At 38.2% G+C, this 61,573-nt stretch overlaps 1 protein-coding gene across 6 annotated transcripts; it reads right to left on the reverse strand.

Annotated features, from left to right (window-relative positions):
* Positions 1-1,253: 1,253 nt before the first annotated feature.
* On the reverse strand, positions 1,254-59,372 carry stard13a (StAR related lipid transfer domain containing 13a). Of its 6 annotated transcripts, XM_060895584.1 has the most exons (15): positions 59,273-59,372; positions 54,913-54,943; positions 23,996-24,067; positions 18,056-18,137; positions 16,279-16,342; positions 12,358-13,652; positions 11,759-11,929; positions 10,154-10,313; positions 8,971-9,169; positions 8,661-8,874; positions 8,276-8,390; positions 7,556-7,825; positions 7,157-7,374; positions 4,686-4,862; positions 1,254-3,057 (listed from the first exon to the last, which is right to left on the reverse strand). In XM_060895584.1, exons 2-15 carry the CDS (start codon positions 54,929-54,931, stop codon positions 2,940-2,942), a joined length of 3,174 nt encoding a protein of 1,057 aa, XP_060751567.1. In that variant the 5' UTR covers positions 54,932-54,943; positions 59,273-59,372; the 3' UTR covers positions 1,254-2,939. The 6 variants fall into 6 exon arrangements, with proteins under 6 accessions (XP_060751567.1, XP_060751564.1, XP_060751563.1 ...); XM_060895581.1 differs by lacking the exons at positions 54,913-54,943; positions 59,273-59,372 and adding an exon at positions 38,393-38,797; XM_060895580.1 differs by lacking the exons at positions 54,913-54,943; positions 59,273-59,372 and adding an exon at positions 33,876-34,327 and having other exon boundaries at positions 8,661-8,871.
* Positions 59,373-61,573: the final 2,201 nt, after the last annotated feature.

The following is a 61,573-nucleotide window of genomic DNA, read 5'->3' on the forward strand; positions in this document are numbered from 1 at the left end:
GTGTGTGTGTGTGTGTGTGTGTGTGTGTGTGTGCGTGCATATGTGTGTGTGTGTTAGTGTAAGTGAGTGTGCGTGTGTGTGTGCTTGGGGGCAATGGGGGTCATCCAATCCTGCAGCTTTGCTGCTTTGTGTTCAGTGATCCCAGGATAGTAACTCTCATATTAGTAACTGCCCAGTACGTCTCCCCAATTTTTTTCAACTATTTAATTATTCATATTAATATATATTTATATAGAATTTATATGGAGACAAACCGTGCATTAAAATAATCAAACAATAAGGAGATTAGGAGATTGAGCCATGTTTAGAAATAGAAACCTACAGTATTGTATGTAATAGAAAGTGGGGAAAAAAAGCACTGATAAAACACTAGGAATTATTATTAAACATGATCATGTGAAACTAACAAAATAGCTGTGATGATTGTTTTAGCAATTATCAGATTGTCAGTTAACAGTAATCATGAGTCAAGAGTTTTTTCTTTTTATTTATTACAAATGGATGGTCTCACACACACACACACACACACACACACACACACACACACACACACACGCGCGCAGAAAGAAGAAAGACACCATGTGAATATCACTGTAATGTTGCATACCTGAATATCACAGCTGATCATGTTGGACCATTTAAAAATCCACTATTCACTATATAAAGCAAGTGCATTTTATCTCTATTTGTTCTGCTGAAAAGGGTTAATAACTATCTGAGAAGAGGGAATTGCACCATCCTGTTGTTAGCTATGAAGAACAGTTGTATTCTGTTTGAAACAGACAAACAAGCATCTTGTAAGCAAAGCATTTGATTATCTGATCATCAGAAAGAGATTTAATTAATTTATAGTTGTATCACTGGAAACAGCACCAAAAAAATGAACTCTTTAGATAGCAAACCCAAATGTGCAGTGGTTTTATGGGTGTGTGACTCATACAGGAGTGTAAACTGGTAGCTTTTAGGTGCTTTTCAAATCCCCCAGGTCAGCTTGGCACAGTACACAGCTTTTCCACTGGCTGTATGCAGCCTTGCAGTTAGTATTCATGGCACCTTTCTTCTTCCTGCAGCTTTGGAATCTTTTTTTGGAGCCTGACACCAGTGACATACACTGCTAGGTAGCTCACATCCATCTCACAAAGATGTACACACTCACTCACTCACTCACTCACTCACTCACTCACTCACACACTCACTCACACACACACACACACACACACACACTCACACACACATACAATTACACCACAATGGAGAGGCAGCCAACAGCGTATATAATTTTGGTATTGCATTATTTTCAACATATCAATATGACACGAGAAAAACACAACAACCTATAAGCAACAGAAGCAGATCAAACTGCCAATTAGCATTACATATGTACAAAATATACTGTAAAATATGTATATGTACATTTTTCACATACACATGCAAGTATATACATTGACACAATTAGTTCTAGCTATACATTATTTAAAAATGAACACAGACATGCTTCTCAGAAGCAGTGAAATGGATTAATGTCCTAGACATTGTATAGCATGGAATAATAATAATAATAATAATAATAATAATAATAATAATAATAATAATAATAAACACTTAATGTTTTATTTGGATCAATGTTCATGAGTTAAATTAGGATTGGTATAGTATATGCATGAACATCTGCAGGCAAATCTAGCTCTAAGAATTCAAAGCTGGTGGCTTTTTGGAACTGTGTTCAGTGTCGTTCCAAATCGACTAGTTTTCTTCTCATTCTCTGACTATTTAAAGTGGCTGACTTTGGTAAAAATGAAATACTAGTATACAGGGATAAAACAGTCTGAAATAGTTATACTATTTACATTATAATATACTGGTACAGATGATGATGCCACCAACATTGTTTTTTAAACTTAGTGGACTTTAAAAAAACTTGATGTGACGAGACATATCTTACACTCTGACATGGTAAACTTTTACGATTGGGATTTTCTTAATCGTAATCTCTGCAAAGCATTTAAAAGCACCTGAGCTATTGTTTCAATGAGAAATGCAACAGCAGGAGTGTTATATTAGTGCAACACCGAACATTTAATGAATCTCCCTTATTTATTCTGGAAGGATTGAGCTGAGGTGATAGTGAACGCAGCATTGCATGCTTTAGCATAATCTAATCTACATGTGTTAGTACAGTATTATGCTCACCAGACAGACATCTGCAGGAATTAGCACCTAGACGTGAACGCCTAGACGATGTGCTCTGCATGTATGAGCACAGCTGAGATGCTGCAGAGCCTCGTACCACTTTGCCTCTGGCCTTTATTTCCGATTATCACTTCGCTTTCCTAATACAAAGTTCAACAAACTAAAACTACAAAGCTGGCAGTTCTGACTGTCCAAAAATAAGTGCCCTCCTTTAGTTGTATGCCTGTCAAAATATTGTATTTCTGTGAGTTACATACTTCAGATAGCATTAAGTCACAAGGTCCACATAATACCACAGGTCCAGTTGTCTTGACTAGCACTAGAACTAGATATTTCACATAAGATAGAGGGTTAAATACCTTCACAGGCCGTTATTTCTACCTAAGCATTCATGAGAATGTATCTTGAGGCATTTTCATTATAGCTATAAAAGTTTCATCTTTCTTGTATTGCCAGCACTGACACTTACTAGAGATCCACCTTTACATCCGCATTCAAATAAACACTTTACTACTTTCTCACCTTTCTCTCATAGCTGCAACATACAAAGATTATCACATGGTCCAAACCCTGATTCAAATCCTGATCCCTACCCTGTTTCTGTCCCTGGTCCTAGACCAATCCCTGATCCTTGTACAAACCCTGGTCCTAAATGTGATCCTTGTACAAACCCTGATATCAGCCCAGTTTTTTTAAAACCCTGATCCAGGTTCAAACCCTGGACTCCAGGCTGTACTCTATAGCCAGGCTCAGATCTTGGTCTCAGGGCCATCAGGATCCATAGGTTGAAAGGAGTTGCGAATTCGTGCTGCTTGGGCAGCACATATATGGCCGAAGGCTTTGTTGTACCAGTCCGGAGTCTTCCCCCTTATAAAAAAAACACAAAAAAACAAGACCATTATTAAGAGGATTTGACTCAGGATTTGATGCAGACTGAAAGTAGACATGGACTAAACAGTGTTTCCCACAGGTTTGTAATATACTCAGGTGGGGGTTGGTGAACTGAAGGTTGGGTGTATCATGTTCTATTATGTTTAATACTCAGTACCTCCAGGATTTCCAGGATTGTGGCAAAAAATTTTCATTTTGCTGCAGTTTTTATCTTAATTTTTTTTATACTTGAATTTTCAAAATTTACAAGCATAAGATTCTTCTTTTAAAATACTCATGCTCAATGCACATGAGTGGAAGATTGCTTTGATGAACATCACATGATGAATCTTGGCCCAAATCTGCAGGAAATCAGCGGTAATTTCTAAATGTTCTGGAATTTGCTTAATTTCTGTCTATATTGTCTGACTGTCTGTCTGTCTGTCTAAATGATGTCTTAAATGCTGTTTACCCAAGTATTACTAGGAAATGCTAATATTTAACAAATCCTAGTTTGTTTCCTGTGATTTTTCTCTTTCATTAATTAAAACTCGGAAAAGAATAATACTTTCATTATAAAAAAGTCACAAGTGAAAACATTTTTATAGTAACATCAGCCTAGGATTTCCTTACATAAGATTATAGGAAACCAAATATAAGCTTATTAAATCTATTTCTAGATTTTGAGTTTTGTTCTAGTGACAAATAATTTAGAAAATTTAAAGCATTTATTTACAGAAAGAAGCAAATTTATTTGTCAATAGAGTGACAGACTATTGACTAATTTATGAATAGCTTTATACATTTTATATTGGGTTCTTTTATAATTTTCATGATAGAAATTACTAGATAAATCTGACTAGAGTGATACCTCGAGATACGAGTGCTCTGACATACGAATTTTTTGAGATACGAGCTGTGATTCGACCAAATTTTTGGCTCGAGATATGAGCAAATTTTTGAGATACGAGCATCCGAGCCGCCGCCGCCGAAACAAAGATCCCCAACAACCACGTGTGCTCTGTTTCCCCCCCTCAGCTTCCCGCATCTCACTCGGTTAAAGCCGCCTTTCCACCGCACGCAACAAATGACGGCCGATAAACAGGAAGCCATTCATTTCCTATGGAGAGTCGCTCTCTTTTACTACTGTATGTTTTTATACAATATTTGTCATTTATAAATACAGGTACTGTACATTTTTCATATTCAAAACACATAAACAAAACAACTGGAGTGGAATTTTGCGAGCTGGAACGGATTAATGGGATTGCAATTTTTTTTGAGATACGAGCAATTTGAGATATGAGCAAGGTCACGGAACGAATTAAACTCGTATCTCGAGGTATCACTGTATATTCAAGATTAATTTGATTATTATTTTTTTGATTAATTTTTGGTCGGTTGTTGCACAGTGAACAGTGCTAATGTACATACTGGTGGAAATGTTTTTTATAAAGTGTACATTTATGCTATCAATTGTAAGCCTTGTGTGCAGGTTAGTCATTTTAGCTAGTTTTAACAGAATGATCTCAGGTTTTCACCCAGAAGACAGTTATTAGCTTGTATGCTTTCTATCACGCAATATCACAATAATTGAACTATTTTTACTGATTAGAAGCACCTACTTGAGGTCTATTCTGCAGATGTGTGTGAGTCTTGACTTTCCAGACCCACAGGGCTCAAGCAGGTAGTGTGACTCCAGAATGATGCCCCGAACCCCTCCCATAGGTGCACTGTCCTCATGCTCAATGGAAACTGCCACTAATGCACACACACCCTTTGGTAGGTCCGTCTGCCACATCCTAAAGTAAAGAACATTTACATATTTAATGAAAAATAAATTCCAATCCAAACATCATCCAAAAATAACATCCAAAATCTGTTAAACACTGCTGCAAAAACATGAAAGCGAAAAACAAGATCTATACACCGATGAGCCATTACATTATGACCATGGGATATGAACACAGTTGCGATGAATTGGTGCACTGTCAGGGATTGTGTACCAATTGTACACCAATTGTGTTGGGATAATGGGGCCTAAAATGTCCCAAGAAAACATTGCCCACAGTGTCACCTCCAGGTGGCGTCCGCCCAAAAGTGCATCCAGGTGCCATAGCCTCTGTTGTTAATTGGCGTATCCATGTTAATTCATCGACATGATGCATCAGGAACCTTGATTCGTCAGACCAGGCCACTTTCTTCCAACCATCCACGGTACAATCTCGATGATCTCGGGCCCATTTCATGCGTTGTTGCACAGATAGCATGGGGACCCAACTGGCTCGACGGCTACACAGGCCCATACACAGAAGGCTGCAATGAACTGTGCACTGTGACACAATGCCTTGGTCACCACTGTTGTAGCTGCTGGTGATTTGACACACTGTGGCCCTGCGGTTGCTGTGAACAATGCGCAACATTCTCCGCTCCCCTCTGGCATCAGTGTGCCATGGACGACACACAGCTGGACAAGGGTTCATCGCTTGGCCTGCCGTGCACCAATTTTGATATGTACTCAGAACAGAGGCACGTGAACCACCCACAAGTCACATTGTTTCCAAGAGTGAAGTTCTGAGACTCTGTGCCAAAACAATTTGTCCTTTATCAATCAGCAGAATTTCCTATTCTGACACCAAACACTCTACTGACTGAAAGCCAGTCCTTGGGTGGTATATGTAGTGCTCTATGTACTGCACATGCTGCACTGTTCATTTACCAGGTGCGTCATTACTGTGGTCATAAGGTAATGGCTCATCAGTGTATATGCACATATGCATACATACAACACACTCACCTTCATAAACATACATACAAACTAATTTCATTACATCTGGGATTTTTTGCCTTTCTACACGTTTACATGGATTTCTTAGAAAATCCAAAAATGTGAGTTTTTCTGTCATTTTACAGTTTATGAAAATGCATCAAAAGTACTGTTATAAAAGCAAGGAACAAGTCATAATTTTTGGGGAACCATTTGAAGTCAGTTTTAGACTGTTTGATAACATGACAGACTGTTTCTCCATGACAGATTATGCAGTGAGGATTTTGACCAACTCACTTGCAAATCATGAAGATAACACAGATGGTGGAAAACCGCTTTGCACTCAAGTCTCTCTCAGTGAACAGTTAATGACTTCAACAAGATAGACTTTATTGTGAAACTAGAATGAAGTTCCTGCTAACACAATTGCAATTTTTGACTAGTTATAAAAGAGAATTAATAATAATCACACTCTATAGTGTCTCTCAGATGAGGATGGCTTCCCATATGAGTCTGTTTTCTCTCAAGTTTTCGTCATCATAGCACTTTCCCTGTCACATTCACATCTCGCTTGCTTGTTAAGAGTAAATTTCATTTTTAATTTCTATCCTGAATGTAAATATTTCTGTAAAGCTGATTTTTGAGTCCACTGTTGAAAAATGCTACACAAATTGAACAGCGTCGAATTAAATTGTATTGCTACGTTCTGCTTATGTCATCAATCAGCACAATCCTGGCTTGTGTAGAAAAGTTTTTCTGTCCAACATGGTATTGCCTCTACTGTATTTGTAGCTGTCCTGTGAGCTTTGAGTAATTCTATGCTTTCAGTTCAATTTAGTTTCACTTGGATAACACTTTTAAGAATGAACATTGTCAAAAAGCGGCTTTAGAGAAATACCTAAATTCAGAATATAAATTCTACATTTTTTATTTTAAATTTTAAATGCATTCATAATGCAGAAGCCAGAGGCAACGGTGGCAAGGAATAACTTCCTGAGAAGATAACACTATGCTTTTCTCCTAATAGTGGCTTTTAGATGGATATTGTAGTAGCAGAGATTAATAAAAAAATAATAAATACATTTTGGCACTTTTTCATTACCTTTGACTCAGTTTGAAGGCAGTGGCAATAAATCAGCCATCAGTGTGCATATCACATGATGTGTTCCTCGGCTGTATACTGACTTAACTCTACTCGACTGTAGACCAATTCAATATTTTACAATGTTTTACAACAGCTGAAGAAATGAAATGAACTAAAGCTTAATGCATACATGGAGTAGATAAAATGAAATAGAAATACATGTACAGTATAGAGGTCAACATTACCTGAGTACCACAAAGTCTCTGCTGGGGTGAGGGGCCATGCTGTTGAGAGCATACTGATACACTTCAGTCTGTTTGTCCAGTGTTTCCAGAACTTTCCACTGCAGGAGGTCATTGTCCCACAGATGTCGCTCTCGCAGAACCCGGTTCAGCAGCACAGATGGTGGAGCCTCTACTTCAACTGAGATTCGCCAGCGCCGCAGTGGAGTTCCATCACCTACCTGAGAGAGAGAGACGTCAATGTGTAGGTGTGTGACTGCATCAATCCGAAGATCAGCCCGATAACTACTTTATTTCAATGATCTGCTATTTGCACAGCTGGCTGTATGCTGACTGCATTTCTATGCCTCTCTAATTTTTCCTCACAATAAACAAATAAAGCTGAACCAAAGTGAAGCGAACCTTTTTGTATGCAAGCTCCACATTGTCGATAGTCGGTTGGCTCGCCCAGCACTTGGCCTTATCTCTGGCTTCTTTTAGCAGGTTCTGAATCAGTCCCTCCATGTGGCAGCGATAGGAGCCTTCCTCCTCCTCCTCCTCCTCCTCATCTTCTTCTTCATCTTCTTCTTCCATATTTGGCTGTAGCTGTTTGCAAAGGTCATCCAGAGGGGGCGCTAGTACCTCAGCCTCTACATATGAGTTCCTTGATTGAGCAATCATCTCCTGAGGGACCTGCAAAGAACAACAGTGATGTGATTCATATCCTGTCAGGAGGAAGCCTATATTCAAATGCACTGGTATCCATACTGAGACAAATGCGCAAACGTTATTTGTGCTGAACCACATTGTAACATATGCACATTAATCCTACCTCTTACACTTTCATCAGAAGAATTTTATGTATTTTCAGAACATTTTTCTTAACATCATTGATAACCTTTGGCTTGCTCATTAGGATATGTGTAAATTTTAATCATTCTAATTTTAATCAGAATTTTTATTTTGCTTCGAGACAATGTCGAGTGAATTGAAAAGATTTAGATATACTGTTAGTGACAGTAGCAATATCCGTGTTTGAATTCAAAAGCATTTCTTTTTTATTTTAAAGCAGAGCCAGGACTTATTGAGAAAAAATAAAACAAAGGTCTTATTTGTCATTGAGAGGTTATTAAGAGGTCTAACCTCAAAGAGTCGGTTGCACTCGGTGATCATGTGGGCAAGCCCCTGAGTGGCAGCAAGGTTCTCATTAAGGTCCTTCTGGTCAGGACGTCCTGTGGCGTACTTCTTCTGGATTGACCTGTGAAAAAGAAGTTATTTAATTCTGCTATAAATAACTAAAAATATATTTCCGTCATGTTCAAGAAGATAAACTGTACAGATACATTCGTAGTGAGATAAAATACCACTATAGTTATTCACCCTGCCTTCTGAAGCTAACTTTGATTCTCCCAACACTCAAGTAAAGAGCCACATCAGATTTAGCTGCCTCAGGCTCCTAAATAAAACATCACACACTTGAAGGCTAGATTCAGAAATCGATTTCGAAAATAATATGCCTGCCTGATACCTTGGTGAAAGGTTGTCGTTCTTCATAATGTTCAGATGAAAGAGAGATGGGGCGAGGCACACAGCCAGGTTCATCGGTGTCATCTGATTCTCTTCTACAGAGGAAGTGACATCACTCAGGAAACACAGCAGGGTCTGCAGCACTTCACGGTTCTCATCTGCCATTAGCATAATCGCAGCTCGCACTGCCTGCAGTCGCTGCTCTTTAGGGACTTCTAAAGCAAAAGACAATGAAAGAAAGAGTAGCAGATCCATGAGATGCTTTCTTACATTACGCTGTGTGTGTGAGAGTTGTTTTTAACCACACTTACGCTGATATATATGGAGGAAAGTCTCTCTGAGTTTGTTGGTAAGCAGTGGCTCAGGAAGGTCTCGAAAAAACTGCTTCACCATGTCGGCCACATCATATGCACACTGATCCTCATAGTCCAAACACTCTGGAGAACTCTCACACATATGTCTCAGAGCCTGGATCCGAGACTTCACACCAGACTTACGGAAAAGCCCCACCTGAGAACAGGAAAGCCTTGAAAACGAGCACACTACAAAATCTAGATCCATGACACATACAGCTGAGGTCATTTATATATGCTTTGCAAAATATTGAAGGGATATTTGTTTTAATTTGTTTTTATTAAGTTCTGCCCTGAATATTAATCCACAAGACACAAGAATAACCGAATATACACAAAAAAGGTTCAGAAGATTGAATCCTCTCAATTCTTAATAATGTGTGTTGCTCCTCATAAATGAAATCTACTTTTCCAGCATATTTGACCCCTTACTAACAGACGCTATATGATTTTGAGAGCCATCTATTCATACTGAGGACAACTGAGGGACTCCTACACAAAAAGTGCAAACATTCGCTAATGCTCAAGAAGGCAAAACAGCACATTACAAGAGGAAGTGTAAACATTTGAACAAGATGATCAGTGTAAACTTTAATTATTTTGGTTAAAGATTGTTTATTTTTCATTTAATACCATTTAAGTCCATCAGAAGATATTTAAGTTATGTTTGCCAGACTCCAAAATAAAATCAGTTTACACCGATCATACTTTTCAAAAGTTTTCACCCCCATGGCTCATAACGTATTGTGTTGTGTGTTGCCTTCTGAGGCATCAGTGAATGGTTGCACCTTTTTTCCTAACTATGAACAGATGGATTTCAAAATCATATAGCCACTGCTGGAAAGATGTCAAATGTGCAGCTGATGCTTTAACAAAGTTTTCTGAAGTTTAGGTTTTTCAGTTTAACTGCTCAGGACAAACAACTTATGAACAACTATAAAAAAACAAAAAATAGTCATTGATCCTCCAGATTACATCACACACATTATTATTGTGCCTTGTGGACTATATGCAAACATGATGTTAAGTGAAATAACTTATTCAGAGAATAACTAAATGAAAACAAAAGGCAGATTCTGCATGGTGTACGTACACTTATGAGCTTGAGTGTAACGGCACTAAATGACTTGATATACTGTACCTGGTCGAGGCATTGCCTTCGGAGGTAGCGTAGTGCTAGCTGGAGGCAGAGAGGTAGAGGTTGGCCATAGCGCTGCACATGGACAACCAGAGGCACACCATACACACCCTTATCCCTGTACTCTGGTCCTTTCATCCGCTTCATGAACTTTGGCACTGACCTAAGAGAACGGAAAAGTACTTGAGTGTTGGTGTACAATGGGAGGTGTGTAGATTATTAAACTGTTGAGCTGTCCTTTTACTCTGAACTGCTACTAAGACTAATAAGATTGCAGTCTATGTTCTGTAAAAGGGAACTGTAAAGAGAAAAGGGTGCTGCTGCACAGGTTCATTAGTATGTAATGAGTCTGGTTTTGAAGATGTGTGTGTCCTCTGTTTACTGATTCCTTTGCCTTAGCAGAGAACGTAGCATGTTGTCAGAAGTGTAAGTCAGTTAAAAGACAAATGATTTAACAAGCGCGTAGCTCAGAGAGGGAAGCAGCTACAGTAAAGATAAAGATAAAAATATAGACCAGGCAGCTAGCATGCTGCTGCAAACATTTGCAAGAGTTTCAGGTGAATGCCTTAATGCACGCTGCCGGCAATCATGCCCGAAGTCATATAAAACATGCTACCACTGTCTGACAAACAGAAAGATTCCTGTGACACAGCTGCATTCATGACACACTGTGTTAAGAAGATGAACATTATCTTTGAAACGCTTTAACAGAAAAAATCAAGAGCCTGGTGAGAGTCTTGAGTCTTTTATACCAACGGTACATATGTTGCATGTTCTTTTGTACATAACTAACCTAAGCAGTTAATGTAACAGTCTTCAGCCTGGATTCCGACTGGAAAAGCAGCATGACAGGATGTGAACGTAGATAACTACAAACAACATTTTCTGTCTTCATCATTGTTTCCACTACAGAAAATGTATTATGGCTACACTAAACTATAAACACTCCAAATTTGTCTGCGGTTTTAGTTCTAGTCCTTAGAGGTGGCAGGGCAGGATTAATGTATGAGAAATGAAAAATGTTTCATTGTAAAATATGATCATAGTGTTTTCATATATTCATTTGAACATGCTGCCAATAACCATTGTTTTTAGACAAATCGAATAATTGATGTAATTCGGTAGGTAATCTCATCCAGAGAAGTGTTTTGGTTGCTTTTTAGAGTAACCAAGAGTGTGTTGTGTTTTGAAAAACATCTTTATGCTATTGTAGATTGTCTGAACATAAAAACAAGCTAATCTGGCTAATAATTAGTGTAACAGGAAGGAACTATTTTTCCAGACCTTCCACATCATTAAATATAATTGTTGGCATTTAGTATAAGAAAAATAAACACTTTGGTCTGTACCTTTAAAGGAAAATAATCAATGTGGAGAGATTATGTTGGAGTTTGTAGTGGTTTTCCTATACCAGTACAGCTCATCATGTTTTAATTGTCTGTCTGTCTGTCTGTCTGTCTGTCTGTCTATCTATCTATCTATCCATCCATCCATCCATCCATCCATCCATCCATTGAAATAGATAGTAAGAAATAAAAAATGATCTTAGAGCTACTGTACTGTTAAAATCGCTCACATTACTCTGTATATAGACACTGAGTCACTCACCACGTCCAGCCATGCTTATTGGACATCGAATATTTCTCCATGATGGCCGTGAGGCGGAGCAGTGAGAACTTCTGCAGCAGGCCTAGCTGGCCCGCTGACTGGCTGGAAAGCTGTAATGAAGTTCCTGATTGGCTGAGCCGATTAGACATCCTGAAACTTGGCCACCTGAGACTACAGTCAAGAAATATATAATACATTTATTATACAATTGTATAATTATACATTTTTAAAAATGCTTGAAAAAAACTACATAGAAAAATTTTTAAAACACAGTGCCACTATTAAAAAAATACTTAATTTTGATTTAATAAGCCTGTGGTTATTCAATTGTTGCGGAACTGATAGTGCTGTGTGTTTTGTTTGCCAAGTAACAAAATTTGAGAAAAGACAAAATAAATAAGTAATTCACTATAAATCATACATATATAAATATAAATAATAATAATAATAAGTATAGAAATATACACACTTAAATTAAAGCAAATAAATGGAACAAAAGATTTCATGTGAGTGTGTATGCATGTGCTTTAATCTAACCTTAATATGAAATTCATGAAAAAAAATCAAATTTATTCAGCTATGATGGAATGATCTCTTACCGAGGCCGTGTGAGCGACGCCCCAACCCCTGAGTCCCGGCGCTCTCTTGTGCTTGAAGCATCTGTTTCATTCAGAGACACTCCATCTCTGTCTCCATCACTAGGTGTCTTCACTGAGGTTCCTTCAAAATCCAACATGATCTGACTGGAAGACTGGGCATCTATCATTTCACGGTCCTGCCCCCTATCACCCTCACCTTCCCCCTCAGGCAGCACATTTTTGGACCAGTGATCCACGATCTGCTGCAGGCCGTTCACATGCTGCAGGATGTCATCAAGGTGCGGGAACAGGTCCTCCTCCTTCTCTAGGTCCATTAGGTCTCCAGTGCTGGCATACAGGTGTGAACCAGGAACATTATCATAAATGCTAATTCGGCTGCTTCGTGGACGGCAGCGTGTCATGGGTCGGTTCTCTCGCCCTGCCCATTTCCTGTTCCTCGATGGTTGATGCTGATCTGATTCTTCAAACTTCCACTTCCCTCGCTCTCCATTGGCTGCAGTCAAACTCTCTATGGACAGTGCTTTGGGAAAAGTACCAGGCTTGTGGTCCTTTGGGACGTGTACCATCAGATCCTCAAAGGAGTGAAATTGGTTCCTGTGATTATTTTCTACTGATGTTCTCCGCTGGCTGTCATGAGGAAGCACATTCAGATTTTCCAGATACATGCCTGCACGCTTGCTGGTGTTGTGTGTTTCTGGAATATGCTCCTTCATGTCAGGTGTGCTCTCAGTGCTTTCACCTGTCTCAGATTGGCTGGTCTCCTCGCTTGTAGTGAAAACAGATGGGCAGTTGCTAGCAGTGGGTGTGTTTTCAGTATCACCTAAGTTTCCATTGAAAGTAGGGATGCAGCGTCTTGTCCGTAGAGCCTCTGGTTCACTCTGTAAAATCGGCCCACTAATTGTCATGGAACGCCGCTCTGGACACGCCCGCAATGCCCCCCACGAGCGTCCCAGTGTCTCCATCCGCCGAAGGAAATCCTTGGCACGTGTGCGACTGTGTCGGCTGTTCTTTGCAGGAAGCGTGTTGTAATGAGGCAAGTCTTGGTACTGGGGCATACTAAGTGGGCTGAGGGACGCAGACTCTGGCATGACAGACAATGATTCCTCACTATGCAGCGAGCAAATCTCAGGTTCGCTTAGATCGGTCAGGACACTCTCACTGCTCACAGTCCTCCGCCGATCTCTTGCCCCCAGGATGAGATCGATGTCCTGCAGGCGAGACCAGCGCCGGCTGCTCCTCTCAAATGTCCATCTGTTGCTGATGGCCAACAGGTCGTCCTCGTCCGAGTCCTCACTCTGCAAGAGAAAAGTGTGTGTATTTATCCACAAGAAGTGTGTGGAAAATAAATGTGTGGTGGCTCTGCTACACTATGGAGGGCATTTTGCATGAGTTCTCAATGAAAGGTTTAACAAATAAATGATGGACTACAAACCAGATTTCAACCCAACTGAACACCTACAGTATGTGAGATTCTGGACAGATGGTACACAGCACTTTCCAATACAACAATGCAATCCAATACAATCGACAACAATTTGGAAAAATGAACTGCATTTCCCCTGTACAGTGCCAGAGGCTTGGAGAATCTGGACCAAGGTTAGTTGCATTCTGGAGGACAATTTATGTATTTTTAAATTAGTCACCTGTCTGTATTTGAGAGTCTTAAAGTGATAATTGTTTAACCTACAGAACTCACAACAATGGAATATGAACTAATGCAAAAGGGGAAAGAGAAAAGAACCTGGTCCATTAGTCTAGCAACAGCACAGTGGCAACAGAGATGAGAAACTATATTGTTATATGAAACCAAACTGGGTAAAAGTAACACTTTCTTTATGTCAGACGAAACATATTTTACAAATGATTGATGTCTGAGTACAGGCTCACAGAAATCATTTATTCTTTTTCATTAATAGCTTTATCATTTTCAGGGTCACTGTTAATCCAAAGCTTATCATAGAAGCAGCCAACAGCCTTTATTATGCTAAATAATATGATGGTGCTCACACTGGTCCTGTTTCCTTTGTAAATCAATATGTGGTGTGTTATCTACTTAATTCATGTATCTAAAAAACAAACATTACAATCTTTGTTCAGTGGATATTATTTAATGTGCATCAAAACATCCTCAACATGTTTGCCATTTCATTGTGATCGCAAAGAGTCATTTACATTTATGGCATTTGGCAGACACTCTTATCCACAGTGACTTACATTTTTATACAACTGAGGGTTAAGGGCCTTGCTTAGTAGTGGCAGTTGGTGGACCTGGTATTCAATCTCACAACCTTCCAATTGGTAGTCCAACACCCTAAGCACTAGTCTTCCACATCCCTTCTCACATATGATGTTATCACAACCTCACTGACAGCTTACTGATCTGGCCATGAGAGTCAAGTAAAGTCAAGATTTATGTCAAGAGAGTGATTTCAATTCGGTCTTCTTTTGTCAAACATAATATGAAGCATTTTCTTTTGGAAGATATTTTGCTAAAAAAGTGTTCATTCACCATATATATGAAGACATTTGGGACACCCTGCAGTTCCAGTGTAATTATATCACAACAAAACGCACAATGATGTTTAAATAATAGCTCAATATTACACTATTTTATGAAAGGCTAGTGTTAAAATGTTTTGTATAAGACTGCCGTAAACAACGATGGTAATGGTCATGTATAAATTTACTTCTAAATCAAAAAATACAGTATCTCACAGAAGTGAGTACACCCTTTTTACACTGAATACAAGCTGAGAGATACTGTAATAAGTAGCTTTCAAGTAGCTTTACTTAAAATGAACTAGTTTCCCTATTCAATATCTTTCATTTTGAACTTAGGAGAAGCTCAGACTAGTTGGGAACTTCATAAAAAGGCTTCTGAGTGAAGTTCCTCATGAAGTTGTTTGAGGAGTAACCAAGAGTGTGTAAACGTGTGCAAGGATTCATTTATCGGTACAGATTATTTTGTTACATTTAAATTTCAAATCATTTGAATCTCAGTCAGTGCAATGATTCCATTCTTCTATGCCTCCTATGAACAGTGTGTCCAAGTGTTTTACAGGTAGTGTACGTATAGCTCAGTTGTAGACTGAACAAATACAAACACACAATATGATATGAATTTTCGTTCTTATGATGAATGACAGTAATATGACAACATTGTAAAAATATTTGTGCGGCAGGTAATCGTAGCAGTGTATGTGGTATGATACTCTGGGCTCCGGCTTTGCTGCCTTGCTGCCTAGCGATCAATAGAGTGCAGTTGTCTCAGTGTTATAGCACATATTTTTTCTCTGTGTTTTGCTCCGTTATCATTGCCATCCTCAACTTCTGACAACCAAGTAAACTTAGCCATCAACAAAATAATGTTGTTGAAGTATGAAGACATCAGGCTGAATCTTGTTGAGTACAATACGATATGACACTTCAGTGCATGTATGATAGCTTTAGTGATTACAAGTTTTTATAGCAGATAGGATTATTTACTGAACAAACTTTCTATTAGATTGCATCATCCAAATCTACTGTGATTTGTCAAATTATTACAGTATACTACCTCATACTGATCAGCATTCTCCTGTTTAGGGTAGGTCATGGTTCAACTTGCCATATTTTCTAGTTAGAATTGGGTCATTGAAACTCATCTCCTTCATAACTTGGCGATTAGCGGTATACAGTATATAAAACACATAAAGTACTTTTTGTCAGTCTAAAACTGACAAAACACAAAATAATCAGAATCAGTAAATCTGAAGGAACATGGAGAGAACATGTGAAACTACTAAATAAAGTGCTTGCAGATAATCATTAGTGTTTAAAAGTAAGTAAATGAGGTAAATTTATGATGTTCATTTATATACTGTAGTAACCACAGCCAACATCTATAGCCCTGGACAAGAACATGGTAATTTAGTAACTTACTTTCTTCTTAGGAAAGCCCACATCCAGTTTCATGGAGGCACACTTGTTTAGAGTTTGAAGACGCCTAGAAAAGAAATGAGAGTCCAAGCGTTAGTCACTGAAGCATCAATTCACCCACAAAGAGAGTCAATGGAAAAGAGATAGTGCTGTGCAGATCTTCCACACAAAATCGCATGAACCTCATCTAGCCACTCCTACACTCAGGTGAAGGAAAACCCATACTAGAGATCTGATTGGATGATAGGATAAGTTGGGGTGGGTCTGTCAACCAGGATTCCCGCTTTCTGTCAGATGGAAGGAGAGCTGAGAGAGTGGGGAGGAGTTGAGTTCTTCCTCCTCTTTGAAGTCACCGTTAAGCAGGCTTTAACATTCTAATCTGTCTGATCTTCACACCAGGAGCAGGGCTGTCCACTCCACAACACACACACACACACACACACCAAACCCCTGCATTTAAGACTACACACCCCTCAAGTAAAATGGCAGAATTTCCAGACACATTATTTCACTAATAAAACATTGGCACCTCCAGCACGTCACCCCACAAACATGTCCGTGACATGTGCCAGTTAACACTCTTAACCTCTGCATCTTAACACCACGGATTTAATGTCACATATATTTTCCTGACTGAGATTATGAGCTCGATGGAACCACTTCAGGCTTATTAAACATCAGGAGCCCTGACTGGCACAGTTAGGATGAGAACATGCCCAGTGCTCTGTGATAATCATCACCATTCCCACAGACTGCAGAGCTCAAACAAAATGTGTGAGTGTGTATTCTGTGACAGTGAAGCTTTCAGCTCTCGCTCTGTCATTACTGTCATTAGAGAGGGTACTGAACCTGCTAGAAAGCCTCACAGCTATCACTCACTCACACATAGACTCACACACAAACACATGGACAGCCATCTGTTGTGTGGAGTGTGGAGCGCCAGCCCCAGGCCCCCCGAGGCTCCCTCAAGCCTGCAAGAGGACATCAGAGTGAGCTCCAGAGGGGAAGACATTAGGGATCAAAGCAGCAGAAACAGGGACAGACTTTATAGAGGACACAGGTCAGACAGCTCCAGAGGTGGGGTCGCCACCTAGGGCCAACTCAGGTTTTCCCGGGAATGGAGAACTCCGAACACCTTCCCTTGCATCCTGCTTCCAATCTTTTCTTAATAAGTTAATTTAATAAATTAATATTAATAATAAAAAAACACACATTCTTCAAGAGATAAACCGAAAACAAGGTCTGAAGAAGTTCAATCATAAACAAACATGAGCTTAACAAACATGTTTTGCCTCAATAGGATTTAAAATTCTTAATGTGCATGTTTATGTCGTCTCATTTTACAAGATTGATGAATAAATATCTCAATCTGACTGCAGAGCTACTTTAACAAAATAATCCAATTTACTCTCTTTCCCAAGACACTGTATTGATATTATTCAATATGCCTGGTCTCTCAAATATGAAACTTGGCCAGCGGGTTCACATTAGCATAACATTAGGTAGAAATCTGATATCAGAATTTATTTATTTATTTACTGATTTATTACCACTCAAATCCTCCAGGGGCATCAACTGAGCCACAATTACGGTGGAAGATTTTCCATCTTAACCAACAGATTTAACAAATGAACATAATTTATGTTCAAACATTGTAATAATCAAAATATGAAAACAGTTATCAAGCCCTAAAATGCTAGAAGGAATGGTTCTATGAAAACACACACACACACACCCAAACCAGATGCATCCACTTGACACTTGAAACAATGGCTCTTACCTGTACAGAGGCTCCACCAGATCTTTGTCCAGGAAGTCATGGTCCTTTTCCACAGCAGTTATGTCAATAGGAAACTGAGAATCTAGAGAAGAAAAGAAATGCATACTGTATTACCGGGTTGTAGAAATGACATCTTATTACAAAAGGCAAGAGTCTGTAGAATCAGAAACCAGTTAAACTGCTCTTTGTTATGGCATTTAGCAGAAGCCTTAATCCACTTATTTATAATATATTTATCTCATTTATAAAACAGCCACTAGGGGATAACGGCCTTGCTCAGGACCACCAATTGTTGTAAATTCTCTGAATTTCCAGATCCATTGTTGGGAGCTGTATTTCATAGTCACAGACTGCAATAATCTTTTGTTTCTTGTGCTGAATTGTTGTTCATCACCTGTATTTGATAAATCACTTTAAAATAATAAACATTATTTTTACATTATTAAGACATTGTTCCATTTGATTTTTTTCTTCAAGGTTTAGGAATTAAAATCTCAATCTCAAAATTTAAAAACCTCATAACTCAGACTGCAAGGTTTGAGAATGCCGGAGCATTAAGGGGCGGGATGTGGTAGCTCAGTGGTTAAGGTGTTGGACTACTGATCAGAAGGTCATGAGCTCAAATCCCAGGCCTACCAAGCTTCCACTGTTGGGCCCCTGTATAAGACCCTTAATCCTCAATTACTCAGTTGTATAGATTGAAATGGAAAAACAACAACAAAAAAGTAAGATACTCTGGATAAGGGTGTCTGCTAAATGGCAGAAATGTAAATGTCACATTCTTGTTGCTACTTGCCTATTTATTTCCTCTGTGTTACGCTTGGCTTTACAGAGTCCTTGTCTTTTCTTGTTCTGCTCAGTTTGTTATTTTCTGCGTTCCCTGTCAGTTTCCTGGTTTTTCTGCCATTTATTTCCCCTGTCTTGAGTTTTTTCGTGTTGTTAATAAATCATGTTTCTGTTATCCCTGCATTTGGGCCTGGTTTTATCCCCGAAGACACCTGTTTTGTGACACTAGATGGTTTCCATTTTTTCATTACTTTATCATGAATTCTAGAATATCCATTAAATATATATTTGGCTCTTATAAAAGGCTTGTGGAAGTTTATGGAATTGTTGTTCATCACCTGTATTTGATAAATCACTTTAAAATAATAAACATTATTTTTACATTATTAAGACATTGTTCCATTTGATTTTTTTTCTTCAAGGTTTATGCCACCAATTTCTTTACTATAAGTATAATTTGTAATTTTATAACTTAAAAACACAAAAAACAAACACATGATGCCTGTTAACAATTGTCCGTAATAGCTGGGACTCTTCCCTACCTGCACACTAGGGGGACATTCTGGCAGTTTTTGTGTCTTGTGTATCACCTGTGTTACTGTAACCCTGCCCATCCCATAGCCTGTCCTGCCTCTGCACACCTGTTCCTTGTGTTTCAATGATCGTCACCCCTATTTATGCCGGTTGTCTTGTGTCTGTTTTTTAGCCTAGTCCTTGTCTCTTTTTGGCTGTATTTGTTTGTCTGTCCCTGTGTTTTGTGTTTCCAGTTTCCTAGTGTTTCAAACCATTTGTCAATTTTTCTTTTAAATAAACCCCCTTTACGTTATCCCTGCATTTGGGGCTTTTTATCTAAGACACCCCTTTTCCCTGACAGCAAATATTGTTTGGTATTGAAATAGACAATATGTGCAAATGACTTTTTTTGTCTACAGTTTTTCATTATTATTATTATTTCTGTCATTCTTTTAAAACCCCATTAACATCCTGGGTCAATTTGCCCCGAACAGAATCAAAAGATCCAAAGAGTAAACACAAATGTTAAATCATGTTTTAATAATGAACTTTCAGGCAGTACCTAGTTGCAGGAGTGAGTGCTAGAATTTTGGAAGAATTTTCAGGCAAATATGAATGATCTTCTTTTTTCCATGCAGGTTGCATTGTAACTTGCTAGCTTTGTCTAGCTTTACACTTAAAAATGACATTTTCTTTACATAACCCAGTCAATGTGTGGGTTATTGCTTATTATCACCACTTAAACCACTGGGATGTGGAACATAACAAGCCAGGATTTGGGTCTGTTTAGCTGCTGCAACAAACGCCGCTGACGCTCTTGGTTGAGAGGTGAAGCAAAAGACCCTTATTTCTCACTTGATTTTGTGTGTTCTGAGATATAATCCAGTATAACTAACATGTTAACAAGTGAAATAAAAAGGAGGTGTAGGGTAAACTAAATTAAGCTAACTCCACCATTAATCTGTGGTGGAAAAAGTGTTGGTTATCTGGTTAGTTTATTTCCTTTCTGTCTGATAGTGACAGTGTTATTAAGACAAGTTTGTTATTTAATTTAGATAGCTAACATAGCTAATATTTACATAACATCATGTATCATCACATAAGATAGCTCTAGCCAGCTGAATAGAAAAGCAAGGATCATTTTTGAAGTTAAAATAATGGAATTAAAATCTCAATCTCAAAATTTAAAAACCTCATAACTCAGACTGCAAGGTTTGAGAATGCCGGAGCATTAAGGGGCGGGATGTGGTAGCTCAGTGGTTAAGGTGTTGGACTACTGATCAGAAGGTCATGAGCTCACATCCCAGGTCTACCAAGCTGCCACTGTTGGGCCCCTGTATAAGACCCTTAATCCTCAATTACTCAGTTGTATCGATTGAAATGGAAAAAAAACAACAACAAAAAAGTAAGATACTCTGGATAAGGGTGTCTGCTAAATGGCAGAAATGTAAATGTCACATTCTTGTTGCTACTTGCCTATTTATTTCCTCTGTGTTACGCTTGGCTTTACAGAGTCCTTGTCTTTTCTTGTTCTGCTCAGTTTGTTATTTTCTGCGTTCCCTGTCAGTTTCCTGGTTTTTCTGCCATTTATTTCCCCTGTCTTGAGTTTTTTCGTGTTGTTAATAAATCATGTTTCTGTTATCCCTGCATTTGGGCCTGGTTTTATCCCCAAAGACACCTGTTTTGTGACACTAGATGGTTTCCATTTTTTGCATTACTTTATCATGAATTCTAGAATATCCATTAAATATATATTTGGCTCTTATAAAAGGCTTGTGGAAGTTTATGGAATTGTTGTTCATCACCTGTATTTGATAAATCACTTTAAAATAATAAACATTATTTTTACATTATTAAGACATTGTTCCATTTGATTTTTTTTCTTCAAGGTTTATGCCACCAATATACGAATATCCATTAAATATATATATAACATTTAGAGCAGAGAAGAGGAAGACATTTGGCTCTTATAAAAGGCTTGTGGAAGTTTATGGAAGCCTGTGTTTTCCAGTTTTTTTTCCCATGACCCTTCATTCCCTGTGGAAAAGAAACTACAGGCTGGAAATAGCTCTTCTTGGCCCTCGAATGAACTGAGAGGAAAAACCTCCCAGCTTTTAAGTGAGAGGACACAGCTGTGTCAATGCTGCCATCAAACCATTCAAATTTGCTGACAGAGGAACAATAAACTTTACACCCAACAATTCATTTTTCTTTGTTCTACCAAAATTCAGTTATTAGAACTCATTTCTCAAATGATTTGATTTGTTTTTAGAATTGTAGAAACTAGACCCATGAGCAAACAGCTTCACCAAACACCAACAGAACTCCAAATGACATCAAACAATATTGTGACCCACATGTTTCTTTTCAGCAAGTTTGGTGACAAATGAGTACTACATATAAGAGGAAAGCACCTGATAAATCTGCTAGAGGATCTTTTATGCCTCAGGTTATTTTGTGGCTGATATTTCTGTGGATCTTGTGAAGACTGATGACATCATGAATGAAGTACAAAGTTTCACTTCAAAACCTTCTTGTCTCTGCTAGGAGGATCGAACATTATACTGTATGTAGATATACAGTAATGCCAGTTGAACAAAGAAATGGTTAAAGCAAGTCAGTGTGTTGTAATGATAATGATACTCACTTTCTAGTCTTTTAAATTTTAGTTAACAAGGACAAATCATTTTAAAATCAGTGTTAAATAAAATCATTTTTTCAATTCAATTTAATTTATGTTTGTAGTGCTTTTAACAATAGTCTCAAAGCAGCTTTACAGTAGTATATAAACAGAAGAGAATATATATATATATATATATATATATATATATATATATATATATATATATATATATATATATATATAGCAGGATATATGATCATTTGAATTGCAACTGAAGTCATTTTTTATGAATTTCTGAAGGTGAAGATCATTTTACTGCACATTTTTTATAAAATTGGGAGGAAGGCAAATAGTTTAAAAACCCACATTCCTTTGCATTTGTTTTGGGTTTGTTTTGGGCTGCAATACAGCATGAAGCCATACTGGATCTTGTATTGCAATGTGTTAGCCTAGCCTTTCTGTTTTCATTAAACTTTATGCAAATTTTAGCACCATTCTTATCATCTTTTTAAACTTATTTAGGGGAAGCAAAACTATTCCACATTGCTTTTGTTTTTGTTAACCCAAGAGATTCAAAGTAAGTCTGATTAAAGGTTTTCTGGCAGTTTTAGGGATGTTTATAAGCTCATTCATTGGACTCATTATATGATTGTACACTAAAGTGTTTGCTTTATACAGTAGGTTGAAAGTCAGTGAGATACAAGTATTAAACTTGACCGAGCTGTTTTCTAATTCTTGAGTGTGTTTCTTTGTTCAGTTTCTGTACAGACGGAGATTCCTATCACTTCCAGTACATTAATCAGCCTGTTCATCTGCATGGGAAAGTTGAAGTACTTCAACAGGATATTGTGCTTTAATTAAGTGCTGTCATGAATATCTCCTTGATCTTGTAATATGGATTGCTATATCAGCACTTTTGACGCAACGTGTGCAGACGAACAACATTGCTTTGTTAATTAGACTCTTGTCATAAAACTAAACCTCTGCAATATGGTAACTTTGGATTTGTTTAGTGGAATATTTAGTCATATTAGCCAGCTACAAAATAGCAGGCCTGAACTTTTCAGAGAAATCTTACACATTAGAAGCCTTTATTTGTCACATATAAATTACACAGTAATTATACAGTAAAATCATTCTTTATTTATCCCAACTCTAGAGTTTGTTGTCAGAGCCAAGGGACAGCCATGATAAAGCGCCCCTGGCGCAGGGAGGATTAAGGGCTTTGCTCAATGGCCTTACAGCGGCAATGCTGGGACTTGAACCCTGAACCTCCAATCAACAACCCAGAGCCTAAACCCCTTGAGCCACCACTCTCCTGTAGCACCATGGTCCTTCAGAAACGTTGTCTCATTTCACTATGTACTGAATCAGCTACATACTGTAAGGTTGAAATTTCTATAAAAGCTTCTTGACTTGACTTGGCTTGCCCCCCTGCTGCTGTCTTCAATGCTAATCAGTGCAAACAGTAACGCCTCCTATTATGCATCTTCATCCTCCTTTATTCATATCAAAGTAAAAAACAAATTAACAAAAGATCAGTTTCTCTAACTGCTACCACATCAGTGATATACATCCCGCAATATCATCCTACATGAAAAGTGTGTAAGCAGATTATCATGGCATAAATTCTTCTAAATGTATAGACTTCTAACCTTATGCACAGTGCGAAAAGACATATCTCTATATCATATAGTCACTGTTGGAAAGGGGTAAAATATGTAGCGGATGCTGAGAAACAAATAATGTGCAGGACCTAAAAGAATTTTTCTAATGGGACTCAGGAACAAATATAACAAAATATAATAACAATGATAATAAAACACAATTAAGAATGTAACAAATGTAAACACTTGAACTGGTTCATTTGTGTAAATTCTGTTCTTATTGTGTCTTGTGGACTAAATATAAATATCGGTTAAAGTAAAATGTGTTATGTGAAATAAAATACAAATTCTTTGTACTTTTTAACATTTTGCAGATTCTCCCAGGCATATTATATATACATGTTGTCTTACCCTCATAGAGCTGAGCATACTGTGGAAATCCTGCCGCTCTCAACCAATCGCATGCCTCCTTTGCTTCAATCTCTAAAAAAACAGACAACAGGTAATATTAGCCCTTTAATAGGTGGCATGTCTTATTTTATCCATTCATTATGACTTCGTACACATGCACACACTCACACACACACACACACACACACACACACACACAAACACATCATCACCCTGTCAACCAACACATCTATCTTAAGACACTATAAAGGAGAACGGAAAACATGCCGCTAAATATAATGCCTGTTTCAGGAAGGACAGAGCAGCAGGTGACTGAACAGCATGTACATCTGCACATATGCCCTAAAGTGTCACACCTGTAGCTGAAACCGCAAAAAAAATGAGAATGTATAAAAAAAACACAATTCCAAAAGCGTTTGCCTAGAAATGATCTTTAAATGTAATTCACTGAGAAAACTCAGTCACTCTGGGTGAATGCTATACAATGTGCTACAGTTATAAAAATGTAATAAATACTTTTGCTGAAATCTGAAACCCTAAAAATTCTAAAGACATTAAAATACCAAAAAGAAAAGAAAGATAATTAAATCTGACCTCAAAGAGTTTTTTTCTGTAATTCGTTACTTAATTAATTCATTCACACATTAGAAATAATGCTACATGAGAGACGACTCCACTGACAATACAAAGCAGTTTTTAAAATGTAGATGAGACAAAATGATCTTACCACAGTATGTCAATTTTATCCGTTTCCTTTCAATGATCTTCAATGATAATTCAGAGAGAACTGTGCAGTAAGGAGGCGTATTATTGCTGACTGAAAGCTTGCAGTGCTGAGTGCTCACTGACTCAGAGTTCCATCACCCGAATGTGTGCGAGTGTGTGTGAGTGTGTGTGAGAGCAAGAGCGAGAGAGAGAGCGAGTGAGCACGAGAGAGAGAGAGAGAGAGAGAGAGAGAGAGAGAGAGAGAGAAAGAGAGAGAGATAAATGGACTTTTTTGTTCTCTTACAAAGATACAGATTTTTCCTTTATTCCCCACTGCTTACTTTCTCCTTCCCATTTATTGTGAATCTCTCTCTCTCTCTCTCTCTCTCTCTCTCTCTCTCTCACACACACACACACGGAATGAAAAACTCCCAAACAGTTGTAGTGATGACATATAAAATGTTTGAATGAGCGCCCCATCATTAACAATTCACCACAGTGTTGCACCAAAGGGGGAAAAAATTTGAGCAATGCTAAGTGTGCAGATGCACCTGTGCTCCTGCAATGATGTCAGAGCAGAACTATGATGTCAGATTAGCTTAAGTGTGAAAGAGAAATTCATCTGTTTAAAATGTGTCATCTATCAGTGGCATTATACTGAAACCTAAATCCCATTCAGTTTAAACATTGTGCTGAGATAAAAACAGTGAAATTTAGTTAAACGGTCACAAATGTCAGAAATGTCACATAGTAAATGATTTTCACAATAGTTCATGCATGCACCTTCAGTAACTGCTTAATCCTGGACTACACCCTGGATAGGACACAAGGGCAGCATTCACACACTCATTCACACACTTATTCATAATTTAACGTAACCGGTCCACCTACTGACGATGGTTCCTGTTGGGAGGATGGAAACCCAGAACTCCATAATAACTGCTAATTTTTTAAGACAAACATTCATTTTAAGAGTTTAACATGAGATTCCAGATTTACAAGGGCGATTATTTTTCCATTCTGATATCTGACATCTCATAATTGAAGAATCTATCACATACGGCCTGACTGACTGCACACATTTTGTAATACATGACATAAACAGCAACAAGACCATAACAGACCATACTTGAAGAGTCTGTAACCAGCACCAGAGTATCTAAATTACAAGGACAGCACAAAATTGGCCACATATGTAAACTATTAGAAAGAGATGTGGAGGGCCTTTCTGAGGGTGGAAACAAGGCTATCAGGGGAAAAGCTCAGCGGGGTGCAGCTCGACCCACACTCACACACAGGAAATGATTTTATATCTATTTTGCCTCTTTAAAAGAATGTGTTTATTTTACTTGTATATGCACAAAAAGGTCACATTCTTCCAATTGTGTGTGTGTCAGAGGTCAATCTTCCTGCTCATGGAACATAGAATGTATAGTATGAGACCATTATGATGTAATTGTTGCTGTAATTAAAAACAGGTTCAAAGGATCTGTAATGGGTCGACAGTCCACAGAAACTTGTTTACTGCTATATTAAATTAAACTCTAAACCTTCGAGAAAATACTGAATAGTGACAAAAGAATGTAAGTCACGGAATCTGAAGCTGTGGGAACAAAGTGCTGCTGTTTTTTTTCCTGCCACCCTGTTTAATTAAACACGGACCCCTGGCATCTTTGGCGACAAGAAAAAACCAACACAAAGCCACACACCAATCAACCCATACAAACGGCCTGCCATCTCACCACGGCAGCACAAAACATAAGTCGTTTCATCACCTCACCAACACAAAGTCATGTACCTATTGTGTGCCAACAAACCCCTCACAGAGCAATCATGGGCCTGTGGCACTCTGTAGCTCTAATCCTGCCCCGCCGAGGCTAGCCCTACAGCCCCACTGGCTCAAGGCCTTAAGAACAGCCTGCAGGAGACGAAAGAGGTTTGAAAGCCACCAATACATGAGGCCACCAATAAAAGACATTCTCTTTTGATTGAGCAGGCAAGACCTCATGTTACATAAGAACACCACCTAGTGCCCTTAGAATTCACTCCGAGCCAATAATGTCTTTTCAGGTCTCTTTTAATCCCCCTCATGTACTCCCCCACTCACATTCTCTCATTCTTTCCTTCCTGCTCTCTCACTTTTATTAAGTGCTCAACTCTTGAAGCTGGTGCCAGTGTAGCGTCGGTCACTGTTGGATGTGAAAGAGGCTGGAATTAAAGCACTTCCTGTAAGTTTGGTTTCCACAGCAGTATTAAGGATGGCATGGATGGACTGTACCTAGCAACAGGGACAACATTTCCTGCAGTAAACAGAGAGATGGCAGATCAGAGAGACTGGAATCATTTTCAATCCAGCCGGTTCAAACACACAATTAGCACAAGAGGACAGAAACAACTGTGTCTAATGTGCTCTAAACACGCACACACATGCACGATTCTGAAATTCAAGACCTTTTGTTCACAAGACATACACAACCAAATACACACACACACACACACACACACACACACACACACACACACACACACACACACAATAATTAATTTAAATGATTTATATGCACCAGCCTGAATATCTCTAATATCCTACTATACAGCAGTATGCCAAAGGAGTAGTACAGTACATCTGAATTCTCAGTATTCATAAACTGTAGGTGCACAATACTCGAATGCCCTACTGTGTTTCCAGTAAATCTCCAGAATAGTTTTCCAAGATACAAGTAAAGAGTGGGGTGGGGTTTGATTCCTGCCACCGCCCTGTGTGTTGTCAAGTTGCATGCTCTACCTTTGTTTCAGGGGGTTTCCTCTGGGTACTCCACTTTCCTTTCTCTAGCCCAAAGATATGTTTTATAGGCTGACTGGTATCTCTAACCTGTTTGTAGTGTGTGAAAAACCAAATAAACCTGGAATTCCTAGTTGGGAACTCTGTATTTTTTTCCTTTAAATGAGTTACGCTGTATACACAATGATTAGCTTTAGAACAATCAACATACAGGCATATTAGCTTGTAGCTTGTTGTAGATTAGCAATCTACAACATTGATCACATAGTCCTTGATTTTCCACACTCGAATACAACGTCATTTTGGTCTCCGACTTCCTATTTCCTATAAAATAGTACTTTGTGGACATAAACTAGATTTTGAAAGTCATGTGAACACAATATATAATATATACAATATAGCCACACCAGTCACGTCAGTACGGAAGTCCTAGAGGCCATGCATTGTTATATTTTTTCTCTCTTGTTTTTGTCGTGATCACTGCATACCCTATTTTTATATACAATTGTTTTGTATAAGATTTTTTGCACATTTTTAAAATATGATACGTTTTGTATTCATTTATTGTTTTGTGATGTAAGAGGTTGCGCTTTCCTCTTTCAGAGCTATTATGCTGAAAGACATATGACACATTTGTGGAAGTTGTCAATCACGTGATTGAGTCACTGATCAAAGTATGTGTTACTGTGCTTGTGCTGCCTCTAGAACATGTTCTTATGCAGAGATTAGGAGAAAATTAAGTTGTTTCACGACATAACAACTTTTGTTATGTCGATATAATGAGCAAACAACAACAAAAGACCTCTTAGGAATTCCGTAGATCAGTGAATCCATACATTTCACAAAAACTGGATGTGGGTTTTTCGACACAGTGTCGGTGTAATAGACTGACTACTTTTTAAAGCATTATAAAAAATATATTCGGTTTCTGTGACACTTTAATAAAAGCACTTGGTTATAAACTTGGTGTTTAATTGTGGTTCTGTCTGTCTTACTATGTTACACTTGTTGCTGGTTAGTTAGAGCAAAGTTTGTCATTGTTGGTTGTTAGAGCAGGTGTAGAGTCGATTCATACTTTCTGGATAAAGATGAATGAGTTTAAATTTATATGAATCGAACCCCACTTGGAATATTTACCCTACAAAGTGTGGGATATCATCAAGACAGAAAAACAAAAACTAATGATAAGGAGCTATAAAGGAAAATATACCCTGGTGTGTGTGTGTGTTGATAAGACAGTGTAACACAGTATGATTCAGTGCAGTGTGGGGGTTACAGACTGTAATACTGGTACTGTAAACACCAGACTATTCTCCAGGAATGGAAAATCACTTAGTACATTCTTAAACAAACAGTTAGCACATAGCTAGATCTAAATCATATGTCGTCCCCTGACACACACACACTCACACACACACATTTCTAAAAGTGATGGATGACTTTATATAATAATCAATTTTGCTTTACAGTTAAGCTTATGATCACTTACCTATTACCACTGAGAATATCAGCAGTAGCAATGGGTGTGTGTGTGTGTGTGTGTGTGTGTGTGTGTGTGTGTGTGTGTGTGTGTGTGTGTGTGTGTGTGTGTGTGTGTTTGTATGTGTGTATTTCCTTTGAGGTCACATTCATACACACTGGATAGCAGGCCTCATAGGGTGACCTCAGATAACCGCCCCTCCTTTCCCACCAGAACAGCCATGCACACACACACACACACACACACACACATCTGGATCTCCGCCACTTTCCCACACATGCTGAAGTACTTTCAGAAAGAAGATTTGAGTTCTTCTCTAACATAAACACAACTCAGGAATTCCTGTGTTATGAAGCCCCTTAAAACTCTGTCTATATATCCATACAAATAACTCATATTTAGATATTTAGGCCTGAAATAAAGGTGTACTTTAACTAAACAATTAAGATTGATTGGTTATAAGTCGGACATATAAAAATTGAAAGTTGAATTACCCTTTATTAATAAAATTAGGTACAACTGACTCATAAAATCAGAGCGACACAGTCAGCATGACTTAAAATACACTTTCTAAGCATCAGAATTAGGATTCCAGTTAAAAATGAACTAGTTGTAATTTAAAAGAGCTCAAATGTAAAAGCTAAAGGTTTGTGTATTACCTTTAGGCATCCGTATTTCAGTAGTCATGCACAGGGTTCATTGCTCATTGTTAATTAACAAACATCTGGATTTATTAGTCTTCTTTACACGGTCTGATCTTCTGATATGTTCCCCTTACTTTCCTTGAACACATCTTTTTCCCTCCACTCCTGCCTGTGATCCCTCCTCTACTCTCCCCCTCCCTCTCACAACAGCTGGATCATGTACTGTCTGCAGCCCACGACCTCGTCTCAAAGTGTGCAACCTGTCTGCCTTCTGTCCTCCATGTCCAGAGAGAGACAGACAGAAGGACAGACAGACAGAATGAGACAGGCAGACAGGCATACAGACAGATGAGAGAGAGAGAGAGAGAGAGAGAGAGAGAGAGATTGACTATGAAAGCAGACTGTAAAAGAAGAGAAGAAAAACTGATACAGTACAAATGAGGTTGTTTATAATACATATAAGGGGGGAGGTTGTGGCCTAAAGGTTAGAGAGTTTGACTAAGGTTGTGGGTTCGAGTCTCGGGCCAGCAATACCATGACTGAGGTGCCCTTGAGCAAGGCACCAAACCCCCCAACTGCTCCCCGGGCACCGGAGCATAAATGGCTGCCCACTGCTCTGGGTATGTGTTCATGGTGTGTGTGTGTTCATTGCTGTGTGTGTGCACTTTGGATGGGTTAAACGCAGAGAATGAATTCTGAGTATGGGTCACCATACTTAGCTGTATGTCACGTCACTTTCACTTTCACTTGTGTCATGCCACTTACATCAGTGAGAGAGACACACTACAGACAGACAGCCAGCTTCTGTGTATGTGTGTGTGTGTTTTTGTGTTTGTGTGCGTGCGTGCCAGGATAGAAGAAGGCACGAGACACACCCTCAGCATGAGAATCTTCATGATGTGAAATAGCAATAAACCACATGAACTCTTCACCTCCTGCACCTCAGCTTCCTCTGTGTCTAAACTCTACTGAATACTACACACACACACACATGCACACACAAATGCACACACACCTATCATATATAGAGTATACTATTGAACAAGGTGCCAAAAAACTTTATTAAAAAAGAATGTTACTAAACATGTAAAAAAAAAAAAAAAAAAAAAGGTTGTAGTCGATTTAGTTCATGATATATTTAAATGTTTTTCATACATTTATTCTGGGATTTTTTCGAAGTTTTTTTGGCATCATCAACAATGGATTAAAATCCAATTATTTTCAAGCAGAACTAGTGACTCACAAACATAATAATCACTTTGTCTCCATAGTGCAGAAGTCACAGACCGCAGATTCGAGAGCCGGCCATTTTAAAGTCAGTTGTCTCGATCGCAAAATCCTTTCAGTGGATCCTAAATGATCCCCTTCAAAAACAGGAAGTGCTGATGATCACAGTGTTCCTTACCAGAAACTTACCTCTTATTACATCAAATCTCAGATCCAAAAATGTCACATGAACTCTCAACCACAAATATTTTCATTTTTGTTTTGAAAAATCCACTAGCTAGATTATGATTCTGCTTGAAGTGTCGGAATAGAAATGTGTTTGATTAAGCTAACAATTTAATATAAGATACACAACTTTAATATATGTCTGAACTACATAAGACAGACACTTTGGCCTCCATTAGAAGTCAAAAATTGATTATAGAGTGATAAAAACTTTCAATATATAATATTAGTGGTGCTGTGGCATAGCAGTTGCCACCTGGAGCTGTCAGGATCCACAGGTTCCTCCAGGGTTCCTGCTTCATTCCTGTGCTCTAACGCTGTATTGCCATATTGCCATAATATCGCCATATTGCTGCCTTGCGCCTTGGAGACTCGAATATACTCCATAACCATATTATGATAGGACAGTGTTAATATTATAATAAAATTAGCTATAGGTTATTGTTATTTATTTATTTATTTATTTATTTTGCTTGGGGAGAAAGATCGGTTTGTCTGTTCTGGTTAGATTCGAGGAAATTTAATCTAAACTGTTTTGTTTTATTGTTGGTGCGGAATTAGTTACACCTTTATAGAGAATAAATAATGGCCCATTCGATCTGTGTCTCCTTTTAGGAAAAAGTCACAATGCCGCAATACTGAACGATGCGTTTTATACCAACAGAGGACAGCAATGAGCCGCAATAAATTCAGTGCATGCAGCGCTCACAAATTCTCCCAAATGATAAGAAAATAAAAACAACAGAATTTTCAACTAGTTTCACTACTGGGTGAAATGGATTGCAGTTAGCAGACAGGGTGTCACATTAATTTGTGATGTTGAGCACCAGGGGATCCTACATAAGCTCTGTGGAGTGAAATGTTACAGAGGGAGAGCAGCTCTTGGGTGCTGCTAGTTTGGGGAAACCTCATCCTCAGACAGGTCACAGTAGTGTGGCTTTATATTTTCTCCCAACACCAGTCGTGCATTCTTGTGCCATTTACTTGATGTGAATCGATTGACCCTGCGTGTGATTGCTAAGCTGAATTGCTTCACCATTCACTAAAAATTCACTATAACAGACAAGCAAACCTCTTATGGCATGCCATAGCATGCTGCCAGAGTGACTTATTCATGCTTGCAGGCATGAAGGTATGAAGTTACACACACACAATATTACATTGAAACAGAAGACAAAATTAGAAGAAATTGTACAGGATGAAGCACAAATACATCAGAACTAAAGTGGATATGATCATTAAATCCCTCATGTTAAGAGCAAACTCTCTTACACCAAATGCACCACGGAATATCAGCAACAGCAGTGGAAGCCCTTATCTATTATATCTTATTATATATATTATATAGTCATATATATTTTTTTATTAAAAAAAAATATATATACATGATAGATCAACCCCATGTACTCATACAAAGTCATAAGCAGCTACGGGATATTTTAAAGCCTGATTATTTTTCTTCATATTATATCATCAGCTGTTTCCTATTCAATTTGCAGTGTATTGTGTAAAACTTTGTATAAAACTGTGCCTTTAAATGGAGGATAAAGTGCTTCACTGTGCATTACTGTAGCTTTACTTCAAGAAACTATTATATAATGTTATATTATATTATATTATATATTATATAATGCAATATGTTACATCAGAACATGAGAGCTGGTAGTGAAAATGATTGTGTCGAATTTAGTCTCTGGTTGGTTAATAAGTCAGTGTGTATGCCGTAGGAGCATGCTGGAGCAAGGACAGACATGCTCACAGGATCTTGATTTCCCGAGATCCTCCAGGACTACACAGCTCAGTGAGATAGAGTCTACCCATCAGTGTCATGTCAAGCTTTGCAGAATACCAAGCTGATGCCAATCACATTGAGCAATACAGCTGGTTAAAACCAAGAAAAGAACGGAAAAAGAAGCACTATCTACTATCATAATTGATGTGATGTATCTTAAGAAACGCTCATTTCTGTCACAATATTAGACAATGCATGTGCTTTAAGACGACCTTTTCAGCCTCCTTCTTAGAAAAAAGGAAGTCAGCTATCAGTATACGGCTCTGTTTACACAATAAAACACTGATATCATACGCAGGATACAGAGAGATGAGTGTCTTCAGGTTTTCCGTTGTTGCAGTTAGTGTACGTACAGAAGTTATTGCACTTCAAGGTATTTAAAATGATTACAATATTGAGTTTCAGATTCAGTACATGCGCAAAGATAAATAAATAATATTGTTTTCCAAAGCAATTATATACTTGATAATTAATTTAATATGATAATTAATACTTGGTTCACACCTTTGGTCTGGTTCACACAGATTTGCATTCATCTTACATCATCACAAATGCACCTAGAAAACATTTTTTTTATTATTATTATTTTGGTATTATTACTTTTTAGTTAAAGTTTAGATTTGTTTAACTGCTCCTGGATGTTTTTTTTTCTCTCCATATCCAAATAAAGCATCTCAGCTGTTTTTTTATCACCTGTCACTCATGGTACATGAGGGTTGTGGAAATGAATGATGCCGTTATCAGCTACAACATACACACAGGTTACTTTACTTACTGAATAAGTGTGTGTTTGAGTTGTGTTTACATTCATGGGAATTGTGGCACAGTTCCAGTGTAACTGAAGGCAGTCTCAGGTTCAGTACTGCTGTGTGCTTCACAGTCCACATGACAGCGTTCGCATTACCAATTTTTCCTGCTGTTTCAGACTAAACTACCAGTGTGAAAGCCTCCTTAGAGAAAATGCCTGAGAACAGCACTGAGACAGCAAAAGTGGGTCAGTCATGTGCACTGCGCACCTCGCTTACCTCGCTCTATCTTCTGGAGCAGCTGCTGACGGGCAACGATTCGGGCCAAACGCAACCCGGATCGCCGGTGGCAACTGTCCAGCCTCAGGTAAATGTCCTGAGTCTCAGGTGTCAAGCTCCAAAAACTCTCAGTGTCCATAGACCTGTCTGGTAATTCCAGTGTCATTACATCCATCTCTCTGTATCTCTCAGTCCACAGGAAGTCGTGGATACCTACAGGACGTGTCTGTCTTCCTCTATGTCTTATCTCCTAGACATTCCTTCAGCTTTCACATGGCGAGACGCAGCTGTTCCACATACCACAATGCTGAGAAACGCTCAACTGGGAGCAGCAAAAAGATCTTTTCAAATAACTTTACAAATACATACGCTCAAATGCACATGAAGTCAACTTTAATCTTAGGAAACACTCCTCTCTGTTCTACCCACCTCACGGTCATGTGACTGAGACAGGCACCAATAAGGACAGGTTATTGAAAGAAGAATCTCAGCCAAAAATGGGCTTTATTCCAAAGTATGAGAGGCCATAAATAATGTGTGTAGAGTTATATGTAATTTATTCAGTGCCTGAGTGTTCATGTTCATTTAACATTAATATAATTAATGCACCATATGACTCAACTTAACCGGAAACACCGGAGATTACTGTGTTTATACTACAGGAGAAGAAATCCCCCTTTTCAGCAACAGTGAAAGCGAAATGCAGTAAAATCAATTACAGAGATGTAGATCCCCCTCTTGTGGTACTGCAAAGAATGCTGCCAATTTGCCTGTTTTAAATTTGCACTCACACTCACACACACACACACACACACACACACAAACACACACACACACACACTTTAATTAAACTAAAGTGAATGATGCTAGACTAAGGCAGGCCACTCATTTATGCTGTTTGTTGAGTTTTTGAGTGACAAGAAGCTGATGCTGCACCATGCACCATGCACACACACACACACACACACACACACACACACACACACACACACACACACTCATGCATACATATGTGAATGCTAAACTAAGGCTATTAACTCATTTATGCTGTTTTGTGAGTGACAAGAAGCTGATGCTGCACCCACACACACGCACACACACACACACACACACACACACACACACACACACACACACACACACACTGCATCTCCTACTGTGTATACTGAGTTTATTTATAGCCAGGTTGATGCTGATATCTGTGTTGCCCTACATTCATGGTGGAAAAAGATTATGTATTGTACACTATACAAAAAAAAACATACATTTACACATCAAAGTAAGAAGTAACCACTGAACTGTCACCCCATTGCAGTGTTTTTTTTTTCTTTCTATAAGCTTCCAGATCCTATCGAGACAGGACCTGGTCAAAAAGTACAGGCAACAGATTAATGCTGTGAGGTCACTGACCCCTAGTGGCTACTATTTTATTTTAGAAATGTGAAAGTCAATGAACAATAAAAATGTCAAATGAACAACCAAACCAACCTTTTACATTTCTTCCATTTCATGCAGCATTATTGAGTGCATGTGGAGTGCAGTTAGTCTACATCAGGACACATTCCACGTACTGTAATCATACGACTGAGAATCTCTGAATTCCACCTGCATAAGATTGCTAGCAAATGGGAATTAATCCACTTAAACCACTCATAAAGCTCATGAGTCTCAGATATGATACTTAGCAATATTTGTAATAGATGATACAGAACAATATCTGCATTGCTATGATAACCCTAAGAAAAAACACAATAGCCTGATTCACCAATACCATGTGCTGTAGCCTTGGAAAATCGTTTTAGAAAATATCTGTGGAATAAAATCATATGAGAATGTAAGACAGAGAAGTATAACTGTAGCATTGCTATTAAAAATTGATCCCTTTTTAAAATAATTGTCACATATATATGCTTAAACAAATATAGGGAGCAGTAAAGGCTCTATGTTTTTTATGAAAACACTAGCATCATGTCTGGTGTTTTGAATGAAATAATTCAGTCAGTAACATAACAAAACATTTGCTTTTGTAGCCTGTATGAAAAATGGAGCTTCATTAATCGAAGAACACCTAAACAGTGCAATAAGTTATAAGGAAACCCTCCTGGTCAGGGCTTTTGATGGTTCAGACGCTATTCCAGGACGCTGGTACAGCATGGCACTCCCTGAAATGATATGATGAAGAAACCTTGAGAGGAAGCAGACTCAGAAGGGAACCTCATCCTCATTTGGGTGACACTGGACAGTAAATAATGTAAATGTAAATCGTGTCCTTTCTACAACAGATTTGCTGCAATGTAACTTCAGTTGTTTTGTGATTTGATGATTATCTGGTTGGTAGGGTACATTTTCACAATAAGGACCAACTCCACTATATGAGATAATTATAAAACTTAGAGAAAGCAAGATCACAGCAAGACCACCCACTTATTCCAGCCTCTCCATGTTGGCTGCAAACTTTTACTATCAGCCGCTGACGGATTATATCAAAAGATATTAAAGGTCCAAACACATCTGTATTATTCCTGTCAGTTATCTACTGTGAAACACATTTGAAGTTATTTTTACAGTAAAATCCACATATTTCTGGAAGGGAGTTCTCTCTAACACTAGCTCCTAACTAACACCAGGCTTTCACTCCAACCTTCGCACTAGACATCATTTCCTGACACACTGTATAACCAGCACCTATGAGTTCACGTATGACTTGAATGGCACAGAATATGAGATAGAAGGTAAGCAAAACATTTCAGCACAGTGATGTATTATGAGCGTAAATATTTGAAATCAGCTCTTTGTAACTGTTTATTATAAATCCTGTGCTGGAGTAGGATGATTCATAATTTAATACCATAAACCCTGAGGTTTGCTCTCGCTGCTGTCCTGAGAGAAATATGCTGTGCTGTTTACAGAATCAATTAGAATAGCAGTTCCATCACAAGTCCATTAATCATGTTGTGTTGATTGAGCCATGCATTATTCAAATGAATTTCTTGCAGGATACATATTTATTCCATAATGACCCATAAATACTAAATAACAAGAACAGTATTTGACTGGGACAGCATTCTTAAGTGAAATGACAATAACTGTAATATATTCTCTGCTTAAATCTCAAAGTGTTTGCTTACTGTGCAATTCAGCTTATATTTACTGCATGAATATTAAAAAAAGCCATATACAGTGCATGCTGAGCAGCGTATATATTCTAAATCAAGCCTTGAATTGATGATCTTCTTTTTGCAAAAAGGAAAAATGACCAAAGAATTAAGAAAAACTATTTACTTTTCCTGTCCTGTAGGATCCAATTTTACTGCAACTCTAATTGCATTTTATTGTAAATAATGTCTTGTTATTAAAAAGTATTATTGAAGTATTTTATCCTCTTTCACACACACACACACACACACACACACACACACACACACACACACACACACACACACCTCTCTCTCACTCTCTCATATATGTATATACTGTATATACATACATATTGGTCATTAATGGTTAATAATTCACGAAACACATATCTTTAAACAGTAAATTTCTTTGATTTAATCCCTACACATTCAGTACTGACAATTAAATGTTATCACAAGATGTTCTGTATATTGGATTCCCATATAGACCTGAACAAGAAACCAAATGGATCTTTTTTTTTAATGTGTGCTTGCACACTTCTGTGTCTTGTTCTGTAAGACACCTCCACTAGGAATCTTCCAGAGACTGTTCCAAAATATAGTAGAGGTGCTAATTAGAAGGTACGCGTTTCTTATTGCCAATTACAGCCAATTCTTCAGGGCATTATCCTGATGGATATGTGTCCTAGCTTTCTGAACTGGACCCTTTGATGAAACAGTAATGCCAGAACAATACTTGGCTATAGCCCACAGTGTGTGATAAACTCTGTTGCTTGTTGACTAAGACCAAAGTCTTGGCTGCTATGCAAAGCACAGCTGGCGAGCATGCTTAGTATGCTGGTGTGCAGTTTTGGATTCAGCCACACAAGAAGGACAGGAAGCTGTGTGCATATGAGGGAGTTAAAGATTCAACAGAATCCAACTGAAACCTCAGAGGTGTCAGAGAACTGGAGCTCATTTCATGGGATAATGTGTGACGTATAACACCATATGACCTCTTCAAGAGTTAATCAATTCAGCAATGCAGCAGAAAGTTTTAAATAACATGCACTAGCTCTGACAGACAGTTCTTGTCTGGAGATAACGGTACATTCATAAAGAACTGGAGAACTGCTTGTACTGTATTTAGAAGCTTGTAATAACCAGATTACCAGGAATAGGGGATAAATGTAAGAAAAATTGTAGTATGTTTCAGTGTACACAATTACGCATTATACACATGCATTAACTTTAACTTGACCTTCCCAGAACAGCAGACATAGCGCTCGCGGCGCTGACGTCATTCTGCGGAGCTCCTCGTGCTTGCTTTAGATCTCAGCATCAGTAAGTTCACGGGGAGACTGAATTAAAACTCGGATCATGCGGTGCAGCTGTACTGACCTGCAAGTCGTCTCTCTCGGACATTTTTCCAGAGTAAATCCCAAGCCTTGGACGTGGAGTCGCGCAGCTGTTCGCTGATGGAGCGCCGCAGCTGCAGCTTTGTTGACTTTCGCCTCGTCGTCATTGTGAAATATGACGCATTATAACGCGTCCGCGGTGCACCGTTATCGCTCCCGGCTCGGACCGGACAAGTTTTCTTTTTTCTTTTTTTTTTTGCTGCAATACTCGTCACTCCATCTGCTCCGCGCCGCGCCGCTGCGTCACCGTGCGCAAGAATCCGGTCACATTTTACTCTGGGTACAGAGAGTGTCGGTGAAACCGCGCGCTCCGTGCGTCATACTTATTGTAGGAGGCGCACGCGCGCGAGAGAGACAGAGCAGGAGAGAGAGAGAGAGAGAGAGAGAGAGAGAGCTGTCAGTTTTCAACAGTGAACGGACTGCAGATTGGATTGGTAGCCTCACCCCTAAACGCTGCTCTCTCTCTCTCTCTCTCTCTCTCTCTCTCTCTCTCTCTCTCTGAACACACACACACACACACACACACACACACACACCAAAAAGTCTTATAACACCTAAAACTAGCCTTAACCTTATCTTAACCACCTTAACCTCACCCTTACCGTAAATCCCCCTTTTTAAATAAATGCATGTATGAATGAATGAATGAATGTATGAATGAATAAATAAATTAATAAATAAATAAAGAAATAAATAAATAAAAGCTGCACGTTTCCCAGTGGGGACCAGCTACATTTCCACAAGGTCAAAACTGTCAGAAATTCCTAACCATAATAACCATAAAAAATGCCATAATAGCAACACACCCACCCACACACACACACACACACACACACACACACACACACAGTTCTCAAATTATTAGAAGCAAAAACATTGCTCATTGATTTTTTGTATCAGTATTTTATTTAGGTTTTATCTTATAACCCCAAGTTGGAGCCTATATCCCCAGGGACTTGGGGCACAAGGCGGGTGACAAACGATCACAAGGTAGAATTGTACACACACTTTATAGACAATTTATAGACCTAAAGCACAGGGGAGAATATTTAAATTCCACACACAGGGCACAGGCAGGAATGAAACCACCAACCCTGGATGTGCGAAGAAAACATACTAACCATTAAGCCAATGTGCCCTCCATATGTAGCAGCATATGTACTGTAGCAGCATATGTAGCACCATATGTAGTACATTTACTTGTATATGCAAGTAAGAATTCTCAGCCTTATCTATCTATCTATCTATCTATCTATCTATCTATCTATCTATCTATCTATCTATCTATCTATCTATCTATCTATCTATCTATCTATCTATCTATCTATCAAGAAATTGGCCATGAGAGTTCATGATTTTTTTCTTTAACATATTCAATTCAAAATGTAACAGAGAGGCCAAAGTGCATAATATCAGCATAGTAAATCTATAAGTGACCCATAGGGTCTTTATTATACAGCTCCATTGGTGGGGATTAAAAATAAGATTTCTCATTACTTTCTTTCTGTTAATCTAATTTTTTTTAAACCATCCATCACACTCGCTCACATTCTCATGTCAGTTTCTTGGTTACTATATTGATGACTTCTGCTTCCCAGAATCGTGGGTGCATTCTCTATAACCATGGACTTCATTTATCATCCATCCAGTCACCACAACTCTGAACTTACAGCACAAAATTATGTAGCACAGTGTATGTGTGTATTTTTATCACCAACAGCTGGTGTACTGGCACTGCTACCATTTTATATTTCTGCTTACCAGATGTGTAACCACTCTTCATACATTATAAAAAGTGTGTCCCAGACTATTCCATTCCATCTGATGTGTACATACTTTTTTAAGGCTAAAATGCAACCTACTCATAGTGATGAATGACCATTTTATTAAATTTGAGAATACATTCCCAGTAGACTAATCTTCCTACAGAGAGATAATGATAATAACATGATGGCAAATGAACCAAGGTACTGTACCAGCAAATAAGGGCTTGGGCCATCATCAAATTCCATACAAGCAAAACATGTTGTTAAGCTTAAGCTTAAAAGTTTAAATTGTTAAACATTTGTTACTGGCCTGCCTAAAGTTTTTCAGATACCAGTTTAAATTTTTTACCCTTTGCCTGGAGGGCAAATTGATCACTTTACTTTGTGGACAACAGATATCCAAAGCTTTTATATCTTAAAAAAAAAAAAAAATTATATCTTAATCTACAACCTTTCCAACCTACCAGTGAATCTATTAACTGTGCAGATGACACAAACTTAATAGAGATGCCTGTTATACCAATCCTACAAATGGAGATAAAACAATTCTACTCAATTCAATTTTATGTGAATAGCACTTTTTACAACGGACAAGGTGACAGTAGTAAGAAAAAAACTACTGAGATGATATGAGGATGAAACCTTGAGATAAACCAGACTCAAAAAGGAGGAAGCCGTGCTCATCTGACACCAGATAGTGAGGTTTGGAATAATTTCCCTTCTACAAATTGCACAGCTAAGAATAAGCTCATTCAGCTTCCTGGGATTCACCTTGTGTAACATGTTATGGTAAAACTGTAATATTCATTGTCTGTGGTTTCCCTTTTACATTTAGCACATGCCCTTATCTACTCCCATCACTATCACTGTATGTTTCCTTTCAGTTTCCAGCCACTTCAAAGCCAGTTGCTGCTGGGAGCCTATTGGATTCCAGTTTCTTCACATGAACCTTTTAGCTATATAGAATAAAATGAATCATCATGAAACTGCCAACACAAGGACAGCAATGCTGCTTCCTAAACATGTCAATTCCACAGTTGAAAGTGTGAATAAATATGATTGCATGAAGGTTTTATGTTCTATTTCTCAGTTAGTTTTCTCTGGAATCATAATTGAATTAAAAATAAAAATATTATATCGAATTAAAATGGCCTACCAGAGATGCAAACAACTAGTTAACCTAAAACCTATTAGGGTTAAGGCTTTTCTGTTTATTTTATTTTGGTAATAAATTTTGGTAATAAATTACATTTAATGTATACAGATGTACAAGTAGTATGTATGTGCTTCTACACACACACACACACACACACACACACACACACAAACACACACACACACACACACACACACACACACACACACACACACACACACACACACACACACACACACACACACACACACACACACACACACACACACACACACACAAACACACACACACACACACACACACACACACACACACACACAAACACACACACACACACACACACACACAAACTCACACACACACACACACACACACACACACACACACACACACACACACACACACACACACACCTAGTGCAAGTATTAAGAGTAGTTTTTCCACCTATCCATATTTCTGTTTTGGGAAGTGGGAGAGGAAACCACAATTTTCCAAGGGAGAACTCCACACAGTGAGTAGCCCATGAATAGCACTACCTGCTGTGGCATCAGGCTTTAATGCCACAAAAAAAAAAAACAAAAAAAAAAACTATTAAAAACGCAGGATAAATATCTATAATTACAAAATGTTTACAGTAAAAAAGAAAAATCACATACGATCAATACGTATTTTTTTATTTTTAGTGAAATTTACATTAAATATACATGACCTGTGATCTCTCTCTCTCTCTCTCTCTCTCTCTCTCTCTCTCTCTCTCTCTCTCTGTCATTCTCTCTTGTGATTGGAGATTTATGTCAGTAGGTATTGGTGATGACATGCCTGGCAGGAGGCGATGAGAGAAAAGAGGAAGAAATCTAATCTAGAGCTCTTACAGCCAGTATCACACTGCTTTTACTAGCAGGACACTGTGTTGTATAATTAGATATATGAATGTAACTAAAGAAATCCCTGCATGCTCTTACTCCCAACATCATGGACCTGGGCTTCTGCAAGTGACACGCTGAGGAGGAAAGATTATTTACACAAGTGAACCGTCAGATTAAAGCTAAAGGGTAACTTTACTCCTGGATGTGAACCTGCAGTCAGCCTGGTGTTGAAAGGGTCTTAGTCCATGTTAAACTGTTAAAAATTATAATTACTGCTTACTCAGGTGCAGGACATTTGACAGGTACAAAGCAATAAACTGAAAGTGCAAAATGAAAAGCATCATGAAAAATATGTAAAAGCAACAGACAAATCAGTTATTTGCAATAAAAAAACATGAGTCTTAGAACATAAGTGAAGCTACTGATGCTGTGATTCCTGCATATATTGCTACTCATAAAAGCATTTTATTCAGAAGAAACAAATGTTTTTACAACTGGTTATTATTACATCAGTAATTATTACATTCACATTAAAGTGAAGTTTTCACAAGGCTAACTAGATAATAGACTGAAACGCAGTTCTTTTCCCCCCTTTCATTCAATTCAATTCATTTCATTTGCTTTACAGAGCATAAGAAATATAATAAAAAAGTTTAATATGATACAAAGATTAATAATAATCATTCTAAAGAAACCTTTAAGAAACTCCAGTCATGGATCTGACCAAGTTTATGAAGTTGCTGCTATTAAAGTGTTACAGTGCATGACTTCATTTTTCTTTTTCATGTAGGGTCCTCAACAAAGGAGATGATCTGGGATACTCCGTCCTTGGTACATGGAAATCAGTGTTGCTGGAATGTCACAAGGCCAATACCTTGTGTAAATATTTTCAGCCGTCTCTTTAAATTGCTGGGCTTATCTATTAAAGAACATCTTCCCTTTATAGCACTGACATTTCATGCAGAATCACAGAAGGCCCCTTAGATGATGCAGATGGTCAGATGGTTCTGCTATTTGAACATGCCATTGACAGAGGATCCGTGCATCTGGAATTCTCAAACGTGTCCCTACGTCTATCTGAGAACGTGTCCTTCTCCGGTTGCAGACAATCACAACAAGAGCCCATGATAGACCTTGCTGGGATTGAGCCAGATCACAGCAGCAGTGTGATTTTTGCTGGCACACAGGCATCTGTCTATGGGCACGGAAATAGTTCCATCATTTAAAGAAATTAAAGGGCCAAAGAAGACTGATATGCTTACTGCACACCTAAAATTTCAGAATTTACTGAAACAAATCACTGGCTTTACTTAACCTGTTATCTTTTCCCCACTAAGTTACTTATGCAGCATGTAAAGTTTCAGGCACCGTGAAAGACAATCCTCAAATTTCAAGTACTGATTTCAAGAAAACCCCATATTGTCACAATGCCACTAAAATCATCATTGTCACCAGGTCTGTTCATGGTGTTATTGCGTCGATCAGTCTGATTCCTGCAACACATCACTTACTCACAGAGAGAGTATCTGAGTTAAGGGTGGGTTAATGGTTAAAGGATGAGGTAGTTAAGTGACCAGTAAGGAATGTAAGGCCAAGAGAGGTACATGGACATGAGCTCTGGTCAACACACGCATTGTATTTAGTGAAATCCCAGAAGAGAAAAAAGAGAAACCTTACACTCAACATATGGCAGTACAATTATTTAGTACCTGTGCATAAGATGGTGCTAAGAGACATATTATCATCAGTATATTAATAACGTTTGTCCACTCAGTCATCTGTATTTTAAAAACATGTATCAAAAGCAGATACTAGAAACTTGTTCAAACCAACATCTCAAAATAGATCAGAAGAAAATTTGGAGCCTTCTGGAGTTCCTGCCTCCAGCTTAAGGCTCATCTTCAGATCTCGCTGAACCAACAAAAACACGGCATCACTGTTTCCACCCCTCTAGCTACTTAAATTGGTTTCTGAACCAGAGATTGTTATCACAGAGGCAAGGACCTCTGGGATTGAGAAGTGGCTACTCTGGAGCTGAAAGAAAATCTAATGGATACAGAAGGAAACAGCAAACACGAGAATGCTTGTCCTTACAAACTGGGGCCTCTGTTTATATTAGCCACCCAGAGCAGCTCTCTTCCCTCTGGCTGGTAGACAGATGTATACTCTGGGATTACAAACCCACACCACCCCAAATTCTGACTCCTTAAAATAATGAAACAGCAAAGAGAGGAGCTGTGTTATAAACAGGATGTGTTTCTTGACACACATTTACACAAATACACGCACAGGACTGACGAGGTAGAGCTTCTTAGCCCAATAAAAAGAGCATAGATAAACTTCCTCAAGGGTAAAGTCATCTTGTTTTCCAATCTGTTGTATTCTTTAATCAACACCCACTCTCAAACACGAACAAACACTCAACCCATTATGACTTTCTACAGAGGCGCATTTGCTGTTTACACTGAGGTTGGTCTTTAGCTGTACACACACATTTTTTGTGGCGCTAATGATGCTTGTGCTACAAACAGTCAAAGTTATACAGGCCAACCACATAGTCAGCACAGACACTACACAGCTAAGCACTCTGCATGTAGGGTGGGTGTGGTAAGAGAGAAAGAGTGTGTGTGAGAAAGAAAGGGGGGAGGGAGAGAACGAAAGAGAAAAAGACAAACTGGGTTTCAGTGTTAGTGTGATGTCGTGCAGATTTCAGGCAGTAATGAACCCAGTGCCCTGCACCAAGCCAGCTGTAACTGCACTTCATACTGTATACACTCTGGCAGTAAGAAATAAAACATGACGGGGCATGCTGTTACAGGATATCAACCTGAAAGTTGATGATTTTTTCAGGAACAGCGCAAACGTTTTAATTAGAACCAACACAAATTTGACAGCTTTTGCTATTTGTATTTATTAATGAACTACACTTAAGATTTTTAACCATTTATGGTTAGGTTTAATGTTGTGGAACATCTTCGAGAAAAGATTCTGATAACACTAATGTTATAGTGATAAACAGTCACCAGGAATCACAGCTCATCCCCTGTGGCAGGTGGTGCAGAGATTCACTATATCAGTGATCCAGTCAGTAAATCATGTGGCAGCAGTACAATGCAAAAAATCACACAGATGCAGGTCAAGAGCTTCAGTTAATGTTGGAAAAAGTGTGTTCTTTGTGACTTTTTCCATGGATGGTTGTTGGTAGCTGATTGTCTGGTTTAATTATTTTAGAAATTTCCTGGGATTGTGAAACATAACAATCTCTAAAGTTTACACAAAATGGTGCAAAACAAAAAATAAATTAAACTCATAGAGTAAACTCATTGTGTAACTTGGTTGTGGGCAACAAATGCTGATAAAGGCTCACGTTCAGTGGTACAGGACTCAGACTTCCCCATTCTTATGGGGAGTTGATGCCAGAACAAGGTTAAAACACTTTGCTGCCACTATAATCTCACATGATAGCAAATAATCTGAAGTAAATCTAATATAAGACACATTCCATTTATGAAGTCCATTTATGATGTACAAGACCATTTCCTTCATAAGATATATTGCAAACATCAGGAAGCGTCAAAGAGGAATGGAATGAATAATAATATGTCTCCCTTTTTCGTGGAAACCGGGCAACCCGTGCTAATGATATTAGCTCTAGCATGTTTGTCTCACACATGAGAAATACACCTGCCGTATCAAAGTTATGTTTAAACATATTAAAAATAATTCACTAGACTGTAGCCTACAGCATACGTCACTTGTGATATTTACCTAATCTTGATTGAAGTCATGCTATTAATGTCTTTCTACCCCACAGAATAGCTGCTGCTGAGTAATCCTCTCTTGACATCTTCTAAGCCAGATACATGAGGGAGAATTACCCAAGAGGCTTTTCTTAAATTTCTTAAATAAGCAAGCCTGTTTTGCCTAAGTCCATTCTTTCATTCGTTTGTCTATTTGTTCATTCATTTATCTATTGTGACATCTTTATCCTGTTCATGGCTGCATCTACTAAACATGAAATGAGAACAACTTTGTAGAAAACTTCATATAGTGTAATAGTTATGCCAGAATCAAGCCTGAACTACATTACCACATCACATGCTGCTAATGATCATTCACACCTGCTCTATGTTACCCCTAATCAGCACCTGTACTTAATTCCTGATTACTGTATGTGTCATCGTCAAGCTTTCGTACTTGTTGTGCGTATGTGTAGTTGTGTGTTCCACAGCTTGCCTTGAAGTCTTTTTTTATCTGATTCTTGCTTCACAGTTTTATTTGTTTTTCTTACACTGTTTCAATAAAGGGGGGGCACGGTGGCTTAGTGGTTAGCACGTTCGCCTCACACCTCCAGGGTCGGGGCTCGATTCCCGCCTCCACCTTGTGTGTGTGGAGTTTGCATGTTCTCCCCGTGCCTCGGGGGTTTCCTCCGGGTACTCCGGTTTCCTCCCCCGGTCCAAAGACATGCATGGTAGGTTGATTGGCATCTCTGGAAAATTGTCTCTAGTGTGTGATTGCGTGAGTGAATGAGAGTGTGTGTGCCCTGCGATGGGTTGGCACTCCGTCCAGGGTGTATCCTGCCTTGATGCCCGATGACGCCTGAGATAGGCACAGGCTCCCCGTGACCCGAGGTAGTTCGGATAAGCGGTAGAAGATGAATGAATGAATGTTTCAATAAAGTTTACATTTGTGTGCACTAACCTTGTAAAGAATTTGTGGCAATAATATTAATACTTTACATTTTTTACATTTACATTAGTCTTTGAAACACATTTCAAGCTTTTATCAAAATGTCTTTATGTCAAAAAAATAATAATAATTAATATACAGAATATTTAGTCTGGTGTGTTTGAACTTTTGAGCAGCTCTAAATATATCTGTGAATTCTGAGCTCGAAAATTTCAACTTGATCGTGACCTATTGTAGACTGAATGTGCACACTTGATCAGGGTTATTATGTAAGTTATTAAGTACATGGACTAAATCATTTAAACACTTGCTTATTATCTTTTAGTTATGAGAGTAAGGAATTCTCCAGAGTAAGTCTGGAGCCACTGACAGGGCCCGGACGTTTCAAGGGTTAGAAGAATACTTTATTCCCTTAAATCTGAAATAACATCAACTTCCTATATTTTCATTCTGGCAGCTTAAAAGAAATTTGAACTGAAGCTCCATCAGCAACTCCTGTTTGCTTTGCCCAGAAGAAAACTTCATGCCACCCAAGTGGGTAAAACCAGGTGACGCAGTCTGTCGGAAAATTCTTTCTGATGCCAAACCGTCAAAGTAAGAGAGAGAGAGAGATAGAGAGAGAAAGAGAGAGAGAGTGAGAGTGAGTGAGAGAGAGAGAGAGAGAGAGACTATAGAGTCTTTACTTTTTTTTGCTGAATTAGCATTCTCACTTCCACACTGTAGAGTAAGATAATTAACCATTTCTTATTATAAATTAAACAAATTCTCAGTATGAGCTCAGTATGATCTCCCAAATTTTAGGTGCTATTGATGTATTAAATGTTAAGCTTATTAGATTGAAATAAATTGAAAATATGGTGTATTTTTAACTACTGGACTATTTTCTCTTTACTGCCAGGAAACACAGCAGTTTTTATTGTGTGGGTTTTGGTTTTTCATCAGAACTGAATGCCACACAGCGTGAAAGTAATTACACTCATGCACACATTTACCAAGACACAAATGCATGCACACACACACACACACACACACACACACACACACACACACACACACACACACACACACACACACACACACACACACATTCTACATCCCCTAAATGCACCAAATCAGACACATTCAAGTTAGAGAGCCCAAAGTGCCAGTTAGTTACAGTGGGTAAATATATAGAATTTATATTCTTTACATTTAGCAAAATTAAAAAGAAAAGAAGCAAACTTACTGTTAGAGCAGTAAATTAATAAAAGTTAATGTAAACTTTAGTAAACACTACTGAATAGTCTTATCTTATCTTACCTTATCGTGGAAATTAGCAGGAACTAAAGGTCAGAGACTATCAACATTGAAATTACTAAATAATATGCTTTCATATAATTATCAAAGGAACCGCAAGAATATACGAATATGCACAATATGCACATTGTTTCCGTTTGCTCCATTTTTTCTCATCCCTTTCCTGCTCAGCATGCAAAACTTTAATGGATTTATTATTTATGGGTTTCTTATAATAGTTTGCATGTTTTCTCATATCGAAACATGATTTTATGTATATTTTGTCAAAAACAAAACTCATACCTATTTCCCTCTGATATATTTTAATGTTAAATCACTTAGAAAGTCTTTTTTTGTGGAAAATGTGATGTGGTAGAAAATTTGATCTGAATACTAATTTATACAATCCAAGAGGAATCAAGTTTTTACCTTGGAGCTTCTTTAATCATGTAAAAAACTTTATTTCTATGATACCGTGTTTCATAGAATTGACATATATGCCTGGTGCAGAGTGTGCAGTTCCCTGCTGTGTGGTGAAAGTGTCCTCTGTCTCTTAGCAGCCTCACTCCTGTGGCTCATTCCCATGGAGCATGCCTGAAGTTCCCAAGTTGTGGAATGCTGCTCTGTGTTCTGTCACGTCTTCTCCCAATGACAGAGGCTGAAAACCTACGTCCAATCTCATGTTTCTAATCAGGTTATATACACGTGTATTCACTTTTCCAACATGACAGGCATTAGACTTACTAACCACACACACACACACACAAGCACATGCATGCATGCACACGCACACACTCACACACAAACACAAACACACAATTGCAGATGGAAACATTGATTTCCAAAATAAATATATTGACCCATATTACATATTTATGTATTGATTCTGTTAATTATTATTTTATTTATTATTTATAAATGGTGTATAAAGATTAATCCTGGAAGTGTCTCTAGTGTTCTTCACTATAAATAATGTGAATGTAGGTAAAGTGAAAAAGGTAAGTGTAGAAAGTTTTCTAGCATCTTCTCCAGCTCATGGGTTTCTTCAACTGCATGGGTTGTGTCAGTGAACTGACATCTTTAGATCTCACCACAGATTCTTTATGGATGCTTGGGCTCGGCCACTCACAGACATTCAGAGACTTGACCTGCAGCCAGTCCAGAGTTGTCTTGGATTGTTGTCATTCTGAAAGGTGAGCCATATGAGGTCATGTGAACTCTGGAGCAATGTTTCTTCAGTACACTACCTTGATGTATTTGGCTGCATTCATCCATTCCTTTATTCTGACCAGTATTCCTGTCACTGTCTCTTAGAAGCACCTCTATGGCATGATACTGCCACCACCTTGCTTCACAGTAGGGATGAGATTGTGAACTATTTCAGCAGACACAGAACTGGGAGTTTAGCCTAGCAAACTGAATTTTGATCTCATCAGTCCAAAGAAACTTTGTCCTCATGCCCTCAGAATCTGGGAAGTGTGTGCCATATGCCTTTTATACAGGAATAGCTTCCATTTAGCCACTTTAGTGGTTGACTATCCTTCCAGAGGGTTCTAAAGGACTGCTGAATTCTAAAGCTTACTGAGCAAAGCCTAATGAGTTTAGCCAGATGGCCACTTCTTGGAGTCCTAACTTTTTCCATTTCACAATGATAGTGCCCACCATGCTCCTAGTATCACTTAAAGCATTAGAAATGTTTTAATACCATTTTTATGCCACAATTTACCATTACATCTACATTGATCATCTACAGAGAGTTCCTTGGGCTTTATGACTTTTGAGATTTGATACATTTGCAAATATAATATATATACAGTGTTCACTATATAATTATGGATTATTGCTTAAAGATTAAGAATCTTAGTACTGTGTTATCACTACACATATACACGAGTTTGAATGTACAGTACTCTGCAATAAGGAACAGTATTGAAAAAATTACAGAATGACAATCAATGTGATATCATTTAAGCTAAAACATGGGTTTAAGCTAACACACAGCACAGTGCTTTTAGCTATGTTTTTTATAGAAGTACCTGACCCTGATTTGAAAATCAACAATGCATACTAAACAACCTTTTTTTGTGATATCATTATACAGTATGGGTCAATATTACATACATCTATCCACATATAACCTCTAAGGTTTTCTCTTTGCTGTAAACATACATGAACATGCATGAAAAAACATACAAAAAAGCTTTTTTATACTGGTGAACTGGTGAATAGCAATGGCTGAGTAATGTAAAGTCCAAGCCCACCCTGAAACACATCTGGCCTGAGCTTTATGCTGATTACTGATAATATTATAGAAAAATAAATAGGTCAGATATGAGCTAGGCATGTAGACTCTGACTCTAGTGATCAGTCTTTCTCACTCTCTCAGTCATCAGTGAGAACAACACTGCACAGAAACTGGGGATGTGGTAGCTTAGTGGTTAAGGTACAAAAGGAGATAAAATGTAAGTTGCTCTGGATAAGGACATCTGCCAAATGCCCAATTCACATGTAAACTGGTCAAACTGTTATGTGGGGTGGAAAAAGATGGAAAAATCATAACATTTCCAAATGTTTATTAGTATTAGTATTCTAGATTAAACATACTGTATCCAACAACCTCAGAATGTGTTTAAAGACACAAAATAGAAAAGAAAAGTTCTGTCACATCAAACCCAATCTTTCCCCTAATCACACGCACAATCTTTGTCTGGTAATGTATTATGTCCTTGGGCCATGGAAAAAGACAGAGTGGACGCTCCTATGGAAAAATTCCTCCCTTTTTTCCCACATCCTGTGAGAAACAGGAATGATAAAGACAAGAGCATTCACTCACTAAGAATGGAATGACAGTACACACACTTACTCAGTCACACACACACACACACACACACACACACACACACACACACACACACGATACATCTTCCCATGTCTCTTTAGGTCATGGGTTTAAGGGACATCAAAATGAAAAGATTAGGCCAAAGTTGAAATAGAATTCAAATTTTGTAGTCAATGTGGCGCTTAAGCTTTTAAGCATCCATGAAATAATGCAGCGTTATTCCATTTTAATTCCCATGATGAGATGAATGAGGTAAATCCCAAAGTCGGATTTGGGTATGGACTTTGGGGGAATTATTATTCCTTTCTGTTTCATTCGGCCTGGTTACTCAAAAATTGAACTGTGAGTTTAACATTCTGTATAATGCCTAAGATTAGACATGCTGACATCCATTTGAATATTTAGCAACAGACCAGTGTAACATATATTTCTGTATATTTTTGTATCTCCTCTGAAATATAGGCATATATCATCTTATGTTAAATCATCATACTGCTTATGCAGACAGTAAAGCAATAGGAGGATGTTCTATCCAAAAATGGCATGACCTTAGCTCATAACACTGAGTATTGATAGTAATATTATATTTCATCAAAATGAGGCACCAGAAAAATTCCTGGAGACATTTTCTATGTTTAACATCCACCAAATAGTTTTGCACCACATTATTTAAAACCTGATTAATGCACTAATGCCAGGAATAGGTGACACCTAATCAATACTAACAGATTTTCATTGATCTAAGCTCATATTACAAATAACGCATAAAATTGCTTAGTTCTTATTAACACAAGAGGAACTTTTTCAAATTGAAGTTATCTATCTCTCAGCCAAGTCTTTATCAACTCTTCCATCTTCTACTTTATGAATTACTGAAAATATTCTGCTGTGTATTTAGTTCTTGTACAGCTAAAGCTGACGTTACTACCAACATCATACATATCTTAGAGGCTATAATAAGCCCATACAGTATGTCCTACACTGGCAGCTGGAGGAGCTCCCATGATCCCTACACACTACACATCCATAAACACAGACTGAAGCACTCTTCCCTTCACCCTCCCCTCTGCTGTCTCCTTCACATGCACAAAAAGGCAGCATGAGCATCTCTGAGCCTGTAGCACATGCAGCAGCAGCCGCAGCAGTCTGGAATAGCTATATTAAAGAGAGCAGATGGAGGACGTAAGTGGCACAGATCACACTCTCCTATCCTATCTACCTAACCCAAGTACACATACACAGGGCAGAATGACCTACTAAACATGCACACACAATTCCACCCACACTCACCACTCAAAAAATATTAAGATACTGTATGCATCAAATGAAAAGAATGAAGCTCTGAAAAAAGCATTATTGTTAACTAACGCATTAACTAATGTTAATAGTAATTATTATAGCTCATTGCCATGTCAAAGATTAATCATTAACTATAGGTATGTAAATTAATACACATTTTATTGTGTGTGTGTGTGTATGTGTGTGTGTGTGTGTGTGTGTGTGTGCATACAAGTATGAGTGCAAGAGGAGGAGGTCATGTGGTAGGAACTAAAATTCCTGGTGGTTTACTAAAATATTTCTGTTCTTAATAGTTCAGTATTTCTGTTCTTAATACTTCCCTCTCACCTTATTAGTCCCATGTCAAAATGATTGGAATGTGACATGACATTATTTAATACCGTCAATCTCAAGGTTGTGGTGAAAGACAAAAATATAATTATTCATAATGTTATTTTACAAATGATATTTAATGATATTTTACAAATGATATCGATTATGTTAATTAGTTAAAAGGAACTGATCACATTTGATGTTCCATGTTTAAAATGAATATTAAATGCTTCTTATTTTCAGTTAAGTAAAGTTTGCACTGATATTTGTTGACAGTTGTGAGTTTGCTCTTAATCATATAGTGTTGACTTTCAGTTGATGTGGAGTTTATCCTGGGAACACATATACTGTACATAGCTATAGGCATGAGGTGGCAGAGACTGCACATATCTGTACCTACAGTAGATAGGACACCAGTCCAATTACAGTGCATTACCCATACATTTGTATACTCATTCACACCTGGGGCAATTACAGTACACAACTGTCCTAGCAGCATGTTTTTGTTTTTCTGGTGTGTGGTTGGAAGAACCCACATAGTTTCAGGAAGAACATGTAAAACTCCAAACAGACAGGAATCCAAGCTAAACAGTGTATGTGGAAGACTCTGAGCCTTGAACGCCAGCTCAGAGCCTCCATGCCACCCATTATGATGACTTTTCAGCTGTAAATACTGTTCTGGAATTGGATAGTGTAACTCATGTAAGGGAAAGACAAAGCGGATGTTTACCATTTAATGACACAACAGCAGATTGTAAACATCTGGACATCTGCTGAAAGAGCACAGTGCACACAAAAAACATACGCTGTATTCCTCAAAACTTTACAAACTTCACACACACAAACTGTGTCACAAATATTTTAACTTTCACACACAATCACACACATGCATGTGCATACACACAGTCTCCTGCACCACCACCGCCTGTCTCCATTAAGGTCATGTGAGAGGCCGTGGAGAGCTGAAGACTGGCACGACCCATGACCTCAGAGAAGTCTCTGGGGCCCCATTACACACACGCACACACTTCCCCAGTGGCATTCAGCAGGAGACCTCCTGATAACAGCGCTGAACAAGTTAAACCCAACCCTCCGCAAACACTGTGATTGGGGTCACGCAGCATGAGAGACGGCCCCGTTCTGCTTAAGAGTGGTCCGTGTGACGCCTGCCTCTGTCAATCACAACCACAAACACTCTGAACAGGGAACTAAGAGAATAGAGTTCTCTAGACCATGCTCAAACAAACACACCAACACAGACGCCAAAAAATTGGCAGAGAAGAATGAAAGTTCATAAACAATGAATAAGCTAAGTGGTAGAACATTGAATTCACCAAATTATCAAGAGAGAACATTTCAAAACATGGCAACAGACTTTGTGCCACCCTTTCACTTAAGCTATAATCATTATTATAGTAATTATTATCCTCTCAGGATTGTATACATACACATATAGAGTTTAACTGTAAACTTATTTTCAAACAATAAAATAAAAAATGTCTCCAAAATCTAAATGTTATAAACTCTGCGAAACTCCTAGTATTCTATGCCCTATTCTACTATTCTCAAAACACCACAAAAAAAAATAAATATTTCATAACTTTGATTTAGAGATGACAAAACACTTCCTGGAATTAGCTTGTCTGTCATTTGGACAATGTGTTGATTGAATTAAATTTGAGAAATAATACCTTAAGATGATACCTTATTTTAATAGGCTTCTAAAATTTAGCCTATTATTTAATGTTTCATCAATCAACACTCAACTCACAAATCAAAGCCTCACAAATCCAAACAGGTTTCTGTGGTGTGCTCCATTCTTTTGTTAAAGTGTGTTTTTCTATGAACGTGTGGTGTGCAGTAAAAATAACCTACCATTATATTTTGGAGTGGTAGAGTTTCAACATGCTGAAAAAGCCTGAGTCATTCCCGGGAATCCAATTTTGCCTTCATGCAAGGAAATGGATATTGTGTGTGTGTGTGTGTGTGTGTGTGTGTGTGTGTGTGTGTGTGTGTGTGTGTGTGTGTGTGTGTGTGTGTGTGTGTGTGTGTGTGTGTGTGTGTGTGTGTGTGTGTGTGTGTGTGTGAGAGAGAAAGGGAACATGAATACGAGAGAGAATACGAGTGTGTGCAGGCTTGTGTAAGAGTGGAACCCAAGATTTTATTTTTATAGCAAGTACTGAAACCTCAGTACTGCGCATCCATCATGAATAGAAAAACACACACAGACAGACAGACAGACACACACACACACTCACACACACCGCGCGCACACACATCGAGGTCAGTTCGTTCACTTACCTACTGTTCCTGTGTCCATTTTAGGCTGCACCTGAAATTGCAAAGAAATGTGTGAGTTGGACACAAAGAAAACTGCAGAGTCTTTTTCACCTTTGACCTCTAACCTCTTAAGTGTGATTAATGACAAAATAATGCTTATAATAACATGTCCAAGTCCAAATTTAGGCACTAAATTAACACAAGTTGACATTAACATCATTAATGCAGAATAATCCAAGTGGAACTATCAAGGTTTTTAGTTTTTGTATATTATTACTTCTCCTACATTTAATGTGATTAAACAATCATAGAAATGAGACCTACAAAGTGTACAGTTCAGAAGCCTATTTAAAACCCAAAAGACCTCTCAATTATACTTATATATGATATCTACTACTACTAATTTGTGGACCTGACCATCACCATATGTTAGGGCCACAATGCAGAAAGGACTTGATTGTCTAAAATGTCTTTGTTTCTTGTTTCTGTTAAACCCCAGTGCATTTGTGTTCCTTTGCATTCATTTTTTACATCATCACAATCGTGCATTGACAGCACAATGCCACCCACCATGGTTTTTTTTTTCTCTTGCTATTATATGCAGTAAGACAGCTCAACCCTTCTGTGTCCCACAATGTTATCCTGCCCCACATGGTACACGTGTATTGGGAAAACTAATGAGGTCATCATCGGCTAAAACATACAGACAGGTTACTTTACTTTCTGAACAAGTGTGGCCCTGAATATGAGTTCAAATGTGTGGGAATCCAGTGCACCCTGAACTCACACCACCTCCTGCAGGTAGTCTCAGGTTTGGTCCCATGGTGTACTACCTGGTCCATGTGACAGCTTTCACATTATGGATTTTTCATCCAAACCTGCTCTGTTTCAGACTAAACTGCCAGTGTGAAAGCCCCCATTAACCATCACCTGTCACTGGAACTAAGTAGCCCAAACATGTTCCATCATGACAATGCCTGTGTGCACAATGTGAGGTCCAGGAAGATGTGGTTTGAGATTAAGTATCTCAAAGAACTGGAGTGTCCTGCACAGAGTCCTGACCGCAACACCACTGGGATGAGGTCACACCAGTTCAAGCTTTGGGATGATCTGGAATACCAACAACAGTGCCTGACCTTACTAATGCTGATGTGGCTAAATAGACAAATCCCCACAATCACACTCAAATATGAAGTGGAAAAACCTCCAAGAAGAATTGAGATTTTTAAAACAACAAATGGGGACGAAAATCTGGAATCTGGATGTCCAAAAAACACATAGTATTGTAATGGTCAGGAGTCCACAAACATTTGGCCATATCGCAGTCAGACATTTCAAGCTCTAATAGTCCCACATAAGCATGTGTTTATGTTTTGAAGCATTTGGAGATGGTTTTGAGCTGACACAGATGTTCCAGTTCAGAGAATCCCAGAATGCTGATCTTGCTCCCTAACAAGTTCTCTCTTTCATTGATTTAAGGCATCAATTACCCAGAGAGTGCCATCAGACAGAGAGCTCCTACATGGCAATCAATAGCAACTATTTTTCCAGCCAAAATCTTTACTATGATAGCCCCGTCTTCACTATTTCTTCTACAGTTGTGCCTCATGTTAACAGGAGAACAGGAGCCAGAAACCTTTTGAAATACATAAAATAAATCATCATAGTGACCCTGATTATCATGACAGAGAAACATACATACATACAAACGTAGTATGTAAACATCAAATACTTTGGGGTCAGAAGACAACATGCTTATTATTATATATCAAGCCATCTTATTGAACTACTGCTCATGCTGCATCACAGGGCAGCTGAACAAACTTAGAGAAAGTGCCTTCATCCAAATGCATAATCTCACAGTCACCCATTGTTGCCCGTGTTTGCAGGGATGAGAGAGACACCATCCCTTGCAGCCAGCCAGCACAGACAATTTGGTCTTTGACTCCCAGCCATGGATATCTATGGCACTGGATCACGATTCAAACTCTTGAGATCCTAACAATAGCACAAACGCATTTTTGTTACATTCAGGAATTTTTGACTAGTTCTGAGTTGAACCCATGGCATATGGAACATAAAAAAATAGCTTATATTTGGATCTTCACAGCTCTGAAACATTAAGCTGAGACATTTCTAAATCTTCTAATTACTTGCAGTCAATCTTCTACTATATTTGATGCCTTATTTACTGAATTCCTCATTCAGAGTAAAAACATTTTAGTAAGCCTTTGTGGCCTGCAGTCAGGCAGCCAGCAACCAAAGAACTTAAAAAAATATAGATCACCAGGCCAAATGACTTGCAATTCTTCCTCCAGTTGAATTAAGTGATTTCTACAGTGTATTTATGCAGCCCAGAGGGAAATAAAGGAGTCTTTTAAGTGCATTGGTAAAGGAGCACTTTATGATCTGGTCATGTGCTTCCACTCTGGTTATGTGAAGAGTACAGTATACCATTTTTTTCTTTGTTGTTCTGCAGATGGCTAGATTATGTGTGACGGTGGACATGAGTGTGAGCCATGGACAGGCATTTCGACAGCTGCATTTTATCATTCACAGCTGAAAAGAAACCCTCACTGAACATGTTTGTAAACGGATAGATAGATAGATAGATAGATAGATAGATAGATAGATAGATAGATAGACAGATAGACAGATAGATAGATAGATAGATAGATAGATAGATAGATAGATAGATAGATAGATAGATGACTTATATAAATAAATAATAGTAATCCTAATACAAAGTGCTTGGATTTCACTAGGAGTTCATGTTTTTTTATTCCCATGTCATCTGTCCCTCTGGATTATGCATAGCGCTTTTGAGATGCGTTGATGGTAAACATGGATTAATCATAGATCCTCACCATCACTGTGCTCCATTAAGGGAATCAAAATCCCTGAGTTCCAGGCAATGCCTCATTCTACAGTTTCGAGAATCCTATCATTTCCAGCTGATCCTTCTAAAAACAGAGGAAATGACTCAACAATGCTTTAATGAGAGTATCCTATCCACTTGACCTTGGGGTTTTCTTTGGTGAATTTTAATCCTATTTTCAGCCTCTTACTGCGACACCACAGATTTCCTGAGATTTCTTCAGCTCAGTCACTTTCACTGTCTATCTATATCTATCACACACATATGTATATATACATACACGTACAGTACACAGACTCACTGGAGTGCTATGCATAATCTATAGTTCTCATTCAACATAGTTGAAAGATAACACTAAATCATAAAAGTGGCGCATAAAAGATGTAATAATTAACAATTAACAAATAACAAAAATAATTAACAATCCTTAAAAGTGTTTCTGGATTTAACTGCAGCTACAGTATATGCTGCTTGGGCAATGCTAACATTAGATGGAATAATACAGTGTCTGACTGTCAAAAGAAATGTACAGATGTTTTCTTCTGTATGTGATTAATAAGAACCTATATAACAGAAATATTTCCTAACCCTAACCCTCTCAATAAAGTAAATATTAGTGTCCACAACAGAATGCTGTTCAAACATAGAAAAGCGGTTTCACTGAAAATTGTGTTTCAGTACTCTTGGAATGCTTCTTGTGCAATTCGGTAACAGGATCAGAACTAAGGTGAAGTATAAAGGACAGAACAGTTTAGGTATTTTGGTTTGAAGGTAGAACATCTGTTTGGTATTCAGAGGAAACACAGCATGAAGCCAGCAAATATTGATGCATATATGTGCATCTACCTACAGCTAATTTAAAAACCACATATATGCCTGATGCAATGAGATGGTGCAGCAACTGTGTTCCAGCTGAAAATCAAACAAGGGTAATGACATGGGAAAGAATGATTCAAGGCCACAGGGAGGTATGTAAACATGGGGGCGATTGTGTCTCTCCATCAAAGCAAGCACTCAAGGTCTTCTAGTCAGTTTCCCACTGTCCTTATCACAGCATACAGTCAAACCAAAAAACAACTAGAGGACCGATGGCTGTTATTCCTCAGTTAAAATGAAGCAAATACAAACCAACTAGACATGTAAACCCTCATACCCCACATGAATGACATAGACTTATGGGTTATTGCCAAAGATAGGTTATTTTAGTGCATATGCAGATAAATTTAAACTTCAGTATGAAGCTACAGTACTTGACCTATAAACTCAGTTAATATCCCCTGATCCTTTCCACAACACAAATCATAATTTTGTAAGAGGGAGTCTAACAGCATCTGCAAGCCAGACAGGATTCATGTAGGATTATGCAAGCAAAAATGCCACTAAGGCAACCTTTTGTCAGACTTAGACACTGCAATCATGCACTGAATTATTCTAAATTAATTCGCAAGAAATCTCAATGTAATCACAAGTAAAAAAAAAAGCACAGTGGTGATCTCAGCTTACCTAGCAGTGACCCAGCTGAGATCTGTCCTCTTTATTCAAGACAAAGTGGTATTCCACCCTGTTTGGACCTGCAGATGAGCGATGAATTTCAGCTACAGTCCCAATTACAGCTTTCAGGCAGAAACACAGCAGTAGGTTTGAGCTAAAATCACTGTCACACCAAACAAAGATTCTGCTGTTGGTCAGTGCTTTAAAAATAATCTATAGGAGTAACAAAAGGGAACGCATTCTCTTTTGAATCATTCGTCACTAAGACACAATAAGAGAAAAAAATATAGGGCTAAAAATCTATGCATCTTGTCTCTGGGTCTCCCAGACAAGCCTCATTTGTAACCAGTTCCAGCCCATTTGGTTGTTTTGAATAGTTGTTGTGTTGTGCAGTTGTGTTGACCCTGATGTGGACTACAGTGTACCCGAACATAGATGCCAGCAAGCGCTGCTGGAGGCAGGAGGAAACATCTTCGTCAAAGATCCCTTTTGTTCTCTGTCCCAATAAGGCAGATGCAGAGAATGATGCAAGCCTGCTATTTCTGTGGCATGGAAGGCTTCAGGGGGTGGGACAGGCGTTATAAACATGCTTTATAAGAAAAGTTCCACTTAAGTCTTTGTCACCCAGCCCTGAGCACCCCTATCCCTCTATACAATGCTTGTCTGTATCCTAAATTCTCTCTTGGCCCTGGAGGAATGTCCGGCTGGGAACAGGTCCAGTCTGGGTGCCCTTACACTGACTCTCATTCTTCAGAGCACCACGACAACTTCTCCTTTGACTCATCAGGCAGTTCAGGATGTCAGCATCAGTCCATGCTCTGTTGTTTATTGAACATCAGACCTAAAATGTGTAGTTAGTAGATTTTCTTTCCCAATATCTGCTAACAATATGGATTTATGTTTATTCTTTCTACTTTTATTTTTTAGTGATATGGTGAGTTCGAATGTTACTTCGAAGATTTAATTGAACTCATTAGAATGCCATTAATGTCTTGAAAGCATTAGCATGGATGCTAGTATAAACGTTTTTGTCTGTGTGTGTATTTGCTAATTCTTTGCTAAAACCTCAAACCTTTACTTTCAATCTTGTTTAACAAGAAAAATGCATTTAACAGAACATTTAACAGCTAAATGCAGCCACTGTCAACAAGGAAACCTTCTCACAAATTTATTTCTCGACAGATTAGTAACCCCTAGAAAAACAGTAGCGGCCCTACACGTCCAGCTGATTGGCTTCTTATTCAGTTATCAAGAATGACAGTGGCATTTGGTTGATCAGTCTTCTCTATTTAGTGAATGCTACGTATCCTGCACTTAACACATGTGAGGAATTATTGTACTGGTGATTACTTAAAGCAAAAACGAATACAAACGGCCAGAGATTTATAAGTCTGACAGCCATAATGCTCATGCAGTTAAGATGTTGTGGTCTTCATTTTTAATGCAGCATAATGATCATATTTAGAAATCTATAATTCTGTCACAGTAGCTATAAATAGAAAAAGCAGCGCTTTCGGCTGGGTGCCAGATGGAGCAAACTGCCATTAAAATAAGCAAACAAGGTTGTTGTGTTTTATTATAGAAAAATACAAACAGGCTTTTTGACCAAAATGATCATTAAATAATATACAATCTAAATGAACTGGAGACAGCAGAGCTCCACAGCTCATGTGTTGACTGTTGAATGGCTGATAAACAATGCCAGCCACTACACTATATTTTTAGGTTTCTTCCTGCACCAGGGTGTCACACTGAAGGTCCACCATTGATGAGCAGAGCAGACTCGAGCAGACATCATCTTCTTAATCCCGCTGATCTCACTGCTATCTAAGAGAAACTATATATATATGTCATAAATTAAGAAAATATATTTTCCCCATGGGTTGGCATTTTATAGAGAAGAATAAGCATCATTCACTGCATTTTTAAATTTGCTGGTGAAGATGGTTGGTTGTGTCAGAAGATATTTTCAAGTCAAGTCTTTATACTTGAATATATTTGATTTGGGGGACCCTTGAGTATTAGAGATATTTGTTCTTATATTGGTAACACTTTGTGTACGCAGTGTTTGTTGGAGTTTATAATGTTGTGTATGTATGTGTGTTGGTGGTCATTTTATTATTTTTCAGATTCCTTTGGTACTTTGCTCAGCTGCTTTTATTTGTGCTATATAGATAAAACTGAGTTAAGTTGAAACAAGGTATGAAATGCCAAATGTAAATGAGCTGGAATTTCTTGTGAAGCTAATTTAACCTCCAAGTAGACTGGGACTGAAACCACAAAGAGAAAAAGTAAAAGGAAGCTATTTACTTA

The sequence above is a fragment of the Tachysurus vachellii genome, chromosome 20 (assembly GCF_030014155.1).
Source record: "Tachysurus vachellii isolate PV-2020 chromosome 20, HZAU_Pvac_v1, whole genome shotgun sequence".
Classification (NCBI taxonomy): domain Eukaryota; kingdom Metazoa; phylum Chordata; class Actinopteri; order Siluriformes; family Bagridae; genus Tachysurus; species Tachysurus vachellii.

Excerpts from the sequence above, each read along its gene's own strand:
- stard13a (XM_060895579.1), bottom strand. The coding sequence starts at position 34,050 with ATGGATGTAATGACACTGGAATTACCAGACAGGTCTATGGACACTGAG. Across the intron at positions 8,875-8,970 it reads TTTCCTCCATATATATCAGC|AAGTCCCTAAAGAGCAGCGA; the intron begins GTAAGTGTGGTT and ends CTTTTGCTTTAG. Across the intron at positions 4,863-7,156 it reads AGAGACTTTGTGGTACTCAG|GATGTGGCAGACGGACCTAC; the intron begins GTAATGTTGACC and ends TCTTTACTTTAG.